This window comes from Lithobates pipiens, unplaced genomic scaffold, assembly GCF_037356315.1.
Source record: "Lithobates pipiens isolate NorthernLeopardFrog02 unplaced genomic scaffold, aLitPip1_a1.2 Scaffold_8, whole genome shotgun sequence".
NCBI classification, from domain to species: domain Eukaryota; kingdom Metazoa; phylum Chordata; class Amphibia; order Anura; family Ranidae; genus Lithobates; species Lithobates pipiens.
In genome coordinates this window covers 607,318,427-607,390,515 of record NW_027507903.1, presented here as the reverse complement: position 1 = coordinate 607,390,515, position 72,089 = coordinate 607,318,427, and the positions used below count along the sequence as shown (strand labels likewise).

Genomic DNA, 72,089 nt, shown 5'->3' with positions numbered 1-72,089 from the left:
TCTGATTGAGTGCAGAGCTGTGGATTGGGCCGAGGAGGGGGCATGGAAGGGATGTCTAGGTCCAGGGTGACAGTGCCTTTTTTTCTATGTGTACAAGACCTTTGTGCCATGAAATGCTTTACGTTAAGCACGTTTACATTGATTACGAACTAAACTACCGACGAGGATGGGATTCGAACCCATGCGTGCAGAGCACAATGGATTAGCAGTCCATCGCCTTAACCACTCGGCCACCTCGTCATGTGTATCCTAGAACCTTGGGCCGTTTCTTGTCTGTGGCTTTTGAGAAGGGCTTAGCCAGATTCCGGCAATCTGGGAGGGCGCACGGAGAGTCTGCCAGGAGTCTGAGTATGTCTGAGCACCACGTCCTCCTGGGGCAATATGCTTCCTTCTGAGAGGCACCACCTTCGGTGACCCCCTTGGTGATTGACGTAGGCCAGTGATGGAAAACATTGGCACTCCAGATGTTTTGGAACTACATTTCCCATGATGCTCATGCACTCTGCAGTGTAGTGAAGCATCATGGGAAATGTAGTTCCAAAACATCTGGGGTGCCAAGGTTCGCCATCACTGACGTAGGCCATAGCCATGGCATTGTCCAACTGGATTCCCATCTGAGGTTCTCACAGAAGAAGAGGTATGCAACATTGAAGGGAGGCCTGAATTGTCCTGTGCTCCAGAATGTTGATGGGAAGGCGGGCTCCCTCCAAAGAATAAGTCCCCTGCATTCAAAAGGGCACCCAGGACTGATCTTTAGCCTGATAGGCTGATATGTACAGTGGGAATTTTTCAAGTCGTTGGAGGCAGGGTCTTGCCTGGGTCCAGCGCTGGGTCGGTGGGCTACCACGCTTGGGAGACTGAGGGGTGACATTCAGCTTGCGCAATACTGAAAATGTTAGAAATGGATGGACTCCACGGCAGGCACTGCTGAGATTTGAACTCAGGATCTCCTGTTTACTAGACAGGCGCTTTCACCAACTAAGCCACAGCGCCCCACTTGGGGGATAGCTCTTTGTGAGAATTTTTCAAATCTTTGGAGGCAAGGTCTTCCCTCAAGCTAGCACTGGGTTGGAAACCTACCACACTTGGGAGACTCAAGGCTGCCATTAAGCTTGCGCAAAACTGAAAACGTTATAAATGGAAAGACTCCACGGCAGGCACTGCTGAGATTTGAACTCAGGATCTCCTGTTTACTAGACAGGCGCTTTCACCAACTAAGCCACAGCGCCTCACGTGGTGCACATCCTTTGCAACCCAGTCAAGTGCAGAGTGGGTGCAGGGGGCAGTGCAGGGCGTAACAGGAATGCGGGGGCTGGAGCTTGGGGGGGGCGGCTCGCACAGAAGTTAAAGCTGTGGACAGAGGGGAGTACAAAAGTGGGACAGGGTGGGTCTGATTGAGTGCAGAGCTGTGGATTGGGCTGAGGAGGGGGCATGGAAGGGAGGTAGAATGTCTAGGTCCAGGGTGACAGTGCCTTTTTTTCTATGTGTACAAGACCTTTGTGCCATGAAATGCTTTACGTTAAGCACGTTTACATTGATTACGAACTAAACTACCGACGAGGATGGGATTTGAACCCATGCGTGCAGAGCACAATGGATTAGCAGTCCATCGCCTTAACCACTCGGCCACCTCGTCATGTGTAACCTAGCACCTTGGGCCGTTTCTTGTCTGTGGCTTTTGAGAAGGGCTTAGCCAGATTCCGGCAATCTGGGAGGGCGCACGGAGAGTCTGCCAGGAGTCTGAGCACCACGTCCTCCTGGGGCAATATGCTTCCTTCTGAGAGGCACCACCTTCGGTGTCCCCCTTGGTGATTGACGTAGGCCATAGCCATGGCATTGTCCAACTGGATTCCCATCTGAGGTTCTCACAGAAGAAGAGGTATGCAACATTGAAGGGAGGCCTGAATTGTCCTGTGCTCCAGAATGTTGATGGGAAGGCGGGCTCCCTCCAAAGAATAAGTCCCCTGCATTCAAACGGGCACCCAGGACTGATCTTTAGCCTGATAGGCTGATATGTACAGTGGGAATTTTTCAAGTCGTTGGAGGCAGGGTCTTGCCTGGGTCCAGCGCTGGGTCGGTGGGCTACCATTCTTGGGAGACTGAGGGGTGACATTCAGCTTGCGCAATACTGAAAATGTTAGAAATGGATGGACTCCACTGCAGGCACTGCTGAGATTTGAACTCAGGATCTCCTGTTTACTAGACAGGCGCTTTCACCAACTAAGCCACAGCGCCCCACTTGGGGGATAGCTCTTTGTGAGAATTTTTCACGTGAGAATTAAGCACGTTTACATTGATTACGAACTAAACTACCGATGAGGATGGGATTCGAACCCATGCGTGCAGAGCACAATGGATTAGCAGTCCATCGCCTTAACCACTCGGCCACCTTGTCATGTGTAACCTAGAACCTTGGGCCGTGTAATATTTCTTTAAATTTCGTACCTGGGGGGTGTGTATAGTATGCCTGTGAAGGGGCGTATGCTTCCCGTGCTTAGAACTGACCCTGCACAAAGTGTCATTTCTGCAGAAAAAAAATTAATTTAAAACCACTCGCTGCTATAATGAATTGTCGGCTCCTGTAATACAGAGAATACTCATTGAAAGTCATTGATAAAAAAAAAAAAAAAAGCGTGAGGTTCTCCCAAATTCAACTACCAGGCCCTTCAGGTCTGGTATGGATATTAAGGGGAACCCCGCGTCAAATTAAAAAAAAAATTGACATGGGGTCCCCCTAAAAATCCATACCAGACCCTTTATCCAAGCATGCAACCTGGTAGGCCGCAGGAAAAGAGGGGTGGATGAGAGAGCGCCGCCCCTCCTGAACCGTACCAGGCCACATGCCCTCAACCTTGGGAGGATGCTTTGGGGGTCTGCGACCCCTCAAAGCACCATGTCCCCATGTTGATGGGGACAAGGGCCTCATCCCCACAACCCTGGCCGGTGGTTGTGGGGGTCTGTGGGTGGGGGGCTTATCAGAATCTGGAAGCCCCATTTAACAAGGGGACCCCCAGATCCCGCCCCCCTGTTTGAAATGGTAAGGGGGTACAAAAGTACCCCTACCATTTCACAAAGAAAGTGTAAAAAATAGTTAAATAAGACAAACACACTTTTGAAAAATTCCTTTATTAAAAATTAAAAAAAAGGAAACCTGCGTTACATCAGAGGGGGGCAGGGTCACCCATACATCATTGGGGAAGCCCGGCCCGGCCCGGCTTCCCCAATCGCGTCAGAGAGGGGCGGGGTCAGGTGGCGGGTGGCCCCGCCCTCCGCATATAACAAACGTCAAGCCGACGGGATCCCCACAGTGTCTCCTCCGTGGAGACAGAAGATGGATGGATGCGCTGCGCTGGATCAGATCAGCCATCGCTGGACCCCGGAGAGATGGTCATCCGTCGCTGGATAGCAAGAGTGGATTACCACCGCTGGAATCTTTTTTTTATGTTTTTTATTTTTAATAAAGGAATTTTTCAAAAGTGAGTTTGTCTTATTTAACTATTTTTTACACTTTCTTTGTGAAATAGTAGGGGTGCTTTTGTACCCTCTTACCATTTCAAATGGGGGGCGGGATCTGGGGGTCCCCTTGTTAAAGGGGGCTTCCAGATTCTGATAAGCCCCCCGCCCGCAGACCCCCACAACCACCGGCCAGGGTTGTGGGGATGAGGCCCTTCTCCACATCAACATGGGGACATGGTGCTTTGAGGGGTCACAGACCCCCAAAGCATCCTCCCAAAGTTGAGGGCATGTGGCCTGATACGTTTCAGGAGGGGGGGGGCGCTCTCTCGTCCCCCCCTCTTTTCCTGCGGCCTGCCAGGTTGCGTGCTCGGATAAAGGGTCTGGTATGGATTTTTAGGGGAACCCCCACGTCAATTTTTTTTTAATTTGACGCGGGGTTCCCCTTAATATCCATACCAGACCTGAAGGGCCTGGTAGTTGAATTTGGGGGAACCCCACGCTTTTTTTTTTTTTATCAATGACTTTCAATGAGTGTTCTCTGTATTACGGGAGCCGACAATTCATTATAGCGCGATTGATTTTAAATGAATTTTTTTTCTGCAGAAATGACACTTTGTGCAGTGTCCCTGCACAAAGTGTCATTTCTGCAGAAGAAAAATTCATTTAAAATCTAAGCACGGGAAACATGCGCCACTTCACAGGCAAACTATAGATACCCCCCAGGTACGAAATTTAAAGGAATATTACACTTTTATTGTTTCACTTTAATCATTATTAAAATCAGTGCTCCTGAAAAAACAGCAGTTTTTAAAACTTTTTTTTGCATTGATACATGTCCCCTGGGGCAGGACCCAGGTCCCCAAACACTTTTTTAGGACAGTAACTTGCATATTAGCCTTTAAATTTAGCACTTTAGATTTTGAACGTTCAAGTCCCATAGACTTTAATAGGGTTCTAAAGTTCACACGAAGTTTAGGTCTGTTCGCAGGTTCTGGTGCGAACCGAACAGGGAGGTGTTCGGCTCATCCTTAATGTAGAGCATCCCTGAGCTGAGTCATCCATGATACACTGTTTTTTTTAAAAAATGTCTCTGTTTTTTTTACTCTTTTTTTATTCTCTCCTATGTTATATATGTATTATAACAAAATGGAAATGTATGAGTCATTTGCCTAATTGTGATGTAATTAGATCATACTAGACAGTGTAATCATTATGCTCTGAGGCATTTAATGTATGTTTTTTGTTTTTATAAATAAATATTGTTAAAATTATTTTAAAGACTTTGTATCTATGTCTAAAAAGTCCATCACCGTCAACAATAGTTGTCTTGTTTTTTAGTAAGTTCAAATATCGGGGCGTGGCATGCTTATTATGTAGTGTATCCACAGTACCACTCTGTGTCTGATACGCCTTTAACCACTTCAATACAGGGCATTTATACAGCTTCCTTACCAGACCAATTTTGAGTTTTCAGCGCTCTCACACTTTGAATGCCAGTTACTCAGTCATGCAACACTGTACCCAAACAACATTGTTATAATTTTTTTTCATACAAATAGAGCTTTCTTTTGGTGGTATTTAATCACCACAGGGTTTTTATTTTTTGCGGCATAAGTGAAAAAAGAGCGAAAATTTTGAAAATAAAACACTTTTATTTAGTTTCTATGATAAAATTTTGCAAATAAGTCATTTTTTTTCATAAATTTGGGCCAAAATTTATACGGCTACATCTCTTTGGTAAAAATAAACCAAATTAGTGGATATTATTTAGTCTCTTTGAAAGTTATAGAGTCTACAAGCTATGGTGCAAATCATTGAAAATTGATCACATCTGATCACACCTGATGCACTGATGGCCTATCTCATTGTTTGAGGCTCTGAAATGTCAGGAAAGTACAAATACCCCCCAAATGACCCCTTTTTGAAAAGTAGACAGTCCAAGGTATTTAGTAAGAGGTATGGTGAGTTTTTTGAAGTTGTAATTTTTTCCCACAATTCTTGGGAAAAAGAAGAATGGTTTTTTTTGTTTTTTGTTTTTACAAAAATGTCTTAACAAGTTATTTCTCATACACAGCATATGCATACTTCCAATTACACCCCAAAATACATTCTGCAACTCTTCCCGAGTATGGCGATACCACATGTGTGGGACTTTTACACAGACTGGCCACACAGAGAAGTCCAAAATGCAGGGAGCACCGTCAGGGGTTCTAGGAGCATAAATTACACCTCTAATTTCCTAACGACCTATTACATTTGTGAAGGCCCTGGAGCACCAGGACAATGGAATTACCCACGAAATGACCCAATTTTGGAAAGCAAACACCCCAATGTATATTCTATGAGGCATAATGAGTCTTTTGAACAGTTAATTTTTTTCCACAAGTCTTCGGAAAACGTGGAAAGAAAATGAAAACATATTTTTTTTAAACAAAGTGGTCAGTTTATAAGATATTTCTAACTCAAAGCATGTACATAGCAAAAATTACACCCCAAAATACATTCTTCTACTCATCCCGAGTATGGCGATACCACCTGTGTGTGTGACTTTTACACAACGTGTCCACATACAGAGGCCCAACATGCAGGTGTTCTAGGAGCATAAATGACACCTCTAATTTCCTAACGACCTATTACATTTGTGAAGGCCCCAGAGCACCAGGACAATGCAATTACCCACGAAATGACCCCATTTTGGAAAACAAACACCCCAAAGTATATTCTATGAAGCATTATGAGTCTTTTGAGCGGTTAATTTTTTTACACAAGTCTTCAGAAAACGTGAAAAGAAAATTAAAATCTTTTTTTTTTTTTTACACAAAGTTGTCCATTTATAAGATATTTCTAACACATAGCATGTATATAGCAAAAATTACACCCCAAAACACATTCTGCTACTCCTCCTGAGTATTGCGATACCACATGTGTGAGACTTTTACACAGTCTGGCCATATACAGAGGTCCAACATGGAAGTGGTACCTTCAGGCGTTCTAGGAGCATAAATTACACATCTCATTTCGTTCCTACCTATCACACTTTTGAAGGTCCTGGAGCACCAGGACAATAGAATTACCCACAAAATGACCCCATTTTGGAAAGCAAACGCCCCAATATGTATTCTATGAGGCATGGGCTGCAATTAGGTACTCGGATACTCTGACAGGCGAGTGACAGGTACTCTGTTACTCCGACGGGCTGGTGACAGGTACTTGGGTACTCCGACGGGCTGGGGACAGGCATTCGGGTACTCAGATGAACTGTGACAGGTACTTGGGTACTCAGATGAACTGTGACAGGTACTCAGGTACTCGGGTGGGCTGTGACAGGTACTCAGGTACTCGGGTACTCAGATGGACTGTGACAGGTACTCAGGTACTCAGATGGGCTGTGACAGGTACTCAGGTACTCGGGTACTCAGATGTACTGGGACAGGTACTCAGGTACTCGGGTACTCAGATGGGCTGGGACAGGTACTCAGGTACTCGGGTACTCAGATGGGCTGGGACAGGTACTCAGATGGGCTGACAGATACTCAGGTACTCGGGGTACACAGATGGGCTGGGACAGGTACTCGGGTACTCAGATGGCCTGGGACAAGTACTCAGGTACACAGATTGGCTGGGACAGGCACTCGGGTACTCAGATGGGCTGACAGATACTCAGGTACTCGGGTACTCAGATGGGCTGGGACAGGTACTCGGGTACTCAGATGGGCTGGGACAGGTACTCGGGTACTCAGATGGGCTGGGACAGGTACTCAGGTACTCGGGTACTCAGATGGCCTGGGACAGGTACTCGGGTACTCAGATGGGCTGACAGATACTCAGGTACTCGGGTACACAGATGGGCTGGGACAGTTACTCGGGTACTCAGATGGGCTGAGACAGGTACTCGGGTACACAGATGGGCTGACAGATACTCAGGTACTCGGGTACTCAGATGGGCTGGGACAGGTACTCGGGTACTCAGATGGGCTGGGACAGGTACTCAGGTACACAGATGGGCTGGGACAGGTACTTGGGTACTCAGATGGGCTGGGACAGGTACTCGGGTGCACAGATGGGCTGACAGATACTCAGGTATTCGGGTACTCAGATGGGCTGGGACAGGTACTCAGGTACTCGGGTACTCAGATGGGCTGGGACAGGTACTCAGGTACTCGGGTACTCAGATGGGCTGACAGATACTCAGGTATTTGGGTACACAGATGGGCTGGGACAGTTACTTGGGTACTCAGATGGGCTGGGACAGGTACTCGGGTACACAGATGGGCTGACAGATTCTCAGGTACTCGGGTACTCAGATGGGCTGGGACAGGTACTCGGGTACTCAGATGGGCTGGGACAGGTACTCGGGTACTCAAATGGGCTGGGACAGGTACTCGGGTACTCAGATGGGCTGTGATGGGTGATGACAGGTACTTTGATGGGTGGTGACAGGTCCTCTTTATTGGGGGGGTAATCAGTGTGTGTTGGTGTACACTGTGCGGTAACGAGATGTTACCGCAATCTCCTCCTCACACACGATCAGTGTGTGAGGAGGAGAACCCAGTAACATCTCGTTACCGCGGTTTGTTTACATTCTGTGACCGGCTGTGATTTGACACAGCCAGTCACGCGGTAAAGAGCCAATTTAATTGGCTCTTTACTGCGATCAGGGTTGGGCTGTGTCAGGGTGACAAGCCGCATCCCCGATCGGCGCTCTGCACGGGCCCTAGGCGCGTGCACGAGCCCTATAACAGCACAGTACATGTGACCAGCTGTGATTGGACACGGCCGGTCATGTTTCGGGGGGGGGGGTCGATGGGGAGGAAAATCCCACAGATCGGGGATCGGCTGTGTCCGAGGGACACAGCTCATCCACGATCGCCGCTTTGCGGGCCCCCGGGGGCCCGCAGGAGCGGCGCAATACCGAGGCCATCATATGACGTCCACCCAGGATGGGAGATCCCATCTGTGACCGTCATTTGACTATGGCCCTGTATTGAAGTGGTTAAATTTAAGTTTACCAACCCAGACGCTGAGTATGTGGATGGCTGGGACTGAATTTCTTTCGACGGTTTAGCAACTGGGGTAGGGAAATTTGCCTGCTAAAATCAGATGGTGGTGTACTGCTAGCAGAGTGGCTGCAAGTATTTGGGACACCTATTGCTATACCTTCATTCCTCTCAGTGAAGGTTTTTGAGAGGACTGGAGGTACAGTATGGTAGTATGACTTGTTGCCTTATGAGTTTATGTGAAATCTCCATTAATAGCTGTAAAATATTGTAATTATGAATATACAGTATTTAATTTAGCGTGTATCTCTGGTAGACCAACTTGTCTGGTAGACCAGACAAGTTGGTGCCTAGGCTTGTGTATACAAACAATGGGATCCAAGCCTCATTGTTTTGCACATACTCACTTCAAAGGATCCCATGCTCGGATATGCGATGGAGGCCAACCAGTAAACAATTCTTAACTTCCTCGGAAAATTCAAGTTAATCTCCTGCTCAGAATAGTCACAAGGATTTGCATTAAAGGGGATTGACTTATGCAAAGTATAGGGATTGAAGATGTAGCCAGTTCTTAACCAGGAATAGGCAAGCTCACCAATTAGAGCCACGCTATGCCAATCAATGAGGCATCAGCCTGTAATGATATACACAGACTAGATGGGAGGGAAACACACACTTTTATGGGAGAGTAGCCATCAGAATGGAACCTTGGTGCAAAGGGTAATTACGGGAAAGGTCTGCATTTTACTTGTAACTAAATATGTTTGTAGATTAATGTTTTATGGAATATACTCTGTATCACTTCATGTAATTCTGTTATTTTAACTGTAATGGAAATTTGTAGGTTCTGTAGCCTTATGAGTTTATGTGAAATCTCCATTAATACCTGTACAATATTGTAATTAGAAATATATTTCCATTAGATTTAAATATATATTTAAAGTATTGAGTGTTTGTGTTGGTGTTACTGTAATTGGTTCAACTTCAAAGCTTGGCCTTTTGTTTTCCCTGATAACATCTCACCTGGGAAGTAAACAACAGCTTTCGTTGACTCATCCAATCAGGCTGTTCCCAATATACATTGACTAGGTACAGTGACCAATTAGGGAGAATTATATTAGCCACACTACAGAAAGTAGGGGGGGATATAATGCTTTGGGAGCAAGGCAACTCACTCTGGTGAGGGTGCACACGGCAGTCACCATGGGCTGACCTGAAGTTAACAGGTAATCTAACTCTGAACTTGCACCTTATATTGTATTGTAAATATGGTTCTGTGAGTAATTTGTAAATATCATGTAAGCCAGGGGACCTACACTGTATATTGTGATGTAAATACTGTCTGGTGTGTAATTTGTATATATTACGTAACCCTATAAATAAATGTGTATTGCTGATTGAACTATCTCTTTTGTACAAGATCTCTCAGATCTAGATATGTATATGTCCATACTACTACAATGATTGAGGGGTATGCACATAATCATAAATACTAGTCAACAGTTCTGTATATAATTGTATTCTATTTTATATGTATTGCACAATGCCCTCACTGTGCACACGGCACTAATAATGTTTTCAGTACATGTTTTGCATTCTTTCGAGTTCCGATTAGAATAAGCCTGCCTATGTAACGCCCCTTGTTACCATAAACGTACAATTGTAATATTAATGTGATACCTACGTAATCATGTGTATAAAAGCCTTCAAATGCGTCATAATAAAGGAGAACGGTTATTTGGAAAGATGCTGAGCGTATCTTTTGTGTCTGTTCCCTACTGCAGTAGTTATTAATTTGGAACCACTAATCAATATGAGGATAGGAGTTGCCTATCATCAAAATATTCATTTCAGGTGGCGAGACAGCCAGGAGGGGTTATCAGGTGACCCTGAGTATCCGAAACGAGGAGCTTGAGACGATCCGGGAATTTCTGATAATCAGCCGGCTGAGGTAAGCCTTTTGCTTACATTTTGAGTTATCAGACTTCCTTGATCGGTAAGGCATTTTCGGGACAAAGGGTACCTATTTTACTCCCCTTAATCGAACTGTATTGATTAGTGGTTATATGTTATGTTGTCACTGTCTACTGTCCATCAGAGTGTTATAGAGAAAGGGAAGAATAGTGCTGTTCACAGGTATATGTAGTACATATGCTAGATAAAGTAGTTTAGAGGCAAAAGGGTATAGGCACACGTAGAGAAGACTGGCCAGTCATTATGGGCATTAAATTAAGTAAGGGAATGATGGGTAAGAGACCCTCAAAAATGCCCAGCGCAAGAGGAGCGCTATATATGAACCGAAGGTGCGGTTCCGCCTATAATGAGCCCCTAGATTAATGGTTAAACTGGACAGGGATCCACAAAGGGTAAATGGGTTACCACCAAAGTCTGCAGGGACAAAGAATCATGCCGAGTATACAGCTAGAGAAACAGCTATTTATGTGAGCAGGATGGATCAAGAGTGACATTAACACTAGACAGAAAGGGACTTTTTGATGTTAAGTTGTGGGATGAATTTGGAGTCAGGCACTACAACTAGTAAAGTCAAGAAACAGTAATGAGAGTTAAAACAGAATGCTTTATATGTTGTCAGAGAGGGAAGATGGGATGAGCATTATGGATGCCCGTCTGATCATGGAAGGTACAGTATGTGAAGTATGGTATTACAATACATTGGATGCAAAGGATATCAGAACAAAATAAAGAAAGCAGAAATTTAAGCAAGGAAGTATTAAAAAGCGTTAAAAGAAAGTGAGAGAATGATATGCATGTGTTGTGTACAAATGGGAATAATGTAAGCGATTTTAGAGCGATACTTGTGTATGTTTGTGAATGCTGGAACCTTTAGTTCTATCGCTTGTGTCATGTACGCAGATGTGACCCCCCTCCTTTGTGCTCTCATGAAAGAATGTGGCTGACATGAGAGATTGGTGATAAGCTGGAAGGACACCATGCCAATTTCAGTTTTTTAGACAAAACATTTATAACAAAATGTGCAGGGTTAACGAATCTAATGATAAACAATGTGATCACAATTATTTTTTAATCTGTTTTCCAAACATGGTAAAATCAAGGTTACATTTAACCATGTCTTACGCTAATTGAATATCTTTTGATAGTGGAAACAGTGCATTTAAAAAAAAAAAAGAGAGAAATTTAGTAAAATGAAGTAACATGCCCCCCTTTAAGGACATTTATCTGTGCATATATATTAGTGTGTGATATTGAAATTATCATATGAGTATTAATTTCTAATATGAGTTTAACAATTTTATTAATAAATATAGATATATTGAAACTGGTTTAGACAACCTTTGGTTGGAAATAAAATCTGGGTAATGGGGAAATTGGTAAAAATGGAATTAGTTTAGATTAAGATAACAATTTTGTAATTTTACATTTATTGAGTGGAAAGAAAAAAAAGATTAAGATGAGGTTGTTAATTTGAATACAGCTGCCATAATGTTTAACAAAGCCAAGATGAATGGGATACATAAGGAAGTTTTTCTACAGAAATGAAATCTTAAAGTCTGATAATAACTTGATGTGCGGTCCATGATGTGAGAGTAATAATAACATGTAAATATAACAGACCAATCACATCAAGTCCACACACCCTGTTAGGATAGCTGCTGCCTGCAGCCAGTTGGTTTATAGTTTTTGATGGCCGAGTGCTTTCTGGTCCATCATATATATTGTTGGTCCTTTTGTTTTTATGTATTTTTTATTTTGAAATCCAAAGCAGAATGTGTGGATTGTGAAATGATGTCCCCCTTTTCCTTGTAAGTGCAGTGGGTATAAGTAGAATTATAAGGGAATACTTATTAAGGTTACCAAAAGATATACGGTACTAGGTTAAAGGTCTAAGATAATATGCTTAGGCGTGCATTTCACTAAGTTCAGAATTAAGATGCAAGATGTTGACATATTAGGATGCATCTGTCTGCGGTAAGAGGTACAAAGCTAAGATAGGACTGGTTACGCAAGAATATGGTCAGTCAACAGATGTTGAAATGACGAAATAACTATCAGAAGACTGTATTTCACCTTTGACTTAGATAATGTCATGAGTTTAAGAAAAATGTCGATGTATGTATGAATTACCTGATTGGTTAAACCACAGGGCTGTCCTTCTGTTCAAACTAAATAAAATTGTTGTGTGTGCTTCAATAGGCACATTCATTATTCACGTACAATAGCGTGTATGTGTAATGTTTTGTCCACCGGTGAAAGGGACCTCCGCTCTTCAATCCTAGCCTAGGCTACCAGGGGTTACTTACAGAAGACGAGCAACCTAACAAGAATATTTTGGATTTATGGACATCTCTGCATGACTGCAGGGTATTCTTATCATTTATTATAATATTGCCAGGAAAAGGTTGTCTTTTTGAAACATGAAACTGGAGTTCTTACACAAACAGCATGATAGAAAACAAGCCATTGTTATATTTATGCAAGCTGGACCCAGTAATGAAGGGTTCACTCTGATATATCAGAGCTGTAACTTTATGGAAAGTTGCTATTAGACAAAGTTACAGATATTATTTTGGTCAAATATTTAATTTTTAATGGTCCGACATTCTGCACAGCAAATATATAACTAACGAAGTGTTTGTCTAATGAAAGGTTCAAAATATGAATTTGTTTTGTGTGTTTATGTACAAATCTAACAATGAAAAATGTGTACATTTGAATCCAGCCACCTTATTGCCTCTATTGGAGGAGGCTGGAGACAAAGAAAAAGCACATGTGTTACATTGATGACATAGGAATCAGCTGCTGTGAGCCCAGTGCAGGACACACTCCCAGAAGACCCGAGTATTTACTTTTTTGTAGTGTTATTCCCGGTTTTATACCGAGGATGAAGTTTTTCACCCAGAAGGATTCCCTGTATTCAGAGTCATTGGATCCTTTTTCCCCAGCTCAAGAAGCAGAGCTCCATGTTTTAGAAAAGCCTGTGAGCTATAAAAAGAGTATATATTTATATAGATAGTCGAGATATAGAGAGATTTTGGTTCCATTTGAAGGGCCAGAAGTTTGTTTTTACTTCGGCGGGTAAACCAATCAAGCATGCCAAGTTAATTTGATTGGCTGTTTTCAGCCTTCCAGGTTCTTGCTGAGGTAGCCATACTAACAGTAAAACTCACATATGGAAGCAGACCAGGCGACTCTAAGGATGCTGCATTTACAGCCCCGGATACTTGCTGGGTCTGTGCAACTCACAGATTCCACCCTAGTTCTGGCCCAGTATAGCTGGGATTAATAATTCAACTTTAAGGACCCCAGAACGAGAAGCACAAGTGGCCCACAGAGGGCAACTTCTTACGAAACAAGACTTTGGAAAAGGTGATCATTTATGTCTGCCAGACACTCTTTTCCCTTCAGCTTGACACATGGATTGTGTCATCAGTCACAAGCCGTTATGGCTGCCTTAGTAAATGAGCGTGGGATAGAGCCAGGGTTCACCACAGTTGTTTTTATAACATACCACTTCTTGTTTTACCTGTTACCAAAGGTGTTACCAAAAGCTGAACATCCCTTCCAGAGATAACAAAAAGATATATCCAGATGCCCAAGTCAGGATGTTACGAGTATGTATTTTGTTTGTATGGACATGTTTTCTGGATGTCCAGTGGCAAATGCTATTGCAAAGGCCAGAGTAAAAAAGTGTTATCAGAAGTAGTTTTTAAGTACAGAGTGCAGAATCTACAGAGAGTAACAGAGGAAATCATTTTTATAGGAGAGTCCTTACTAGAAGTTTTGAGGTTTTATTTTTACACCCCCTACTGTCTACAATGTAGCGGACAAAGTAGAGTAAGAAACTAGAAAACTTTTGCCTGAATGTTTTATTATATTTTATCAAGCCCGTAGGGGGATATTGGACTCTCTCCCTATGGGATTTGGTTTGGGAGTGTGTTACTCACTTGCTTATATTTTGTCTCAGCAGCTGAAGTCCTCCATTCGGATCTCACAGAGAATGTTGCTGATCTTTTAAGGTTTTTGACAAACTTATTTATGTGTTTTCTCCCCAATTCCAGATCCTAAAAGTTTGGAAGGATCTAAAACTAAAGCCAGGTGACTTGTGGATTGTTAAGAGACATTTATATATAAGGAAATGTTTGGACACTCAATACAGCATCTATTTTATGTACAGTTTTGCAAAACTTGAAGGAAAAGTCACTTGGATCCACACCAGACACTGCAAAAATGACTAAATGAAAGAAATCTCTGTGTTTGATTTGTTTCCCTCTTGCGATCACAGTCTAGGGTACTTTTTGATTCAATTACTTTAATTGTAAGGGATACATATATTTGAAAAGTAGTTTAGCCATGTTGAAGTCATATTTGTCTTTTGTACCTTTTCCATTTTATGTAGAATTGTATGTGTTTACATATGCTGATAAGTCAGCATACCAGCAATTAAGCTAGAAGGCCATTCTGGCCACAGGAGTGTACAGCCAGTACTCTGTAAATACGTCTTATCAATCATTTGTTTTTCACAGTGAAAAGTCGTTTTGTAATGAAAAAAGCTGCTCAGCTATTATTTTCTCCACAATGGAGTTTTTGCCTCTTTGGCCAGGACTACCTCCACCTAAGCGTGTGGAGGTTCCAGGTTAAAGGTGATAGCAGGTATGGTTAGTGATCAAAATATTGATCAAAAGAGAGGAGACTGTAATGGAAATTTGTAGGTTCTGTATATAATTGTATTCTATTTTATATGTATTGCACAGTGCCCTCACTGTGCACACGGCACTAATAATGTTTTCAGTACATGTTTTGCATTCTTTCGAGTTCTGATTAGAATAAGCCTGCCTATGTAACGCCCCTTGTTACCATAAACGTACAATTGTAATATTAATGTGATACCTACGTAATCATGTGTATAAAAGCCTTCAAATGCGTCATAATAAAGGAGAACGGTTATTTGGAAAGATGCTGAGCGTATCTTTTGTGTCTGTTCCCTACTGCAGTAGTTATTAATTTGGAACCACTAATCAATATGAGGATAGGAGTTGCCTATCATCAAAATATCCATTTCTCACTTGGTGTAGACTATAGATAGATGGTTGTGTATTAGACTTTCAACTACTCACCAATAAATTATGTTATTGTGTTAAAGCTTTCCCTCATGGCCAAAGAACTCTCATTTAACCCAAATCATATCTGAGAGATATTAAATATCAAATATAGTATATGTGAAACAGACTGCATGGGAGGTCATCATAAGTCTGGTCAAGCATGTGGTGCTCAAGTGGCTGCTGTTCTGGCCACGCTTGATCCGCTTCAGACATAGGTTACAAACAGCAACGGCGTGACCTGCTGCACACCTGTCAAAAAAGGTCCACACCAAGGAACTTTTCAAAATCAGTGGGAAGTCAGCAGAGCCCTGCACCTGTGGAGCTCTGCAGTGTGACGCAGTAGGGTGGCTGCCCTTAAAGTGGAGGGCCACCCTGAAAAAAAAAATACATTAAAAATTAGAAAAAAATCTGAAAAAAATAAATGCCTGTTGCTAGGCACATCATCCTAATCTGCCTCTTCCTCCTCCGCAGAGATCTTGTGTCTTCTCTCCTCCGTCTTCTGGGTAATGGGTCGCGCTGTGTTCTGGGAACTGTGTGTCCCAGAACACAGCATGCCCCATTCACAAAGCGCTGAGTGACTCGCGCATGCGTAGTAGGAAACAGGCAGTGAAGCCGCAAGGCTCCACTGCCTGTTTCCCTTAGCCAAAATGGCGGCGCCGGGACCCGAGACCGAGGGACGGGTCAGCCTCGGGCGGCCGACATCGCGGGCGCCCTGGACAGGTAAGTGTGCTTATTAAAAGTCAGCAGCTACAGTGTTTGCAGCTGCTGAATTTTAATTATTTTTTTTTTAAACCGGCCCTCCTCTTTAAGCTGCCCCCAGAGAACATCCAGCCTCCTTGGAGTTGTGTCTCCTCCTCCTCCTCTCTTCTATCAGGCACCCAAGTAGAGTTAGTGGCCTCAGGAGGATAAGGACGGCTTTGTTATCCACTCCACCAACTCTTCTGCATGTTCTGGCTCAATAACATGGCCAGCAGCAAAGAACTAGGACAAGCATGCCCCACGGCCACATGCAGAGGATGCACCATGTCCATGAACAGCACTGTTGACTGTAGACACAGAGCCTGCTTGCCCTCCTTTAGTGGCCTGTGAGTGTCTGCCTCTCCTTGGTGGCCTTCCGGACATGATGTATAGTTTGTTTTGCAAAACCGCACTACACTGTATTGTGTCACCACCAGAAAAGTAGTAGCAACTGCACTACGTCTGCACTGTATTGTAATTACAATATTTCATCTAATTTTTCACAGCAGGGCCCGTTCCTGCACCCACCAAGAGTATCTGTGAGGGGTTACAGTGTTGTGGTACCACCAACACCTAAGGCCCAATTTTCTGCAGAGTCGTGCGGGCAGGCCGTATAGTCTATATACTTCTGTTCAGAGAATATAGTGCCTAAGGGCCCCCCACGCCATTTTTTTTTAAAATTTGGGTGTGTGGTTCCCTTTAATATCCATACCAGACCTAAAGAGCCTGGTAATGGGCTGGGCGGGGGGATGCCGTTTTTCTCAATGATTTTTATCTATTTTGCCCAAACCCGACAATTCATTATAGCCACAAGCAGTTTTAAATTACTTTTATTCCTTTAGAAATGTAATTTTGCTGTGGTATTGTTCTAAACAATGGAAAACTGGGCCACTTTACAGGTATACTAGACACCCCCCAGGCACTTTAAGCATTACTAAAATCACTGCTCCCGAAAAAACTTTAGTTTTTTAAACTTTTTTTTGCATTGATACATGTCCCATGTGGCAGGACCCGGATCCCCAAACACTTTTTTATAGCAATAACTTGCATATAAGCCTTTAAAATTAGCACTTTTTATTTTTCACATTCGTGTCCCATAGACTTTAATGGTGTTCGTGTGTTCAAACAAACTTTTTGCATGTTTGTATGTTCTGCTGTGAACCAAACTGGGGGGGGGGGTTGTCTGGCTCTACCCTATTTAGTATGTCACAGTACATGTTGGCATTCATGGTTTCCTCAATTAACTGTAGCTCCGCAGTACTCATGCAGCCCCAGACCATGACAGTCCCACCACCATGCTTGACTGAAGGCAAGACACACTTGTCTTTGTACACCTCACCTGTTTACCGCCACACACGCTGAGCGTGTGCACTCAACTTCTTTGGTCGACAATGGCGAAGCCTGTTCTGAGTGGAACCTGCCCTGTTAAACCGCTGTATGGTCTTGGCCACAGTGCTGCAGCTCAGTTTCTTGGAAATCTTCTAATAGCCTAGACCATTTTTATGTAGAGCAACAATTCTTTTTTTCAGATCCTCAGAGAGTTCTTTGTCATGTGGTGCCATATTGAACTTCCAGTGACCAGTATGAGAGAGTGAGAGCAATAAGACCATATTTAACACACCTGCTCCCCATTCACACCTGAGGCCTTGTAATGCTAACGAGTCACATGACACCGGGGAATATGGCTAATTGGGCCCAATTTGGACATTTTCACTTAGGGGAGCACTCACTTTTGTTGCCAGTGGGTTAGACATTAAGGCTGGGTTCACACCTAATACCGATGCGGCTCCCAGCAGGGGTCCTGTGCATCATTTCAGGTCCGATTTCAGCCAAAATTGTTGGCTTAATTCGGACCTGAAATGGACAAAAAGGCACCGGAGCTACAGCGGAGATATGTGAACCGGCTCCATAGAGAGCCAGTTAAATTCTCCTGTGATTGCGGATTGAATACGGGGAGCCAGCATCCAATTCGCAATGGTGTCAACTTAGCCTAATGGATGTGTGTTGAGTTATTTTGAGGGGACAGCAAATTTACACTGTTATACAAGCTGTACACTCACTACTAGCAAAGTGTCATTTCTTTGGTGTTAAGAAAAGATAGAATAAAATATTAAACAAAAATGTGTGTATGTGTATATATATATATATATATATATATATATATATATATATATATATATATTCAAACTTCAGCTAACTGTCCCATACACACACCCAGACACACATATACTGTATAGCCTGGTTGGTTCTCATGTTCTGTATATATATATATATATATATATATATATATATATATATATATATATATATATATATATATATGGACGATCAGCCAAATGATGCAATGTTGCCATCTAATGGTAACTCAGTGTATGACAATCCAATATTTTGCACAGCCAATACTGTTTACGGCCATGCACTTTGTAGTTTCAAAGCAGATGGGGCAACTCAAAAGATTTTTAATTATAATTATAAATGTGAATGTTGAAAAATGCAATGCCATCAATGGTCTTCCAGCCTGAGAAAATACAGTCGTGGAAGGTGACCTGTACTCCATTTAAATGTCCTAATTGAATGCAGATGCTTATTACTTTAGCTTTCCTTAGCTAGAATACCCTTTTCTGTGCACCCCTCTAATTTTGTTTCACTTTTGTTACTGGGGCCTGATCTCCCTTGTCTTCATAGCTAAGGGTTGCCAACAACTAACTCACTATCCAGTGAGAATGCCTCAATGACCGACATGTCATACTATCTATTCTTTCAATAAAGCCAGCTTCAAGATATTTAATGAATCATGAAACAAAAAAACTTAAGTATTGGTTATGAGTTGGTTATGGGACTCACCTGCTATTATAATGGACAAAAGAACTTGGCCCGTACGGGGATCGAACCCGCGACCTTGGCGTTATTAGCACCACGCTCTAACCAACTGAGCTAACCGGCCAGTGGTGCAAAACAGCTTTGTGTTCCAATTGGGAATGAAATAAATGCTTTTAATGTCAGCATGAAGTTTAGTAATTTTTGGTATTATTATTATACAGGATTTATATAGTGACAACTGTTTGCTCAGCATTTTAAAATGTTAGGGTTAACAGTACAATTACAATACAATTTAATACTGGTGGAATCAGAGGATACCTTATTTTAGACAGGGTGACAATACCACTGGGTCTCTGTGCCTCTCTATGCAATGCAGGCTGGTCATACTACCCTTTACTTGTTCACATGGGATGGTGTGACAGACCCAGCCAGGAGAGGGGCTTTTCGAGAGGACTAGGGACAAGCCTGTGTAAAGGAAAGTTGTAAGTTCTGTATAAAATTGTATTCTATTTTGTATGTATTGCACACTGCCTTCACTGTGCACACAGGACTAATATTTTTTTCATTTCATGTTTGCATTCTTTCGAGCCCTGGTTAGAATTAGTCTGCCTATGTTACGCCCCTTGTTACCATAAACGTACAATTGTAATATTAATGTGATACCTTTGTAATCATGTGTATAAAAACCTTCAATTGCGTCATAATAAAGCAGATCAGTTATTTGGAAAGATGCGGAGTGTATCTTTTGTGTCTGTTCTCAACTGCAGTAGTTATCCATTTGGAACCACTAATCAATATGAGGATAGGAGTTGCCTATCTATAAAATGGCCAGGTCACCTCCTACCTACTGATTATGGCCCATGGAGAGACTACATTATTCTATAATGATGGACAATGTAATGAACGCTGAGAGCATGGTTTGGATTAATTCTCCGAATAAGGACAATAAAGCTTCCCTTCTAGAGTGTCTGAAAAGGTGTAATATTAATCTTGTACAGCGCAATGGTCAGATGGAATATGGTGGCCCTCCTGCAGACTGGGTTGGAGAGGCTCCTTCACTTGGGACAGAAATATTTAACAACAAGATCCCTCAAGAAATCTATGAAAATAAATTAATTCCACTTTATCAGAGAGCTGGAATATTGCTTGTCTTCTGATCACTTGTCTAGTGGACAGAATACATACATTTGTGTCTCTCCTAGGTGTACATTCCCATTGTTAATGTTATTAATTGAGTCACCCATTGTTTCTGTCTGTTGGCTAATTTGGCTAACTCTTGGAAGATCCTACATGATGGGATTAGCCTTGTGTTAACTCCACACCATTGTGTGATGTTTTGGGTAAATATTTGGTTTTATTGTTCATGTGGTGACTGACCTGTGTATAAAAACCTGTAGTTCTGTTCAATAAACAGTCATTCCTTTGGTTCTATCTCTACATCTTGTCTGTGTATGATGCTTGGGGAAAAAAGGGCTGGTATTAGCTCTTGGTCTGCTTGAAGGGCAGGAGGCACTTTTTGGAAGAAGGACGCACGCAAATGGGGTGCCCAAGTAGATCCGTCACATTTGGTGGCAGCAGTGGGATGCTTCTTGCAATCTGGGACATCCAAACCACCACTGGGATCTGAGGTCTGGATACCAGCCACCATCAAGGGGAATTCGGAAGGAGAATTTGGAAGGAGGCTGCGAAAGATGCGGATACAGCACAATGGAACAGTGTCCACGCAGGTCCCCCTAGGATGATATGACTCTCTCCACCAGCAACAGAAGGAAGCGCTAGCCCATGAGCAGTGCTACTGGGGGAAAATGTTCCCCTCCATCCAGGAAAGGCACAGCCACACAAGGACTGGACAGCTTAGTCAAGCAGGCTGCACCAGGCAGAGATGCAGTTGGATGAGAGTTACAGATCCCTCCACTGGTTTGTAACCCAAGCATCTACTTTTTTAAGAGACTAGGGTGCATGGTTGTACCTCTAGTAAGTCCTTTCCTACTAATACACCTGCTACCACATCTTATGGTATGAAGCATTCAAAATCAAAATTGGTATAATCAATTTTTTAATGCTTCCAATATCTATTCTTGACTGTAGCAGGTAGAAAAATCAAACATACAACTGTCCCTGTCAATCATCCAGCTTGAATAACCTCTAACTGATAATCATTCTATGGTCTATTTACTCTCCATACCGCAAGTTTTTTTCATCTGTACAATTTTGTTTAAAGGGGTTGTAAAGCTTTGTTTTTTATTTTCTAAATAGGTTCCTTTAAGCTAGTGCATTGTTGATTCACTTACCTTTTCCTTTGATTTCCCTTCTAATTGTTTTTTTCTTTGTCTGAATTTCTCACTTCCTGTTTCTCTTTAGTAAACTTCACACCATCATCCGAGCGGTGTTTAGTCAGCCAGAACAGCTTACTGAGGAGGAGCAGGAAGTGAGGAATTCTGACAAAGAAAAAAAAAAACATTTAGAAGGGAAATCGAAGGAAAAGGTAAGTGAACCAACAATGCACTAGCTTAAAAGGAACCTATTTAGAAAATAAAAAACGAACCTTTACAACCCCTTTAAGGTGGGTTGTCCTATAGTTATAACTTTAGTGCAATGTGCAGAGTGGCAACTTTCTGCCTGAAGTACGGAGTTCCCTGCTGTGGCTTTCTGTAGGTACTAGAGAACAACACCTACTATAGTGAGATCCAAAAACTCAGTTTTAAAATGGTCGCTGTTTGAATGTTCCCCATTATATATTTAAATAATCCACTTTTTAAATAATCTGGGTAGACACCTCTTCCACACGGCCTTTACAAATAAATAAATCATCAATATATCTCCCAATTCAAAAGATGGGGGGAACAATTTTTTTTCCCACAATATGATTGGCCCTGCCAATCATCCACCTTGGATAACCAATAACTGACAATGTTCTGCCTGGAGTTCCCTGAAGTAGTTTTCTGTAGGTACTGGAGAACATCAACTAAGATGAGATTCAAAAATGAAATTTTATAATCGGTCACTGTTTGACGGTTCTTCTAGTTATATTAAAATAATAAATGAACCCAGATATCTCCTACACATGACCTTGACAAATAAATAATAATTTGTTCATATATCTCCCAAACCAAATAAAAAACAACTGGTAGGGAATATTAACTCCGAAGATGTGGAACTTCTCCCACTGACCCATAAATGTTGGAGAGGGAAAAACCTGTGTCCCCATAAAAGCTTCACATCTTTGGGGGTAATACTAGCCGATGAAAAAGGAAGAAATTGTGGTTCACCAGATAATGTGAGTAATTAAATAAGATGGCCATCGTTGAGACCCCAAAGTCTGAGCTTCATTCTCTTGCTTCACCACTGGTTTATTGTGGAAAACAGTATACACAGGTAAACAGACATCCACAAGGGAACCAAGATGTGGCTCACATAAAGTGCATAATTGTAAGAACAATATACCCTCAATCTGACCTCCAATTTATTAACTGTAATTAAGTAAACTTACAACTCCTTTTTAATCAAGCTGCATCTATTAAAATCAGCTTAGCAGATTCTTTATTAAATAATATTAAAAGTCAAATAAAAAGTACAAATTACAATTTAAAATGTTTACTTTTTTCATATTTACATTTATAAATAATTGATTTATATATAAAATACACAATCTACATTTATAGATAATTACTATCTGTAAAAAAATAATAATAATAACATGTACAAAAAGTGATATATTAACCTCTTGCCACCCACATAACCAACATTTGATGTGGCCGGGATGGGAGAGTGGGCCCTACTGCATACACGCCAAACATATGCATCCATGTTCTATCCGCTACAATAAAGAAAAGTAGGATTTACGGAGTTTCCAACTCTTTCCCTTTGTTTGACTATATTCTTTGCAGATTGAATGAGAACGGGGAAAATACCAGATTATGGCCACTAGTTGGAGCTGAGTATCATAGAAATAAGTGTGTTCACCCGGTTCCATCTAGTGGCCATCATGCATTATCTTCCCTATTCATTTTCCCTATATGTATGTTTATCCGCAGATAATATAGCCAGAGAACATTAAATTTTACTCAATTCGCACAGAATAAATTTATGCAACTTTAGGTGGGTGCTAGTAGGTAAAGGCAGGTTAAATTACCAGTGCCTTACTGTTTTATTGTACAGGCCTGGAGGTTTGGTTTGGGTTAGGGTGGAGTTGTAGGTTAGAGGGGGGTGTGACCACCTGTTCATCACCCTGGAAAACCCTTCCTTGCTCCTACAGAGGAATGTTCTGGAAAGGAGGCGGGTGCAGGGATTGAAGGACAGGCATTGTGTATGGCCCTAGTCCAATCGTTAATTTGTTTGGGAAGGGGCAGGTTCACACATATACACTGGGGTCACATGTTCCCTGGGGGAGATGGGACTAAAGAAGACCCACAGGAGCAGGGCTGGAAGGCCTGGGGGTGCACAGACCCCAGCGCTGGAAAGCCACGGAACTTTGTCAGAAAGGCTGGAGGTTCAGAGACTCCAGAGCTGGAAGGTTTCACCATTCAAGAAGCAGGAAGTAGCTGCAAATCAACCTGAGTAGACCGGGGTCGCCTGTACTTTCCTGAGCTGGCCTGGGAAGAAATCGCAGGAGGTGAGAATGCAGGTGAGGCCTAGGACTTCCAGCATTTCAGTAGTACCGCAAGCTTTTCAGAGGGACATGGGCCAGTTTGTTAAAAGGAAAGGGTTCTATCTACTCATACAACACATTTAAGAGGCAACTTATACTTCTCCTGCAGTAGACACACAACATGGACTGCAGCATCAAGAATAAAAGTTATTGTTTCAACTGTTGAACTGTGTCTGATTAATACAGAGGGGTGGAAAAAGCGGGGGTTAACCACTTCAGCCCCGGACCAATTACCGTATATACTCGAGTATAGGCCGACCCGAGTATAAGCCGAGGCCCCCAATTTACCCCCAAAAAACTGGGAAACCTATTGACTCGTGTATAAGCCGAGGGTGAGATATGCCTGTCCATCCCTGTGTGTGTGTGTCCATCCATCCATCCATCCCTGTGTGTGTGTGTGTCCATCCATCCCTGTGTGTGTGTGTGTCCATCCATCCATCCATCCATCCCTGTGTGTGTGTGTGTCCATCCATCCATCCATCCCTGTGTGTGTGTGTGTCCATCCATCCATCCCTGTGTGTGTGTCCATCCATCCATCCCTGTGTGTGTGTGTGTGTCCATCCATGTGTGTGTGTGTGTGTGTGTGTGTGTGTGTGTGTGTGTGTGTGTGGCCTTGTGTGTCCAGCCTACCTGTGTCCCGAGCCTCCGTCCGATCCCGAGCCTCCGTCCGGTCCCGTCCCGTCCCGAGCCTCCGTCCGGTCCCGTCCCGTCCCGAGACTCCGTCCGGTCCCGTCCCGTCCCGAGACTCCGTCCGGTCCCGTCCCGTCCCGAGCCGAGCCTCCGTCCGGTCCCGTCCCAGGATCACCGCTCTTCGTCGGCGCCCATTCCCCTGTTCAAATGCCGCGCCTCCCTGTCTGTGATAGGCGGAACACAATTTCCCAGCAGTCTGTGTTCCGCCTATCATGGACATCCTCTTATCCTCGTCCGTAGTATGAGGATGAGCGGATGTCCGTGATAGGCGGAACACAGACTGCTGGGAAATTGTGTTCCGCCTATCACAGACAGGGAGGCGCGGCTTTTGAAAGTTAGAATGGCCGCTGTCTGTCTGCTCGACACGCTGTTCGGGCAGACAGACGGCGATGACTCGAGTATAAGCCGAGGGGGGCACTTTCAGCCTCAAAAAAGAGGCTGAAAATCTCGGCTTATACTCGAGTATATACGGTAACAGCCTAAGGACCAGAGGTCTTTTTACAATTTGGCACTGCACTGCTTTAACTGGTAATTGCACGGTCATGCAATGTTGTATTCAAACGAAATTTGCGTCCTTTTCTTCCCACAAATAGAGCTTTCTTTTGATGGTATTTGATTGCCTCTGCGATTTTTACTTTTTGCGATATAAATGGAAAAAGACCGAAAATTTCAAGAAAAAAATATATTTTCTACTTTTTGTTATAAGAAAAATCGAATAAACTCAATTTTAGTCATACATTTAGGGCAAAATGTATTCAGCCATATGTCTTTAGTAAAAAAATGTCAATAAGCGTATATTTATTGGTTTGCGCAAAAGTTATAGCGTCTACAAACTAGAGTACATTTTCTGGAATTTACACAGCTTTTAATTTATGACTGCCTATCTCATTTCTTGAGGTGCTAAAATGGCAGGGCAGTACAACCCCCCCCCCCCCCCAAATGACCCAATTTTGGAAAGTAGACACCCCAAGGAAATTTCTGAGGGGCATGTTGAGCCCATTGAATATTTTTTTTTTGTCCCAAGTGATTGAATAATGACACAAAAAAAAAAAAAGTTTACAAAAAGTTGTCACTAAATGATATATTGCTCACACATGCCATAGTTATATGTGGAATTGCACCCCAAAATATATTCTGCTGCTTCTCCTGAGTACGGGGATACCTCATATATGGGACTTTTTGGGAGTCTAGTCACGTACGGGACCCCGAAAACCAAGCACTGCCTTCCGGATTTAAATATAAAATGCTACAAAAAAAAACTGTTAGCGATCGCAGGGATCAGGCCTGACTCTGCGATCGCTGCAGTTATGTGTTTAGTGTTTTATAAGTGACAGTGATCGATCGATACTGCACTTGGGTGGGCTGGGCGGAGGGGAAAAATGCAGGTGCCAGCAGGTATCTGGGCTGATCCCGCTAACAATGCATTTTTTTGGAACCCTAAACTGCTGGGAATGCTAGTATAGATCTGATCAGATCAGATATTGATCTGTTCAGATTCTATACCACTACGGGAGGTGTATGCTTTGCGCGTGGGTGTTAGCGGTACTGGCACTAACCTAGCGCTGCCTGGGGCGATGCAGACCCTGACCCTAAAACCTAATTGATATCACCCACCGGGTGATCAGGGGGTTAAACCTTTATTGGGTAATAAATGGCGGGTGCCCTGATGCTATAAAAAGCAAACTAACCAGAGTCACCCGTAAGACTTATACAGTGATCACCGGTGAAAGGGTTAACTAGGGGCAATCAGGGGGTTAAAATCTTTATTATGTAGTGAATGGGGGTCCCTGGCGCTATATAAAAACCTGACGGGGAACATAAATAACTAACTGGCTAACCAGCGTCACCAGTGGCACTTATACGGTGATCGCTGGTGAAAAGGTTAACTAGGGGCAATCGGGGAGTTAACACCATTATTGGGTAGTATATGGGGGTACCTAGCGCTATAAAAACCTGCCGGTGAACCTAAAAAAATAACTAGCTACCTAGCAGCACTAGTGACACTAATGCAGCGATCAGAAAAATGATCGCTTAGTGACACTGACAAAAGGGGGTGAAAGGGTTAACTAGGGGCAATCAGGGGGTTAAAACCATTATTGGGTAGTATATCGGGGTACCTAGCGCTATAAAAACCTGGCGGTGAACCTAAAAAAATAACTAGCTACCTAGCAGCACTAGTGACACTAATGCAGCGATCAGAAAAATGATTGCTTAGTGACACTGGCAAAAGGGGGTGAAAGGGTTAACTAGGGGCAATCAGGGGGTTAAAACCATTATTGGGTAGTATATCGGTGTACCTAGCGCTATAAAAACCTGGCGGTGAACCTAAAAAAATAACTAGCTACTTAGCGGCACCAGTGTGTCATGGTTATGCAGTGATCTTCCTGTGTTTGCTTACCTCCCCTCATGTGTTCAGACTAAGAGGCCAGCCACTTCCACCTGGTGGTTTTTATAACCTCTCCTCTAAGTATGGCTCCAACCCAGGCCCTATCAGGGAGCCCTATATTAACCTGTGCACTGCAGGCCATCAGTGCTGATCAACCATTGTGTATTCCTTTGTGTGTTAGCTTCCTGTTTCCTGCCGTGTGCTCTGCTTCTGTTTTCCGTTACTGACTTTGGCATGTCTTGACTATCCCTGTCTGCCTGTGATCCTGACCTTTTGGCGTGTACCCGAGTATTCTTGTCTGCTTGTGGCTCCGACCTTGGCTTTGTCCCTCACCATCCCTATCCTCCTGTTGCCTACTGTGGGTGTGAGCTGGGGGACCCTGGGGGTCGTGACCTGGAGCAAGTTGCAGCCAAGTCCATCCTCACCACTAGAGGCGCTGGTGAACACCTGCTGGCTCTTAGACTCTGCGCCCCAGGGAATCTTACGCTCTAACCCCAGTGGGATCTGTCCCCCATCGGGGGGGTTTGTGTGCCTATGTGTGCCTACATGTTAGTGTAGTGTTGGTGCACTTACTTTCACTCTTCTCCTCGTAGTCCGGTCAAAAAGACTGCCCCAAGGAGAATGACATCACTTCCTCCCTGCCTGTGTTTTTAATATAGGATATATAATAATATAATATAGTAATATAATATAGGAAGCTTCTCATTCGCCAGGAGCGATCGAGAGGGGATGGCCAGAAACCAACGGCCATCCCCTCATCCCGGATCGCTCCTGCAGCGAAACGGACCACCGCATCCAGCGGGAGGGGGTCCGATCGGACCCCTCACCCGCTTGAAGGCAAGCACGTACATGTACGTGCTTGTGCCTGTACATGCCATTCTGATGACGTACATTGGCATGCGGCGGTCCTTAAGTGGTTAAACCTGCAGTACTGTAATGAACTACACTAGTAGCTCCCAAGGGAGTAGTGTGCTACATTTACATGCAATTACAAAGGACAAACAACTATGCAAATCTTTTTATAAATACACCCTATAATTTAACATAGGTTACCTTCATCAGGGTGAATGATTACAACATAAACAGAAAAAGGCAACCTATAGCAACTAATGCTCCCCCACTCCCAGTGACATCATAATGATATGATACCATCACAAATTAACAAAACAAAACAACACATACAACTTAATCAAATAAATACATTTAAATAAAACAAAATATATAGGTCATCTACAGTGATGTAAGTAACTCAGTTAAAATAAACAGAGTTACTTAACGCAGTTACATTAGAGGGTAATGAGTAATCTAACTGATTACTCTTCCCCTCATGGTAACTCAGTTCCCATTACTTGGGCGGAGTTACTGCAATTACATCTACCGCCCGGGAGGCCCGCTGTGGCCGCGCTGCCTGGCCGTTCGTTCCACCGTGGGAAGGGGGGCTTTTGCCCGCTGAGCTGAGAAGAGGCTGAGACTGTCTGGACCGCCCCATCCCGCCCTGCCTATCCAGAGAGAGAGAGACTGTAGGGAGGTGGGACGGACACTGAAAAATTAAGTCAGCTGACCAGCTGACACCAATCGAGTAAATTGGAGGGTCTCTCTTTCTCCCCATGAGGAAAGGCATCCCTGGAGGCATTCAAGTAAGTGACAGTCTGACGATTTGAATTGCAGTGCAATCGATCCATCCCAAGTCCCCCACCCCCTCTGCTTCTTACTGATCCCATCCCTACTCACCCACCATCACTTCTACAACAGAGGTGATGGGGGGGATACGGTAGGAATGAGATCAGTGGTGGTGGGGGATGGGATCAGTAAGAGGCAGAGGTGGTGGTGGGAGAGGATGGCACCACCACTGTTGCCACCCCCCCAAGTACCACCGCTGCCTGCCACCCCCCCAAGTACACCACCGCTGCCACCCCCCCCCCCAAGTTCACCATCACCACTGCCACCCCTCAAGTACCACCGCTGCCATCCCTCAAGTACCACCGCTGCCACCCCCTCAAGTAACACCGCTGCCACCCCCTCAAGTACCACCGCTGCCACCCCTGTCACAGTTACTTTGCTGAGTAACTAATTACTTTTCCAGTGTAGTAACCGAGTTACTAACGCAATTACTTTTTGGGAGAAGTAATTTGTAACTTAACTAATTACTTTTCTAAAGTAAGATGACCAACACTGGTCATCTATACCTGAGTCTATCCTCTTAATCTTCATCCAGAATTGCAGAGGACTCTTGGAACGGATTCAGAAATGTCAGAATAACTCAGAGCTAAGACACATGCATGCACAATGAAAGCAGTGGAGTGTGAAGCCAATCTACCTCTATTATATATATATATATATATGAAAAAAACTTGAAATGGACCATTGTTTGTGCATGGGGAATTGTGCAAAATTACGTTCCTTGGTTCCTCAGTTAAATATCAATTGTCTAGTTCACATAAAAAAAAAAAAATCACATTTGGGATGAGGTCCTTTGCTGTCCACACTTTCTGATAATGCAGTTTTGCTCCTTAATCTGGTGGTAAGCTGTAATTTGGTCTGCTAGTCAACAGGCAGGGAATAATGGCCAACAGTCCAATGATGAAAAAAACAACAGCCCACATTATCACAAAATTCGACAAAATCCGGTCACCTGTAAAACAAGACATCATAATGCACATTAATAACCATAATGATTAGCTTTTTCATTTCAAGTCTGTAAGCACACTCTGTAAAGTACACTAAACCTAAAGCTTGCAATGAACTAGTAGTAGAATTCCATTAGAAAATTTTCATTTTCAAAACATTAATTTGATCTTCTAATGGTTGGTGGTGTCAAATTGATGTTTGTTTTTTGGCCATAGTGTGGAGAAAATTAGAAGGAGCAAGATGAAACATGTTTTTCAAAAAACAAAATTCTAACAGTGTATGTATGTGGTTTTTATTTGTGAAATTACATTCATTCCAAAATCGAATGGTAAAAGCTCTATACATTTTTAAGTACTTTTCAATGATATTTGTCAGTCTCTGTTGGCACTATGAAATGTACTGATGAGATTTTTTATAGGAACATTTGCACTAAAAAGTTAAGCTGAGTACACACTATAAGAAAATCAAAAGAAAAATTCTATACGAGGGACGATCCTTCGATTTTCGTATAGTGTGCACACAACTCGACATCTGATTGAGACTAGCGATTCAGAAATAACAATTTTCATTTAATGTGTACTGTTTTCACACAAAAAAAATCGGATACAAAAGACTGTCCATGATCAGAAACAATAAACAACGATAATCTATGCTACATTTCTACATCAAATAGAAAAAACATTTGTCAATTGAGAATTTACATACAATTAGTACCATCATCGGGTTCAACTTGCCATGAAACATTGAGGAAAACTGGACAATTGTTCGCCCATTTTTTTAATAGTGTTTTCCCAGCTATGGCAGCTTAACACTTAAAGTCTAACTAAAGGCAAAACTTTTTTTTAAGCTTTGGATAGTGTGGAGAGGGATTAGAACTCCTATTTTGTTTTTATTGTTTCCTGTCTGTGCCCACATTAGGGAGATGCCCTCTCTCTATTTGTCCTGTTTATCATTATCACCAAAAGTGAAAGTGAAGAAAATCCCAAATTTGAATTGGTCACCAGAACAGGAAAAGAGGGGAAGTCATCCAATGGGGAAAAAGAAGAACATCCTACATTTTTGGTTGTCACCAGAAAAAGGAATAGAAGGGAAATTCTCCAATGGGGAACATTTTGGTTTGTTACCAGAACAGGAATTGAGAGGAAATCATCCAATGAGGAAAGGGAAGAAAATCATAAATTCAGGGTTGTCACCAGAACAGGAATAGAGGGGAAATCTTCCAATGTGGGAAGGGAAGAAAATCCCAAATTTGAATGTAGGGAAGTGTTCTTTTGTACACTGTCTGTGAGGTTGTTTACATGTATGCATGGTAACTAACCTTATAGTTCTTGTTACAAACAGATTATTCTTGTTAAGAGGTTGCTTCCTGTCCCTGCTTAAAGAGGAAGTAAACCCTGATGAGTTTACTTCCTCTTTCATTCCCTGCAAAGGTAAAGCATAATGGAGTACTATGCATCGCATAATAGTCCATTATGTGTCACTTACCTGACACAGGAGCCAGCGAAGTCACTGCTGTCCCCTGTAGTCCGGAGCATCCATCTTCTCGGTGGGTCTCGCTGCTCCGCCGCTGTCATTCGGCGAAGCCACGATTACGCCAATCCCGCGCATGTGCACGGGAGCCGCCACTCGCGGCATATCGCTGTTGACCGCGGCGCGCTCAGTGTGCCTGCGCGCCACTGTCTACGGCGCATGTGCCGTAGACAGCAGTGCCTGTCTTTCGGCAAATATCTCCTAAACCGTGTAGGTTTAGGAGATATTTCTTGGACCTACAGGTAAGCCTAGATTAAGATTTTATGCTGTAGCTATACATCCTGACTGAAAAGGGACAATAGGCAAGTGTTACTGCACTGTGCAGCTCACTGTTTGTTATATTATTGTCACTCCTGTGTGGGAATCAGCTATAGCTGTCAGAGGCTTCTCTGGTTCACTGAAACTTTTGATTTGCATACTGCAATATACTTGGGCTATTCTCAAGTGTATGAGAGCAAAGCTCATTTTATTATAACCTATCAAGTGACTGGTTTGTGTTGACGTGTATCTCTGCCACTTCATTATTTAAAGCAACAGTGTTTGGTCTGGAGGGGTTCCTAGCTAGTATTAGCCTTAGGAACGGTAAAAACAGCTCAGGATAGTGTCAGGATAGGCCTCCGATGGCCATTTAGATAGGTAGCTGTCCGGGAGCATTGATAGCATATAGACAGGTTAGGGGCCAAGAGATAGGCTAGATAAGCCTGATTTGCCTTGCAGGTGGCAAGTTCCAGACTTCTTCGCCATCGCTGTGTTCATCTCTACAAGCGCCCTCAGGAAGCCACCTCTCCACAGATACATCAGCATTCGTCCTCTCAAGCCGGATTGTGTTACGCCTTGCAAGCCAGCTCATCAGGGGCCCCTGAAACTGAACTGTGCCACTGGGCCTAATTGGAGATATTGGTGTTAAAGGCCTTTTGTTATATATCTGGATATATATAAATACACACTGTTCTTCTCTGACATATGTACATTCTTGTTATTGCTTTGGTTGTATGTAATGCCATCACTTTATCATATATAAAGTTACACTAATCACCTGTTGGTATGTCTGCATATATTTACTCTTAGAAATCTATTCTGGGTGTATTAGTACTACTGCTGTCAGTTATTTTGTGTGAGTTACTAGTTATTGTCCTAGGAAGGGATCATCTCTACATACGCTGCAGCCCTGTTCTAGGTAGAGGCACTGACAATTATATATTCATAGTCCACTCTTCCTTTAGCAAAAGCTCTGGCTCATTTGGTTACCTGCAGGTTAGTGCCATAGCCTATGTGGAGAGGGCAACTTCATATGACCCCCCTATACCAGGGCTACATTAATTTGTCACCAGAACAGGAAAAAAGGGGAAACTGTTCAATGGGGAAAAAGAAGAAAATCCCATATTCTTTGTTGTCATCAGAAAAGGAATAAGAGGGGAAATCTTCCAATGGAGAGCATGTAGAAAATTCGAACTTTTCGGTTGTTACCATAATAGGAATATAGGGAAAATCTTCCAATGGGGAGCACAAAGAAAATTTATTTTCGGTTTTCACCATAACAGGAGTAAAAGGGAAATCGTCTAATGGGGAAAGTGAAGAAAACCCAAAATTATGGGTTGTCATCAGGAAAAAAAAATAATGTTTCACTGGGAAAAACATTTTGAAGTGTCACCAGAACAGGAATAAAGGCAAAATCTTGCAATGAGGATAGTGAATAAAATTCCAAATTCCAAATTGTGGGTTGTCACTAGAATAAAAATTAAATCCTCTAATGGGAAGCATCAAAAAATAAAAAGTTTTGGGTTGTTACCAGAATAGGAATAGAGGGGAAATTTTCCAATGGAGAGTGCAAAGGAAATCCCAAATTTTGGGTTGTCACCAGGAAAGGGATTAAAGGGAAATCCTTCAATGGGGAGCGTGAAGAAAATCCCAAACTTTGGATTCTCACCAGAACAGGAATTAAAGGAAAATACTCCAATGGGGAGCGTGAAGAAAATCAAAAATGTTAGCGTTGTCATCAGAAAAAGAATAGAGGAGAAATGGTCCACTGGGGAAAGGGAAGTAAATCCCAAATTTTAGATTGTCACCAGAACAGGAATAGAGGGGAAATCTTGCAACAAGTATAGTGAAGGAAATCCCAAATTTTGGGTTGTCACTAGAATAAAAATAGAGGGGACATATTGTAATGGGAAAATAAAGAAAATTCCAAAGTTTGTGTTGTCACCAGAACAGAAATAGAGGGTAATTATTGCAATAGGGAAAGTGAAGAAAATCCCAAGTTTTGGGATTTCACCAGAACAGGAATGTAAGGAATGTAAGGGAAATCCTCCAATGGGGATAATGAAGAAAAAAAATCACAAATTTTGGGTTGTCACCAGAAAAAGAATAGAGGGGAAATAGTTCACTGGGGAAAATGAATAAAATCCCAAATGTTACATTGTCACCAGAATAGGAATAGAGGGCAAATCTTGCAATGAGTATAGTGAAGGAAATGCCAAATTTGGGGTTGTCATTAGAATAAAAATATAGAGGAAATATTGTAATGGGAAAATTAAGAAAATTCCAATGTTTGGGTTGTCACCAGAAATGAAATATAGAGATAATATTCCAATGTAAAAGTGAAGAAAATTCAAATTTTTGGGTTGTCACCAGAAATGGTGTCTCCCAATGGAGACACCAATTCTGGCAACAATCAGGGATTCTCTGACTTTGGAGGGATTTTATCTCATTTTCTGTTTTGCTATAGGACAGGGTGTGAAGGGAAATCTACCCAATGGCACACAGATGGCAAAAAAAAGGCCTGACAGTGACTTGTTTTATAACCCTCCCTTCCAAAATGAAAAAAACATTTTGCCTTTAGTTCGACTTTAACCCTACACATTACAGCATGCACTGTAATACACACAAATACTCAGAATTTATTTCTCTTTCATGTTTGTTGTATGATGGGGGAAAAGGACTGAGCATGGAAAGAATTAAGGTCTTTTAGGCAAACTAACCCTAACTAGGCAAACTAACCCTAAAGCTGGCAGTACACAAATGTTCGTATGATGATTTTTACAAAAATTTGCATAAAAATTCTCATCAGTACATTTGATGACTTGAAGAATCTTGTTCGAAAATACGTAAAAGTGTTAGCCTGTAACTTTTAATTTTGGAATGAATGAAATTTCCCAAATAAAAAAACACAAAAAACATTCCCTGTTAAAAATACAGTTGTTTTCTTTATATATTGGAAGCCTTTGAACTTTACTACCTGCTGCTTCACTTTCACATTGTATTGTATTACACTGTTTATTCATTTTCCAGGGTGCGCAGGAGGAAGGGGTTTGCGATTCCCTTTATTTTTCTTTTAGGATTCTCCTTTTACTACCAGAGTCCCCATTAACACATCAGTGCCTGTCCTCACGAATTTGCTTCAGGAAGAATGGTCAAACATTCCCATAGACACACTCCTAAACCTTGCGGACGGACTTCCCAGAAGAGTTGAAGCTGTTACAGCTGCAAAGGGTGGGCAGACAAAATCAACATTGAGACTTCACACCAATGCCTTTTTTAGTGCGTTTTAAGTTTTCCAGAAACACACTACAGTCCATTTAACATGGTTTCCTATGGATGTGGTTCACATCTGTGCATTTTATGGAAAGGGTCAGGGACTTTTTTCTGGTTTTTGGTTCCATAAACTTCAATGGATCAAAAGCGTGTATTGAAAAATGCTAAATGCCCCTGCAACATGCAAACTGCAACCTACGTAGATGTGAATCAAGCCTTAATCCTAAAGACTAAGGCTGGATTCACATCTATGCATTTTTAGTGCATTTTGCAGATTTGCACTACAGAACTTGTTCCATAGGAAGCCATGTTAAATGGACTGTAGTGCAAATCTGTAAAATGCAAAAAGCACTAAAACTGCATAGGTGTGAATCCAGCCTTAGACTGGGATGCCATTAAAGTTCCTGTGCGTGTAAAGACAGGTGTCGCAATAATTTTGGTAATAAAAAAAAAATATATATAAAAATATATATATATATATATATATATATATATATATATATATATATATATATATATATATATATATATATATATGTATATATATATATGTATATATGTATGCATATATATATATATATATATATAAAACTAATAACTAATATATATACTAAAACGGCATAGGTGTGACTCCAGCCTTAGACTGGGATGACATTAAAGTTCATGTGCGTGTAAAGACAGGTGTCGCAATAATTTTGGTAATAAAATATTAATATATATATATATATATATATATATATATATATATATATGTATATATATATATATGTATATATGTATGTATATATATATATATATATATATATATATATAAATGCTGGATGGCTCTGTGTGCCATTGTGGGGGGTGAGGGTTCTAAAGAGCGTTAGGCTGGATTCACATCTATGCATTTTGCATTTTTAGTGCTTCCATAGGAAAGCAGAACGTGTTCCATAGGAAACCATGTTAAATGGACTGTAGTACAAATCTGTAAAATGCACAAAGCACTAAAACTGCATAGGTGTGAATCCAGCCTTAGACTGGGATGCCATTAAAGTTCATGTACGTGTAAAGACAGGTGTCGCAATACTTTTGGTAATAAAAAAATACAAAAATATATATATATATATATATAAATGCTGGATGGCTCTGTGTGCCATTGTGGGGGGTGAGAGTTCTAAAGAGCGTTAGGCTGGATTCACATCTATGCATTTATGCATTTTTAGTGCTTCCATAGGAAAGCGGAACGTGTTCCATAGGAAGCCATGTTAAATGGACTGTAGTACAAATCTGCAAAATGTAAAAAGCACTAAAAATGCATAGGTGTGAATCCAGCCTTAGGGGACTCTGCAGCAGACCTGTAGGGGATGAGGTTCCTGGCAGAAGAGAAGGGGTACTCTAGGAAAGGAGGTATCTCCAGGAAGCTGGGGGCACTGTGGGAGACTGTAGGGCCCTGAATGGGCTGGAAAATTGTGAAACTGGAAGCTCTGCGACAAGCTAGGGGGCACTGCAGGGCACTTGGTGGCACCAGGCCCAGACTGGCCATAGGGCATACCGGGCGTTTGCCCGGTGGGCCGCGGTCCCTGGGCTGCATGTTGGAGCAAGAGTGGCCTCTTGATGACTGGGCGGCACGGCGGGAGTTAAGCAGCGACCGCGGTCAGGACGGGGTTAACACAGACCGCGGCCGCCGCTCACCTCGCGCTATACGGACATTCCTAAAGGAGGAAGAGAAGGCTCCTGTCATGTGACATCCAGGAAGTGCCTGCAGGGGACAGACACCGCGCGGGCCGGCCGCGCTGGAGTTGTATCTACAGCAGCAGCCTCTCTCCTAACACCAGCCGGGACACTGTGATGGCTGCACAGGGAGGAGCGGGGTGAGTGGTGGTGAAATGGAGTAGATTGGGGCTGCCTCTTTACTGGTATGGGGATGTCTGTTTGGGGCTGTCTCTTTACTAGCATGGGGCTGTCTCGTCACTGGCATGGGGCTGTCTCGTCACTGGCATGGGGCTGTCTCGTCACTGGCATGTGGGCATGTGGCTGTCTCGTCACTGGCATGTGGCTGTCTCGTCACTGGCATGGGGCTGTCTCGTCACTGGCATGTGGCTGTCTCGTCACTGGCATGGGGCTGTCTCGTCACTGGCATGGGGCTGTCTCGTCACTGGCATGGGGCTGTCTCGTCACTGGCATGGGGCTGTCTCGTCACTGGCATGGGGCTGGGGCTGTCTCGTCACTGGTATGGGGCTGTCTCGTCACTGGTATGGGGCTGTCTCGTCACTGGTATGGGGCTGTCTCTTTACTAGTATGGGGCTGTCTTTTTACTAGTATGAGGCTGTCTGTATGGGGCTGTCTTTTTACTGGTATGGGGCCGTCTTTTTACTGGTATGGGGCCGTCTCTTTACTGGTATGGGGCCGTCTCTTTGCTGGTATGGGGCCGTCTCTTTGCTGGTATGGGGCCGTCTCTTTGCTGGTATGGGGCCGTCTCTTTGCTGGTCTGGGGCCGTCTCTTTGCTGGTCTGGGGCCGTCTCTTTGCTGGTCTGGGGCCGTCTCTTTGCTGGTCTGGGGCCGTCTCTTTGCTGGTCTGGGGCCATCTCTTTGCTGGTCTCGGGCCGTCTCTTTGCTGCTTTGAGGCTGTCTCTTTGCTGCTTTGAGGCTGTCTCTTTGCTGGTCGGGGGCTGTCTCTTTGCTGGTCTGGAGTCATCTTTGCTGGGGATGTCTCTTTGTAGAATTGGGGATGGTTCTGGGGATGAATATCTGGTCACCAACCACCCCCGCGAACGCCTGCCCCACATCTCCGACCTACTCCCCCCAGGGACTGGGCTGCCCAGTTTAAAATGCCCGGGCCTATTTCTTGTCCCAGTCCGGGCCTGGGTGGCACTGTGGGAAGTTGGGGGCCACTGTGGGTGCTAAGCACTTTTAGGGGGTCTGGGGACACTGTGGGAGCTTGGGGGGCTCTATAGGAACTGGAAGTCACTGTGGGACATTAGGGGATCTTCAGCTGGCTGGAAGCCCAGAAGAATGGAGGCTCTGGCCCGGCTCTGAGTCTGATGGGGCTTCTGACACTGTGCTTGGCAACAGTCTCAGGGCTTCTGGATGTCTACACGAGGTTTTAACATTTAACAGGTAAATAATGTACATAAAATACATTGAATGCACATGTAATATTGGGAATATTTTTGATCTGGTCACAAGGTCTTAAGAGCCAAGCAATAAAAGTCCTGTAGCACATGACCATCATCACATGTATAAACGCTAAAGATCATTTCCTTTAAGCAGTACAAATCTGTTTGTATAACATCCCAAGGCTACTCTGCTCCCTAGTAAAAAGGTAACTAGGCATAAAGTAGAAGGAGTGTTGGGAAATTCCGTCAGTCATAAACGATTTTCACCACTTTCCCTTCATTTTTTGCACACATGTAAAAATCTGCATTTTTTACCATAAAATTATTTAAAACTCACAGAACATTATATATTTTCTGAAAGCAGAGGACCTCTAGAATAAAAAGTATAGTAGTTGCAATTTTTTTTTGTTACACAATATTTGTTCAACCATTTACCAAATGCATATTTTCAGGATAAAATATAATGAAAGGAAATGTAGTGCACACAAACACAATATTATACCTATTTTGGGTAAAATATAAAAGATGGGGTTGCGCCAAGTAGATAGATACCAAACAAGTCTTAAAATTGCGTGCACCTGTGGTACCCAAAAATCTCCATAGGCGACGATTTAAAGCCTTTAAGCTCATCATTTTAGCATTAACTGTGATCTCTAGCACATTAATTATGGCTCTCACTCCAACGTTCACAGGGATGCCTCGCATGTGTGATGCTATCGCGGTTTACATACACATGTGCACCCTAGGTTTCCATTTGTGAATGTGTGTGGGGTAATAGGCATTACATTTTTTTTAAATACATTTTATTATAATTGTATTTCATACATTTTTTTCATTTATTTAACTTTGTTAACATTGTTAACAAATCCCCATGTGATAACAAAGAGCAGGTGTCAGGTACTTTTTATGGAGAAACTTTGGGTCTAATAGACCCCAATGTCTTCCCTGCCCTCCAATACATGTAACCAAGCAGGGATCTGCTTGGTTATATGCTTTTAGGGCTGTATCAGCCATATAATGACAGCTCTGAAACTGGAAGTGATGAACTTGTCACCTCCGAATTATTTCGGGCAGAGGAGATCGAAGACTGGTTGTTCTTTGGTCTCCTCCCATCTGCCATGTGGAAGCCCAATGATGTTGGGCTCCCAGGGAGAGCGGGAGAGCCAAGTAACCATGCAGGGTGAGTGTGGCTGGGTGGGACCATGCCATCTGCAGTGTAACAGTGATTGGTGGCAGTTGTGGGATCACTTTCACTTTACAGCTGATAAAAACAAGCATATATTGATGGCTGCTGTTGCTTGTGCTTAACCCTTTAGACATACTATGTACATCCAAAGATCTGAACTAGTTAAAATTCCTTTTGAACAGACAACTCTGAGGGCTTGGGGAAAAATGACCTCATGTCTAAAGTGTTCTGACATGATGTTAGGAAATCAGTTGGCTCGTTGGTCTAGGGGTATGATTCTCGCTTAGGGTGCGAGAGGTCCCGGGTTCAAATCCCGGACGAGCCCTTATTTTAGACCGTAACATGCTTCAAATTATCCCGTAGTAAAAAAAAAAATGCAGAGGCGTGATAAGGCATGTTGTCTGACATCTGTGCTTTGAGACTTTGACCTGCATGCAAACCGGTTATATGATGTAATCAGGGAAACCAAAAGTTTTAACTTGCAAACTCACTCACTGACATGAGAATTAGCGTTTGCAGAAGAAGAGGCCCGCAAATAATTATTATTATTTGAAAGGTCCATTATAACTTCTCAACCAAAAAACAGAAGAGTCTGGGACTTATCTCTCAGGGAATAAAAACACAGTACTTAAAGAGGTTGTAAATTGCCCTGTAATGTTTGTATCTATAGGTAAGTTTAGAATAAGACTTACCTATGGGTACTGTAAATATCTCCTAAACGTGTGCCGTTTAGGAGATATATATTATACACTGCGCCGATGATGCTGCATTAGCTCGGAAGCAATGGCCACCCGTGCCGTTTCTTCAGCAGTCATTATTGTGACTGGTGGCTCCCACGCGCATGGGCGGGAGTGGTGGCTCCGGCCAATCACACAGCTGGAGTCCGCGGCCCCGAAAGGAGGAAGATGGATGCAGCCTGCAGCGGGGATGACACAGGTTTCATTTGCAGGTAAGTGCCACATAATGTGCTAGTATGCCTTTACTTTGCAAGGAAGGGTAATAAAAAAATTATTTTGCAGAGTTTACTTCCTCTTTAAAGAGGGATTCCACCTACAAAAAAAATATTAAAAGCCAGCAGCTATAAATACTACAGCTGCTGACTTTTAATAAATGAACACTCACCTGTCCCGGGGTCCAGCGATGCCGGCAGCCGAGGCCGATCGATCGCTCGGCTCTCGGCTGCTGCCGCCACCATTCTAGGTGAGGGAATCAGGAAGTGAAGCGAATCGGCTTCACTTCCCGGTTCCCTACTGAGCATGCGCGAGTCGCGCAGCGCAATAGGAATTGTCTGCGCTGTCTCTGGGACCCGTGTGTGTCCCAGCAGACAGTGCGGCAGGACAGGAAGAGGCATAGACTCCCATGGGAGTCTATGCCCGGAAGTGGGTGTAAATACCTGTCTTTGACAGGTATCTCCACCCCCCCTGCCCCCTGAAAGGTGCCAATTGTGACACCGGAGGGGGGGAGGGTTCCGATCAGCGGAAGTTCCACTTTAGGGTGGAACTCCGCTTTAAAAACATAATTTTTTTTCTCAGTATAATCCATTGTTAAAAACGCTAATAACATTTGGATGGGTTACATTCCGATCATTATTAAAGCATATGATCATTAGAAATAGCTCTTGTGTCCCCACCCAGTCATATTAGCATATATCTACAAAGCTGTGCCTCTCAGTGTACTTTCAAGGGCGAGGTCACATCTCTCACCCATTAGGACTTCTCAGCACCCAGCAGAGGTCTGAATCTCATGTTAAGATGAGTCTGATTCTCGTATATAGCATATGTGGTCAATTTATGTCTATCAAAAAATAAGCAGTTTACAAGTTCTATGACAATTCAATAATATTGTGAATTTTCTGATTGGATCTCCTCATTAGTGTGCCCTCTTACATAAAGTGTCCTATCAGAGTGCTTCCTTACATCAGATACCTCCATCAGAGTCACCCTTGCATCACATGTCCCCATCAAAGGGACCCCTTACATCAGGTGTTCCCATCAGACTTTCCCTTGCATTAGGTATCCCCATCAGAGTGACCCCTTACATCATGTGTCCCCATTGGAGTGCTTCCTTACATTAGGAGTCCTCATCAGAGTGAACCCTTACATCAGATGTTCCCATCAGACTCTTCCTTGCATCAGGTGTCCCTATCTGAGTGCCCTTTTGCATCAGGTGCCCCCATCAGAGTGTCCCCTTACATTAGAGTGCTTCCTTACATCAGATATCCCCTTTAGGCTCCACCCTTGCATCAGATGTCCCCATCAGTGTGTGCCCTTACATCCCGTTTACTCATCAGAGTACTTCCTTACATCAAATGCCCCCATCAGAATCGCCCTTTGCATCAGGTGTCCCGATCAAGTCCCCACTTGCATCAGATGTCCCCATCAGAATCCCCCTTGCATCTGGTGTCCCCATCAGAGTGACCCTTCGCATCAAGTGTTCCCATCAGAGTGCCCCGTTACATCAGGTGTCCCCATCTGGATGCACCCTTGCATCAGATGTGCCCATCAGAGTGTCCCCTTACATCAAGTTTACTCATCAGAGTACTTCCTTACATCAAATGCCCCTTTGCATCAGATGTCCCCATCAAAGTCCCCTCTTGCATCAGATGTCCCCATCAGAGTGACCCCTCACATCAGGTGTCCACATCAGAGTGTCCCCTTACAACAAGTGTGCTTATTAGAGTACTTCCTTACATTTTGCCCCCACAAGAGTACCCCTTGCATCAGGTGTCCCCATTAGAATCCCCCTTGTATCAGGTGTCCCTTTTAGAGTGACACCTTACATCAGGTGTTCTCATCAGAGTGCCCCATACATCCGGAGTCCCCATCAGAGTGTCCCCTTACATCAGATCTCCCCATCAGACTGCCCCTATACCTTTGAGCACATACCTCTGGCCCACAAAATCTTCTAAAGGTAAAAAATAGTGTAGCGCTTCTGTAATGGTGAATGTGGTCAACACACACACAAAAAAAATTCCAAATAAATGGTCACATGAGAAAGTCCATATACATAAAATAAAGTCCAATGGAATGGGTATGAACTTCCGTGATGTGACTGGTACAAGGATGGTTAGGCCATTTCAAGGAAAGAGAGGGATCTTGCTAAACAGATATACCCATGTAAAACAGCTTGTCTGTAGACATCAGGGAAGTAATAAAATACTCTTACCAACTGTGTTGGACTCACACGGTCATATGACAGTTGAGTTTGTAAAGCTTGGGGTCCCAATCTAGGGCCAGGGGGTGGATCGATGAAGGTCCGTCAAACTGGTGAGAGAACTCCAACCGACTGTGTGCCAAGCGATGTGTTTCACGGATGGAACATCAGGATGGTTTCTTATCCAACTCGGACGTAGCACGATCAACACCGATACTCCGATCACCCCGAAATAGGGTGAAAGATGTTAGAGGTTTTTTAGGCCAAAAAAGGGAAAGAAAAAAGAGAGCTCCACATGGTGCGGGTCAGACGGTATAAAACGGCAAATTTATTTAAAAGTCAAAAAATTATATAAAATATTTTATGACTTAGTGATCACAAAAAGATAGGTAAAAATGAAAGTAAAAGCAATGTAGGGTGCCAACAGCTAGCCCGACGCGTTTCGACACATATGTCTTCGACAGGGGCATGTTGGAGCCCACCACATTGCTAGCAGATTTATGGAGTGTCTGAGACAGTTCCGCCTACAAAAGGGGCGGAAACTTCAGTCTGGGACAACCCCTTACAGGTATGGTAAACAATCATGTCAAACCAAGGTAAACATATTCTAACATGATAAACAAATGTAGATATCAATCTATCATCCATATGTGGCAGTACCTTCTCATACAATACTCAAGTTGGATTTGATAACAGCAAAAAAATAAATCAAAAGATAACGATAATAAACAAATCTCATGCATTGGTCAGAGCTTCCCCAAACTTGTAGGTCAAGGGGGGACCAGTGATAAAGTGGTACACGTGCGAAATTGAATCAAGCACATAAACATAGTTATCAAAACATGTAATATAGCCGCCATATATACTGTATTACAAATCCGTCACCTGGGACAGTTTACTCACAATTGTATTGTATCAAGGTAGGTCTGTGCGCGTCAAGGTGGCAATGTCTGATGATGGTCTATCGTTGTGTGGGTTTAGATGGATCTTGATAACTTGCTGACAGTATACGGCTGAAAATTGTATATACGTTGCCTTAGCAACTGTTAGTACGTGCTATCTATTATGATAAGATTCCGGTCGTATGGCGGAATTACGTCCCGACGTATAGCACGAACGTAACGGCTCTACCAATCCCTGGTGTGCGCATTGCATCATCATGTAAGGGGAGTGTTTAGAAGAGACGTACGTCCCTCTGACCACGAGGCTGAGGCGTGTACGTTTGGACGTCACATAATGTATCCCCCATGTAAAACCATAGAGGAGGGGCATACAGGCTTCGCGCCATTTTGCCGCGTTGTGCACATCTCGCACCACGAGGCGTGACGCGCGGCATCTATTCAAGGCGATCGGAACTTACGATGCAATCGCGTCGCGTCGTGCGTCGTGACGTACGATGCCAACATCACACCCGGAAAAGACGAAGCGTGCGACGCGACAACGTCACATCACGGTGCACATCAAGCCACGTCGAAACCATGGCAACCCGTCCCCAATGTATGGGAACCGTCGTCATGGAGAAAGGGATGCCACAAAAAAAGGAAAAGAAAAAAAACAGACTCCACACTAAGGCTGACATACTGAGGATTAGTGTTAGATCAGTAATGTCAAATGGAAAATAAAATGGGTAAAAAAGATGATCCAATCATATGAAATCTAGTTCTGGACCCACGAAAAGAACAGAGCCTCGTGGGCACCAAGGGCACATAAGTCTCAAAATGGGCCAAACTTAAATTGGTCCAGGATGAGGCGTACATGACAAAGACGCAAGCTATACCCAGTGGTCAAATGGAAAAGTTATATTTGTTTATATGTTTCCCAGAGAGAGCTGCACTTGCCCTAAGTCATATGGGGCTCAGGGGAAAATGCAATGTTGTACATGGGCACACATATCTGTGGTGAGGCATAAGGCAGAAATTCAAAAACGTGTAAAAAGAACTGTAAATTGAGCTGGAGACGTGAATGTGAGTGAGTCCCCTGTAGATTCAAAAAAGCAACACGAGATGTGCGTAACAAGTTCCAAGGACAGTGATTGTCACATGGTTGAAGATTGGCAAGATCAGTGAGGTAGTAATAAGAATAAAGAAGGTAGGACAAATATTGTGTCTAAAAGAGAAAGAAAAATTAAATAAATAAATAGTGGAAGTGAGGACGTGGTGTTAATAACCTGTAACCAAATGTATTAAGCCTGATTAATGAAACTGTTAATGTCCCAATCTGTATTCATGCCATGGGGGGAGTAGCACCTCAATTCATAGATCCAAAAAGTCTCGAGGCGCGACACCCCCCGTAGGCAGGAATCTCCCCTCCAGCTTGGAACAAATTTGTCTATGATTTGGAAACGTGTGCCTGTAGGATCTCTATTGTGTTTTTCGAGGTAGTGTCTCGGGACCGTGTGTTTGTCACAGCCTTTTTTAATTTTACTAAGGTGTTCATTGACTCTAATTGAAAAATTGCGAATGGTACGACCGACATATTGTTTGTTGCAAGGGCATGTGATCAGGTAAACAATATATCTGGTGGTGCAAGTAGTGAAGTGTTTCATAGAGTACCTACGTGAGGTGGCCGTGGATACAAAAGAATCGCTCTTCCTCTTGCCCAACATATTATGTATACAGACATTGCATTTTCTGCAGGGAAAGTAACCTTTACTCTGTGGAAAAAATTGGATGGGTCTGGGAATGTCTATTACATTGGGGGAGATATCACTTTGTATCGATCGGGCTCCTCTGTAGATAATTCCAGCTTTCTCAGGGATTGTTCCTCCTAGAATTTGGTCACTGCATAATACCTTCCAGTGCCTATTGATAATTTTCTTTATCTCATTGTGTTGTGTAGAGAAAGTGGTAAAAAAAGACCATTTGAATTTATCATTTGTTTTTGTTTTGGGTTTCTTTTGGACAAGGGAGGACCTATCAGTTTGTAAAGCTATTTGGATATCGGCATCAAGAGCGCATGGGTCATAACCCTTGTCTAAGAACCTCTTGCGGATGGTATAGGATTGGGAAATAAAATCGCTAACATTAGTGCAGTTACGCCTCAGTCTGAGAAATTGGCCACGTGGGACGGATCTAAGCCACTGGTGGTGATGGCAGCTATCAACAGGAATATATCCGTTCCTGTCTGTTGGTTTAAAAAAGGTTCTCAAGACTAGGCGTTTCTGCACTACTGTGACTTCCAAGTCCAAAAAGTGTATGTTAGTGGTACTGGCTTCAAAGGTCAAATGGATACCGCGATCGTTATTGTTAAGGGTTGCCATGAAGGCATCCAGAGATGGCCGGCTACCCCTCCACAGGAGGAGGATGTCGTCTATATATCTTGCCCACAGCACCAATTCAGGCCTGTCCAGGGCATAGACGACATCCTCCTCCCACTGGGCCAAAAACAGATTTGCCAAACTGGGTGCATATTTTGCCCCCATGGCAACCCCTTTGATCTGGGTATAAAAGGTACCCTGAAACCAGAAATAATTATGGGACGTAGCGAATTCTAGTAATTGCATAATAAAATTTCTGTGTATCACAGGAAGTGTAGAGTCCCTTGAGAGAAATAACTCCACAGCACCTAAACCTAAGTGCTGTGGGATGCAGGTGTACAGTGCGGACACATCAGCTGTGACTAGAATAAGATCGTCATGGTACTGTATGTTTTCTAATAATCGAATAGTGTCGCCTGTATCCTGTAAATAAGATGGTATACTTCTTACTAAGGGCTGGAGATAAGAATCTATATATTTCCCTATTCGCGAAGTAATGGAATCTATACCACTAACAATTGGACGGCCTGGTGGATTCACTGGGTCCTTATGTATTTTGGGTAGTTGGTATATTGTCGGAATACGTGGTGCCAGTGGAATCATGAATTCCCTCTACTTTTTATTTAAAATATTCAAAGAGAAACCTTCATCTATAATCTGTGTAAGTTCTTTTTTATATTTGGAAGTAGGGTTCCCAGATAGGGGGCTGTAAGTGGTGACGTCGCTCAACAATCTATTCATTTCGTCAACGTAACGTGTTTTGTCTAGTACCACTAGACCACCCCCCTTGTCTGCAGGGCGGATGATAAGGTTTTTTCTTTCACACAGGGATTTGAGGCCCTGTGCTATAGAAGGGTCTTGGTGTACCCTTTTAGTAGGCAACTTATCCAAATAATTTAAAACAAGATTTTTAAAAACATTAATGGATGGGGGTATTCAATGGAAAAAGAAAACGGACACAGTAGGAGCGGGTATTTTTAATCTCAGTACAGTAACATTGTCAGCGAGTGAAAAACGCATTTTAGATAAGGGCCTTAAATTTGTCCCACCTAAAAAACTCAATAAATGTAATACATTTATTGATGTGCAGAAATTCATCCGTAAGTTACACATTCAGAGACATTTTTTGTCTTCACCTAGCAGAACCAATGCAGTTCCAGATTCCACACTAGTTAGACATTCTGGATTGAGCAATCCTTCTTTGTTCAACCCAGGTATTTTACCCCCATCCATTAATGTTTTTAAAAATCTTGTTTTAAATGATTTGGATAAGTTGCCTACTAAAAGGGTACACCAAGACCCTTCTATAGCACAGGGCCTCAAATCCCTGTGTGAAAGAAAAAACCTTATCATCCGCCCTGCAGACAAGGGGGGTGGTCTAGTGGTACTAGACAAAACACGTTACGTTGACGAAATGAATAGATTGTTGAGCGACGTCACCACTTACAGCCCCCTATCTGGGAACCCTACTTCCAAATATAAAAAAGAACTTACACGGATTATAGATGAAGGTTTCTCTTTGAATATTTTAAATAAAAAGGAGAGGGAATTCATGATTCCACTGGCACCACGTATTCCGACAATATACCAACTACCCAAAATACATAAGGACCCAGTGAATCCACCAGGCCGTCCAATTGTTAGTGGTATAGATTCCATTACTTCGCGAATAGGGAAATATATAGATTCTTATCTCCAGCCCTTAGTAAGAAGTATACCATCTTATTTACAGGATACAGGCGACACTATTCGATTATTAGAAAACATACAGTACCATGACGATCTTATTCTAGTCACAGCTGATGTGTCCGCACTGTACACCTGCATCCCACAGCACTTAGGTTTAGGTGCTGTGGAGTTATTTCTCTCAAGGGACTCTACACTTCCTGTGATACACAGAAATTTTCTTATGCAATTACTAGAATTCGCTACGTCCCATAATTATTTCTGGTTTCAGGGTACCTTTTATACCCAGATCAAAGGGGTTGCCATGGGGGCAAAATATGCACCCAGTTTGGCCAATCTGTTTATGGCCCAGTGGGAGGAGGATGTCGTCTATGCCCTGGACAGGCCTGAATTGGTGCTGTGGGCAAGATATATAGACGACATCCTCCTCCTGTGGAGGGGTAGCCGGCCATCTCTGGATGCCTTCATGGCAACCCTTAACAATAACGATCGCGGTATCCATTTGACCTTTGAAGCCAGTACCACTAACATACACTTTTTGGACTTGGAAGTCACAGTAGTGCAGAAACGCCTAGTCTTGAGAACCTTTTTTAAACCAACAGACAGGAACGGATATATTCCTGTTGATAGCTGCCATCACCACCAGTGGCTTAGATCCGTCCCACGTGGCCAATTTCTCAGACTGAGGCGTAACTGCACTAATGTTAGCGATTTTATTTCCCGATCCTATACCATCCGCAAGAGGTTCTTAGACAAGGGTTATGACCCATGCGCTCTTGATGCCGATATCCAAATAGCTTTACAAACTGATAGGTCCTCCCTTGTCCAAAAGAAACCCAAAACAAAAACAAATGATAAATTCAAATGGTCTTTTTTTACCACTTTCTCTACACAACACAATGAGATAAAGAAAATTATCAATAGGCACTGGAAGGTATTATGCAGTGACCAAATTCTAGGAGGAACAATCCCTGAGAAAGCTGGAATTATCTACAGAGGAGCCCGATCGATACAAAGTGATATCTCCCCCAATGTAATAGACATTCCCAGACCCATCCAATTTTTTCCACAGAGTAAAGGTTACTTTCCCTGCAGAAAATGCAATGTCTGTATACATAATATGTTGGGCAAGAGGAAGAGCGATTCTTTTGTATCCACGGCCACCTCACGTAGGTACTCTATGAAACACTTCACTACTTGCACCACCAGATATATTGTTTACCTGATCACATGCCCTTGCAACAAACAATATGTCGGTCGTACCATTCGCAATTTTTCAATTAGAGTCAATGAACACCTTAGTAAAATTAAAAAAGGCTGTGACAAACACACGGTCCCGAGACACTACCTCGAAAAACACAATAGAGATCCTACAGGCACACGTTTCCAAATCATAGACAAATTTGTTCCAAGCTGGAGGGGAGATTCCTGCCTACGGGGGGTGTCGCGCCTCGAGACTTTTTGGATCTATGAATTGAGGTGCTACTCCCCCCATGGCATGAATACAGATTGGGACATTAACAGTTTCATTAATCAGGCTTAATACATTTGGTTACAGGTTATTAACACCACGTCCTCACTTCCACTATTTATTTATTTAATTTTTCTTTCTCTTTTAGACACAATATTTGTCCTACCTTCTTTATTCTTATTACTACCTCACTGATCTTGCCAATCTTCAACCATGTGACAATCACTGTCCTTGGAACTTGTTACGCACATCTCGTGTTGCTTTTTTGAATCTACAGGGGACTCACTCACATTCACGTCTCCAGCTCAATTTAGGCCGCGTACACACGCGGGGACTGTTCGCTGAAACTGTCCGCTGAAACCAAGTTTCAGCGGACAGTCCGCTCGTGTGTGGGCTTTCAGCGGACAGTTTCAGCGAACAGTCCGCTGAACAAGGTTTTTCGGAAATTCCGAAAAACTGTCCGCTGAAACCTTGTTTCAGCGGACAGTCCCCACGTGTGTAGGCTTGTTCGTCAAACAAAGTTGCGCGCATGCTCAGAAAGGATTTTCACGCCGAAAGTTATAATGCAGTGTATAGGACTCGTATTTTTCGTCCCGTCGTACGTGCCGTTCACGTCATCGCGCACGGTTTCAGCAAACTGTTCGTCCGTCGTGTGTGGCCATGTCCGTCCATGTTAATTTTGAGCGGACTGTTTGCCGAAACTGTTTGACGGACAAAGTTGGGCGAACAGTCCCCGCGTGTGTACGCGGCCTTACAGTTCTTTTTACATGTTTTTGAATTTCTGCCTTATGCCTCACCACAGATATGTGTGCCCATGTACAACATTGCATTTTCCCCTGAGCCCCATATGACTTAGGGCAAGTGCAGCTCTCTCTGGGAAACATATAAACAAATATAACTTTTCCATTTGACCACTGGGTATAGCTTGCGTCTTTGTCATGTACGCCTCATCCTGGACCAATTTAAGTTTGGCCCATTTTGAGACTTATGTGCCCTTGGTGCCCACGAGGCTCTGTTCTTTTTGTGGGTCCAGAACTAGATTTCATATGATTGGATCATCTTTTTTACCCATTTTATTTTCCATTTGACATTACTGATCTAACACTAATCCTCAGTATGTCAGCCTTAGTGTGGAGTCTGGTTTTTTTCTTTTCCTTTTTTTGTGGCATCCCTTTCTCCATGACGACGGTTCCCATACATTGGGGACGGGTTGCCATGGTTTCGACGTGGCTTGATGTGCACCGTGATGTGACGTTGTCGCGTCGCACGCTTCGTCTTTTCCGGGTGTGATGTTGGCATCGTACGTCACGACGCACGACGCGACACGATTGCATCGTAAGTTCCGATCGCCTTGAATAGATGCCGCGCGTCGCGCCTCGTGGTGCGAGACGTGCACAACGCGGCAAAATGGCGCGAAGCCTGTATGCCCCTCCTCTATGGTTTTACATGGGGGATACATTATGTGACGTCCAAACGTACACGCCTCAGCCTCGTGGTCAGAGGGACGTACGTCTCTTCTAAACACCCCCCTTACATGATGATGCAATGCGCACACCAGGGATTGGTAGAGCCGTTACGTTCGTGCTATACGTCGGGACGTAATTCCGCCATACGACCGGAATCTTATCATAATAGATAGCACATACTAACAGTTGCTAAGGCAACGTATATACAATTTTCAGCCGTATACTGTCAGCAAGTTATCAAGATCCATCTAAACCCACACAACGATAGACCATCATCAGACATTGCCACCTTGACACGCACAGACCTACCTTGATACAATACAATTGTGAGTAAACTGTCCCAGGTGACGGATTTGTAATACAGTATATATGGCAGCTATATTACATGTTTTGATAACTATGTTTATGTGCTTGATTCAATTTCGCACGTGTACCACTTTATCACTGGTCCCCCCTTGACCTACAAGTTTGGGGAAGCTCCGACCAATGCATGAGATTTGTTTATTATCGTTATCTTTTGATTTATTTTTTTGCTGTTATCAAATCCAACTTGAGTATTGTATGAGAAGGTACTGCCACATATGGATGATAGATTGATGTCTACATTTGTTTATCATGTTAGAATATGTTTACCTTGGTTTGACATGATTGTTTACCATACCTGTAAGGGGTTGTCCCAGACTGAAGTTTCCGCCCCTTTTGTAGGCGGAACTGTCTCAGACACTCCATAAATCTGCTAGCAATGTGGTGGGCTCCAACATGCCCCTGTCGAAGACATATGTGTCGAAACGCGTCGGGCTAGCTGTTGGCACCCTACATTGCTTTTACTTTCATTTTTACCTATCTTTTTGTGATCACTAAGTCATAAAATATTTTATATAATTTTTTGACTTTTAAATAAATTTGCCGTTTTATACCGTCTGACCCGCACCATGTGGAGCTCTCTTTTTTCTTTCCCTTTTTTGGCCTAAAAAACCTCTAACATCTTTCACCCTATTTCGGGGTGATCGGAGTATCGGTGTTGATCGTGCTACGTCCGAGTTGGATAAGAAACCATCCTGATGTTCCATCCGTGAAACACATCGCTTGGCACACAGTCGGTTGGAGTTCTCTCACCAGTTTGACGGACCTTCATCGATCCACCCCCTGGCCCTAGATTGGGACCCCAAGCTTTACAAACTCAACTGTCATATGACCGTGTGAGTCCAACACAGTTGGTAAGAGTATTTTATTACTTCCCTGATGTCTACAGACAAGCTGTTTTACATGGGTATATCTGTTTAGCAAGATCCCTCTCTTTCCTTGAAATGGCCTAACCATCCTTGTACCAGTCACATCACGGAAGTTCATACCCATTCCATTGGACTTTATTTTATGTATATGGACTTTCTCATGTGACCATTTATTTGGAATTTTTTTTGTGTGTGTGTTGACCACATTCACCATTACAGAAGCGCTACACTATTTTTTACCTTTTGACTGTTGAACTTTGTTTGTTTTAAGTGTTGGCAGCTGCTTTTTTTGTTTTACATTTAGTTATAGCGCAGTGTTTTCCCCCACTTTTTCCACAAAATCTTCTGGCAGTTGGTGTTCCTTACTCCTGCACTGAACTGCTCACATGTAATGATGTGTTACCATTATTCAGTGCAGTAGTATTCCAAGCCCAGACCAGTGTGATAGCACACCCCCAAATGGTGGGTCCATGGCAGCCTGGTCGCAGAAGAAGCGGGTTGACTGACACTGGATTTTGCAGCAAAAACTGTTTTTTTTTTTCATTTTTACTTTCTGGTCTATTAATTTTGCTTTGACCAATAAAACTTACAAGAGTTGGAAATAATGTCCCCCAGGACATCAACCAGTGGCAGAATCAGCAAAAGGCACAGGCCTTCTTGGTGATCTACAGAGGAAGGTGGCTAACAAGGTGTATTCACAATTCCTTTCAGCTAGTTGAATGGAGAAACACCAGCCATTAAAATAAAGAACCCACATACAAGTAATGAAAATTGTAAGGTTTTTGAAGATTTGAGAACATTTTTTTTACCCTTTACAATGACTTCTTGGGGTTTATCCTCAGAGATGGTCAGTGTCACCACGCAACATCTATGTTGGCTCCATGGTTTCAGTGGAAGTAAAGTGATCCAGCAGGTATATTTCCCAGTGTCCTCTTTGGTCACTCTGTGGAGACTCAGCTTTGCATTTCCATCCTGATACCAGGTTCGGCCCACCAACGTGCGGCCTATAAAGCGCTCATTCTGCTGGTCACCTTCTTCCTTCCCATTCTGGAAGTGGACCACCAGGTCTATCTCGGTGTGCTCCTTCTGCCAGGAGACTTGCACGCCTCTTTTATTTACCCCTTTTGGTGAGGAAAAAGAGCAAGGCAGGTGGGCAGTGTCCCCCAATTTGACGGTGATGTTCTGTTCCTGTTTTGGGCATTCCTTTAACCCTAAGAAAGTTAGAAAAAACAAAAAGTAATAAAGAGGTGATAATAAACAGAACTTGTCACTTAAGAAATATCGTAATTAAAGAGGAAGTAAACCCTGATGTGTTTACTTCCTCTTTGATTCCCTGCAAAGGTAAAGCATAATGGATTACTATTCATCGCATAGTAGTCCATTATGTGTCACTTACCTGACACAGGAGCCAGCGAAGTCACCGCTGTCCCCTGTAGTCCGGCGCATCCATCTTCTCGGTGGGTCTCGCTGCTCCGCCGCTGTCATTCGGCGAAGCCGCGATGACGTCACTCACGCGCATGCGCACGGGAGCCACCACTCGCGGCATATCACCGTAGACAGCAGTGCCTGTCTTTCGGCAAATATCTCCTAAACCATGTAGGTTTAGGAGATATTTCTTGGACCTACAGGTAAGCCTTAATCTAGGCTTACCTGTAGGTTAAAGTTGGTTGTAAGGGTTTACAACCACTTTAAGGTATATGTATTGTAAATCCCAAATCTAGTTTTAGTATGGCATCGTGACTTAATGTATACTGTAGAACTAAAGGAAAAACTTTTTTGTTTTTGAGCACTGAGGATTCAATTGTGAAAGGGGTAGGGCTGAAGATTCTGATGTGGAAGGTGAAAAGACCAGGGACTCCAAGATTTGACATACTTTTAAAGGGGTGCCGTAACTAATAAACATTGAGGTACCGTTCTAAATTACTTCTTTTGCCACAAACTTATATTTTAAGAGCTTCCTGTTTCCATAAAACAAATTACCTGACTTGCAGTTGGTTATGTGGCCTATGGTGTCCATTTTACGAAATTGTCCTCCCTACTTACCTTTGATCTCTATCATTCTTCATCCAGGTGTCCTTCATCCCTCCCTGCAAAGCCATCTGCTCCCTGATAAACTGCTAGAACTAGATTCTCACAAAAATAATAAAAGATTATTGAGATCTAAACACAGTTCCCCTTAGGTTCAAATTTTTCTTCTCTGCACTATGCACATCCTATAGACCAGTGATGATCAGCTTACTGATTGTAAACCTCAGACAAGAAATATGAACAAAGAATATCCCTCTACAGTGTGTACTTGTCTCAATTAAGAGTACTAAGTGTCACTTTTGTCTGCTGCTTTATTCCTCTGCTATCAGCATAAATTACTTCTGCCAAGTTTTCCTGACACTTAGGCCGCGTACACACGGTCGGACTTTCCGACGGCAAATGTGCGATCAGAGCTTATTGTCGGAAATTCCAACCGTGTGTAGGCTCCATTGGACAGTTTCTGTTGGAATTTCCGTCAAACAAAATTTGAGATCTGGATCTCAAATTTTACGACAACAATATCCATTGTCGGAAATTCCGATCGTGTGTACACAATTCCGACACACAAAGTTCCACACATGCTCGGAATCAAGCAGAAGAGCCGCACTGGCTATTGAACTTCATTTTTCTCGGCTCGTTGTACGTGTTTTAAGTCACCGCGTTCTTGACTTTTCGCAATTTCCGACCAATTTTGAGTGACCATGTGTATGCAAGATAAGTTTGAGCCAACATCCGTCGGAAAAATTCCATGGATTTTTTTGTCGGAATGTCCGATTAATGTCCAATAATGTGTACGAGGCATAAGGCTACTTTCACACTGGGGTGTTGGGGGCGTCGGCGGTAAAGTGCCGCTATTTTTTGCCGGCACTTCAGCGGTGCTACCCATTGCTTTCAACGGGCAGTGGCACTGTAGGAGCGGTGTATACATTTTTTTGGGCATCCTGCCAGCACTTGGCTTTCACACTGGAGTGAGAGGAGAGGCTCTTTACAGGCACTTTGTAAGCGCTATTTTTAGCGCTATAGCGCCTGTAAAGCGCCTCAGTGGGAAAGCAGCCTTAGCCCTTGTACACACGGTCGGAGATTCCGACAACCAAGTCCGTCGGATTTTGTCCGAAACTGTTGCATACACACGGTCGGACAAAGTTGTCGGAAAATCCGATCTTTCAGAACGTGACCACGTAATTTCGTTACGACGGGACTACGTTCAGGCTAGTAGCCAATAGCTTTGATGGAGGAATTTGATCTGAGCATGCTTTGCACTTTGTCCGATCGGAATTCTCTACACATGATCGGAGTATGTCCTATCGGAGCATTTTGTCGGAAAATATTTCCAGCAAAATGGAAAAGTTGGTCCGACGGATATTCTGACGGAAACAGTCCGATGGAGACCACACACAGTCGGAATATCCAACAAAACGCTCCGATCGGACACATTCCGTCGGAATCTCCGATCGTGTGTACAAGGGCTTAGAGAAAAATGGTGACAGGAGAGGAACCTCCAGCTGTCTGACACCCACAGCTGTGCTCCTATATGCTGTGTGGATGGGGGTGTGCCCCTTCCATCCAATAAGCTCTCTGAGCTCTCTTCACTGAGCTTTGCAGAGTGTAAGTTCAGCTCTCCACCCCTTTTTCTGAACTCTCAGACAAGCTTTATAATTCAGCACTTTGAACAGATGTACAGAAGAGAGGGCTGCAGATAGACAGGTGCAACTTATGTAGAAGGATGTGTTTAATCTCTGTACATCACCTGAGGCCAGTCACTTCACTGGGTATATGTAAGGGACCCCACATAATAGTCAGCATTTATAATGAAAAGGAATACCGTGGTCATATGCTGCTAACATACTGCCGGAGATGGTCATAGTCCAGGAGTGGTTAGAGGCTCTTAAGACTGCTGGAGATCGCTACCATTAGAGCCTCTTTATCAGTGTTTCCACTATTGGGGTTGAAAGGCCACACACAAAGTACCAAGGGTTTGCAGGTTGGACATCAGGGCTAGAGACTCCTTGAATGAAGTTACTGTGGATCTATATATGCCCTTACAGTGGATGAACACTTTACACTGAATCCAGCAACGATCAAACAAGGATTCAACTTTTGCAACAATATACTGTATGTGGTTAAATTGTTTGGGTTTAAATACACTTTAAAGCAAAACTAAACCCTCCTTTTGTTTTCAGCCAAGGAAGCTGCCATCTTGGCCTCTGTTTGACCTTCGACTGCCATGGTGCTGCACATGTGATCAGTTATAACACCGGCCATTTGATGGTTTGACAGCTTGGTTGAGAGCACAAGCAAATTGAACAGTTACATTCTCGGCACGTGCCGGGAATGTAACTTTTTTTTTAAATTGTCAAATAAATGGGTTTAGTTCTGCTTTAAAGCGGAGTTCCACCCATTTCTGTGTTTATTAAAAATCAGCAGCTACAAAAAGTGTACTTGCTAACTTTTAATAAGCCTGACGCTCACCTGTCACACATTCCAGTGTTGCAGCCGCCCAAAGCCTTGCTTCTCTCCTTTTCCTCTCCGTGGCGCTGACAGTGTCCTGAATGGGACCTTGGATGTGTCCCAGAAGATTGCAGGGAGGGAGGGGGGAGAGGAGAACTTCACTTTGGTGCCGCACCATGAGCGGAAGTGGGAGCTGGGTACCTGTCAAAAATAGGTATCTGCCCCCCCACCAAAAAAAAAAAATTTACATGCCATGTAGAATCTCAGGGGGGCAGTAGTCTTTAAAGCGGAAGTTCCACTTTTTGGTGCAACTCCCCTTTAAGCTCATATTAAGAGGTTCCAAATCCTGCTAAATAAAATTGTGTCAGGTCAAGGCCACAATTTTTACAGAAGAGATTTGAAAAATAAAGGCCAATGTAAAACAAAAATACAAGAGTAACCAAAAATTGTGGCCGAAGAGAGAAGAGTGTTTGCAACATTGCTGTAACTACAAATACGTTTAGTGTTTGTAGTTATTGATATTTTTGTCCATAAAAGTAACTGAAAATCTGAAAATGACTTTTTTTGTCGAAGTTCTCTAAACAATGGGTCTTCCAAGTTCCTAATATTTGACCAAAAGTGCACAAGAGTAGTCAAGTTCACTAAGGATTGGTGTCATTGTTTGGTGGACCTATCGGCAGATATCTTTCCATGTGAAGTCTATACATAGTGGATGCCTCGTCAAAGACTTTCACTGGTTTTTCTCTCTAAAATGAAAGCTCTGTATTGAAGCCACAAGTATCTGTTTCTCCACAAACACAGTATAGTAGAGGACATCTTGGTACTATAGAGAAACAAAGGACAAAACAAACATTGGAGACCTTCAATGGAGATCCAATTGTAAATGATCAAAGTTGACCCATGTGGTGGGTAGCAAAGAGTATACCAACTTTCTATATTATCCAAAAAATCCACAAACATGGTTCCAGACCCTCAGATTATTAATTGTTTTGAAAATGACTGGCCCACTGGTGCGGGTATGCAAAAAAGTAAGATTTAAGACTAAAAAAGGACAGTTTACCAAATGCCAATTTTTTCAAAGGATACTTGGGATGTTCTGCTTGGCATAAGTGTGCTCAAATTGGAGAGTTAATCGTTATTCAGAGGGATTGGCATCTAATTATTTTACACACCTATTTTCTATCAAAATGTCAGCGTTACACTTCATTTAATTGTAGGCAACACAGGGGTGTGGAAAGGAAAAGTGACTTTAGGTGAGGGCCAGTACTTTACGTAAAAATGGAGCATGTCTGCATTTTTACACAATGTACTGCAATCCACTTCAAGGTAGTGTTGTAGTTTGACCAGGGCACATAAAAAAACATGTACCTGGTCCTGCAACGTCCTGAGATACTTACATCACATCTCCCAGAAGGCTCTATGATCAGGCACACAGGGCGGCCAGGGGGGTGAACCAAAGGGTGGACCTGGTGCATCATCAGTGGCTGTCTGCCTGGGAGAGAAGGCAGTTGAGTACCGCTTTAGGTATAAGAAGTGCTTTCGGATAAGGAGAGTTTTGACTCTATTTTTAGCAGCTATTTTTAGCTCTATTACTAAAAATAACAGCACCAGAAGCTAGCCCATTACCTGCAAAATCTACTTCTCGACATTACTAAACCTGCAGGGGAATTTCTGGAATGTGGAGTGAAATTGACATAGTAAAACACGAAAGGAAAATGAAAGGAAAACAATACGCATTGGCATGGTGTAGAGGGATATACAATTAGCGGGCCTCCAGTTGCAAAACTACAAGTCCCATCATGCCTCTGGGTGTCATGCTTGTGGCTGTCAGAGTGTTGCTATGCCTCATGGGACTTGTAGTTCTGCTACAGCTAGAAGTACGCTAATAGCATATCCCTGTTAAGAGCTTTCTTTATTACCCAAATAAACACAATAATATTGCACTTACAATTCAACATGTGCACTACTGTCATGAAGCATGTAATGCTGTGTCCCGTTGCTGCTCACGACCAGTAAATGCCAGTTACAGGCAAAGTTTGCCAGTAAAAAATATGACTGTGACGCTCGGCTTGCACTGGTCAAGAGATGGCTGAGACCATCTGAGTGCCGCGACAGATTGGGGCGGGTCTGGCGGAGGCAGTGCCTGAGCGTGCTGTGTGATGTCATAGTGCAACTGAACCAAGCAGAGCGGCCGGCGCCTCGTGTAGCAAGGGAGCAAGCCAGGCCAGGAATGGGACTGTCAGTGCTGTTTGGACCGGAGTGGACAGAAGGGATCAAATGGCGTTATGAGAGACCAAGCAAATAAGACAGTTACATTCTGGACAAGTGACGGGAATATAACTGTTTTTGTAAACTGTTAAAACAATGGTTTTAGTTCTGCTTTAAGCTCCTAATGAGAAGTTCCAAATCCTACTAGATAAAACTGTGTCAGGTGAAGGCCACAGTTTTCCCAGGAGAAATTTAAAGAAGAAAGGACAATGCAAGAGTAACCAAAAATTGTGGCCAAAGCGAGAAAAGTTGTTGTTACATTGTTGTAACTACAAATACTAAACTGTTGTTTATTGATATTGTTGCCCATATAGGTAACTGAAAATCTAAAAATTTACTTTTGGCTAGAGTTCCCAAAAAATGGGTATTTCAAGTTTCTTGCACAAAATTGTACAAGAGTACCGTATTTGCCGGGGTATAAGACGACCTTTTACACTTAAAAAAACTGAGCAAAAAGGAGGGGTCGTCTTATACGCCGGGTCAGCTGCTGGGATGCCTTCTGGATGTCCGGTAATACTGTATGTAGCTTCGGCTACATACAGTATATACCACTGAACCAATCCCAGTGAGCGATGTATTCAAATGAATACAGAGCCTGCTCGGATTGGAGTAGCAATCTCTGCCAATCCTAGCAGGCTACACACAGTAGCCTGCTCCGATTGGCTTTGAGAGTGAGGCGCGGGCTGATGATGTAACAGCCTCCGCCAATCCCAGCAGGCTTTGTATTCATTAATAGAATACATTGCTCGCCGTGATTGGCTCCAGCACCAGCAAGAAGGAAGAAGGAAATGGCTCCATCAAGAACGAAGAAGAGGGATATGAAGCGTCGGAAGCCTCGGAATGGGGGGTCGTCTTAAACGGTGAGTACAGGCAAAACATTTAAAAAACCTGCACAGTTAGGGGGGTCGTCTTATATGCCGGGTCGTCTTATACGCCGGCAAATACGGTAGTCAAGTTCGCTAAAGATCCGTGTCATTTCTTGGTGGATGTATCATCGGATATCTTTCCATGCATAGTGGATGCCTCGTCAAAGACTTCAGCTGCTTTTCTCTTTAGAAAGAAAGCTTTGTATTGAATCAACGAGTATCTGTGGCTCCACAATTACAGTAGATGATGTCTGTACTATGGAGATGGACCAAACAAACATTGGAGACCTTCAGTGGAGATCCCATTGTAAATGATCAAGGTTGACCCATATGATGGGCTGTAAAGAGTATACTAACTTTCTACATAATCCAAAAAATTTACGAACATGGTACCGGACCTTTAGGTTACAAATTGTTTTGACAATTATTGGACCACTGGAGCAAGTATGGAAATTACAAGATTTAAGACCAAGAAAAGATAGATTACCAATAACCAATCATTTTTGCAAAGGATACTTGGGATGTTCTGCTTAGCATTAGTTAGTTCAAAGTGGAGAGTTAATCATTATTTGTAGGTATAGGTGTCCAATAACTTTACACACCTATCTTCCATCAAAGTTACATTCCATTTATTTCTAGGCAACACAGGGGTGTGGAAAGAAACAATGACTTCAAGTGAGGGCCAGTACTTTCCGTAAAAATGCAGCATGTCTGCATTTGTACAAACTGCAACCCACCTTAAGGCAGTATTGTAATTTGAACAATGCACACAGACAGGCCCGGACAGGGAATAAAAACCAGCCCTGGAAATAATTTCATACCAGCCCCAGAGCATTATTATACCTGCCCAACAACATAACGTCATTATTTTCTTGTTCACAAAAGGGAAAACCACACATTTTAAAGCACATTTGAAGAGTGTTTTATATAGATAAGAGAGACGTGGAATTTACAAACAGCACCAATTGTTTACTGGCAAAAAATCATGGCATTTACTTGCACATTTTTTACTGACACTGCAAAAAAAGAGTCAAAAATTGCAGTTTTCAATGCAAATATCAATATTTACGCTATAAACATGTAGCTAAAGCTATTAGCAATGTGTTTAAGTTAAACAAAAGACAAAAAACATATTTCTCCATTTACATGAAGGTCAGATTAATATAACCCAGCACAGAGTTCCCCCTTACATCAGGAGGATTCCCCCTTTACAGTGCAAGGGGACTCTGACATAAAGGGGAACATTGCAGATCATGATCTAAGCGGGAACTCTGATATAAAAAGGGGGGCACTGGTGACCAGAGACCCCCACTTATATTAGAGTCCACTGCATTCCCCTTTACATCAGAGTTCCCCCTTGCACTGTAAGGTGGAATCCTGCAGACTATGATGTAAAGGGGAACTTTGGGAATGTAGGGAGGACTCTGATGACCAGAGACCACCTTCCGCAGAAAGATAACACTAAAATAAGGGGGTTTACTGATATAAGGGGGAAACCTTTATATCCGTGCCCCCTTACACTATTGACCCCCCCCCCCTCTCAGGCTGGCCTGGAGACGCTGTCACTAAGTTCCTCTCAGATGCACCGTGCAGGGCTCAGTCAGTTGGCTTCAGCTCAGTGGTTCTGGTTTTATCCCATAGCTTCCTCTCCACAGTCCATACATGTCTGACCTCTCCCATGACCCTCATCCTGGCGGCACTCCCACTCTTGACTCCTCTCCAGGGGAGGTCAGAGACTGCGGAGGGGACGACAGGGGAGGTCAGAGGCTGTGGAGGGGACAACAGGGGAGGTCAGAGGCTGCGGAGGAGGGGGGACAGGAGATCAGAGGCTGCGGAGGAGAGGGGACAGGAGATCAGAGGCTGCGGAGGAGGGGGGACAGGAGATCAGAGGCTGCGGAGGAGGGGGGACAGGGGAGGTCAGAGGCTGCAGAGGGGGGGACATGGGAAGTCAGGGGCTGCAGAGGGGGGACGACAGGGGAGGTCAGGGGCTGCAGAGGGGAGATGACAGGGGAGGTCAGAGGCTGCGGAGCAGGGGGGACAAGAGGCACAAGGCTGCAGGTGCGGACAAGAGGTCAGAGGCTGCAGGGGGTACAGGAGGTCAGAGGCTGCAAGGGGTACAGGAGGTCAGAGGCTGCAGGGGGTACAGGAGGTCAGAGGCTGCAGGGGGAGGGACAAGAGGTCAGGCGCAGCGGGGGGGTGGAGGTCAGAGGCTGCAGGGGGGGTGGACAGGAGGTCAGAGGCTGTGGGGGGCAGACAGGAGGTCAGAAGATATGGAGGGGGGACAGGAGGTCAGAGGCTGCTGGGGGGCGGACAGGAGGTCAGAGGCTGTGGAGGGGGGGACAAGAGGTCAGAGGGGGGGACAGGAGGTCAGAAGCTGCAGGGGGGGACAGGAGGTCAGTGGCTGTAGGGGGGAGGGGGTGGACAGGAGGTCAGAGGCTGTGGGGGGTGGACAGGAGGTCAGAGGCTGTGGGGGGTGGACAGGAGGTCAGAGGCTGCAGAGGGGGGGGACAGGAGGTCAGAGGCTGCGGGGGGAGGGGGCGTTCAGGAGGTCAGAGGCTGCAGGGGGAGGGAGAGTGTTCAGGAGGTCAGAGGCTGCGGGGGAGGGGGGCATTCAGGAGGTCAGAGGATGTAGGGGGAGGGGGGCATTAAGGAGGTCAGAGGTTGCGTGGCAGACGTGGGAATAGGCACACGCCACCAGACGAGACCTCACTGAGCGTTGCTTTACTTTTAAAAATGGCGCTGCTCTGCACCATCGTGTCACTGCGCATGCGCCCGCCTTTCCCAAAATTGCAGAGCGTGTACGGGGCGCAAGCACGGCTAGCTTCAGAAGAGCGCTGGCGCCTGCGCAGTTTCATGTCGGCCCCACAGCCATATTTTTTTCAGGCGCCGCTGCCCTCACAGTGGCCCCAGGGGCAGCCAGGCAGCCAGCCCACAGGGAAAATCTCCCGGTATCCCGGTAGCCCAGTCCGGCCCTGCGCACAGAGAACAATTGGGTTCTATGTGATCTAGCGGTATCTATTTTTTTTTGTTTTTTTTTAAATAACAAACATATATTTACTTCCACTGTGCAGCTCGTTTTGTACAGAGTGGCCCTGAACCTCATCTTCTGGGGTCCCCTGGCGGCTCTCGCGGCTCCTCCCCACATCAGATAAACGCCTAGGAGGAGTGCTCTCCCGAGGGGGTTACCTTGCACGTCCATAACCGCCGAATGTATGACTCGGCAACGCCCCACGGCTCCAGCGTCACTGGATTTGATTGACAGCACCGGGAGCCAATGGCTGCGCTGCTATCAATCTATCCAATCAAGACCGAGAAGCCCGGCCAGAGAGACAGCATGTCCCCACTGAGTCAAGTTCCAGGGCTCAGGTAAGTAAAACAGGGGGGCTAGGGGCCGATCACTGCCAGGTGTTTACAACCCCTTTAAGTGGCTGTCTCTTGGCAACTCGAAATTTCAGCTCACCCCATGCATTTTCTATAGGATTAAGGTCCGGAGACTGACTAGCCCACTCCGTGACCTTAATGTGCTTCTTGAGCCACTCATTTGTTGCCTTGGTGTTATGTTTTGGTTCATTGTCATGCTGGGAGACCCATCCATGACCCATCTTCATTGTTCTGGCTGAGGGAATGAAGGTTCTCATCCAAGATTTTACAATACATGGCCCCATCCACTGGCTGCTCAATGCAGCAAAGTTTGCCTGTACCTTTACAGAAAAACCCCAAAGTATAATGTTTCCACCTTTGTGATTGACTGTAGGGATTGTGTTCTTATGGTCATAGTCAGCATTTTTATTCCTCCAAGCACAGTGAGCCGAGGTAATACCAAAGAGCTAAATTTTGGTCTCATCTGATCACAACACTTTCTCCCAATACTTCTCTGAATTATTTAGATGTTTATTGGCATGATCATACATGTGCATTCTTGAGGAGGGGGACTCGCCGTGTTTGGAGGAAGAAAAATGCTGACTATGACCCTAAGAACACCATCCTTACAGTCAAGCATGGAGTTGGAAACATGATGCTTTGGGGCTGTTTCTCTGCTAAAAGTACAGACCGACTTTGCCGCATTGAGGGGCCAAAGGATGGGAACGTGTATTGTAACATTTTGGATGAGAACCTTCTTCTCTGAGCCATAACACTGAAGATAAGTCATGGATGGGTCTTCCAGCATGACAATGGCCCAAGGCAACAAAGGAGTGTCTCAAAAAGAAGCACATTAAGGTCATGGAGTGGCCTAGTCAGTCTCCAGACCTTAATCCTATCGAATATTTATGGAGGAAGCTGAAACATTTCGAGATGCCTTGTGACAGCCAAAAAACCTTAAGGATTTAGAGAAGATCTGTAAAAAAATAGTGGACCAAAATCCCTCCTGAGATGTGTGCAAACCTGGTCACCAACTACAAGAAACCTTACCTCTGTGCTTACCAAAAAGGGGTTCTCCACCAAGTACTAAGTCCATATTTTGCTTTGGTATCAAATAGTTATTTTTGGTTGATATTCTATCCTTAACATTTAAAATACATCTATGATAAAAATGAAAGACCCTTCATTTCTTTGTAAATGGGCAAACTTACAAAATCTGCAGGGGATCATATATATATATATTTTCCCCACGGTTCACTTTATACATGTCAAAAGAGACATGTTCAAGCACTTCTTGTTATGAAGTGACCACTTTCTCTTCCAATTGTGCTCCTGTTGTCACCCTGTCTCATGCACCCTGGATAGCAACTGGAGCACCATATTTCAAACGCATGGTCCAACACTGTCACTATCCGGAAGCCATTCCAGTGCAAAGATGTGCAGTCAACACTGGAGAGAATGCACCTGAAACAGATTTCAATTGATCAGCAGTACTGAGATGCAAAAAAAAGGATAAAAGGTTAAAACTGTGTTCTATATATAAAATATATATATATATATATATATATATCAGTTGTTTATGATACACATCGCTTTAGAAAAGAAAATGGTTTCAGATCTACTTCAAAATGGAACAAAACTCCTAAATGCTAGTTAGCTCCTCTTAAAACACAACATCCGCCCCATTCTGGCCCGAGTCAGAATGACATGTACCTGGTCCTGAAACCTCCTTGGAGTACCCAAGTGTCTATCTCCAGCTCATGAGGGTACCCAAGTACCTGTGAACAGCCCATCAGAGTACCTGAGTACCTGTCACAAGTTGGGGTGTTTTCTTTTCAAAATTGGGTAATTTTGTGGGTAATTCCACTGTCCTGGTGCTCCAGGACCTTCAAAAGTGTGATAGGTTGTCAGCAAACTAAATGTGTAATTTATGGTCCTAGAACCTCTGAAGGTGCTCCCTGCATGTTGGACCTCTCTATGTGACCAGGTGGTGAAAAAGTCTCACACATGTGGTATTGCCATACTCGGGATGAGCTGCAGAATGTATTTTGGGGCGTAATTTTTGCTATATACATGCTATGTGTTAGAAATGTCTTATAAATTCACCACTTTGTGTAAAAATAAATATGTTTTCATTTTTTTTCCAAGTTTTTCGAAGACTTTTGGAAAAATTAACTGTTCAAAAGACTCATTATGCCTCATAGAATAGACTATGGGGTGTTTGTTTTGCAAAATGGGGTCATTTTGGGGGTAATTCCATTGTCCTGGTGCTCCAGGGCCTTCAAAAGTGTAATGCCGTGTAAACACGACCGGACTTTTCGATGGACCAGGTCCGATGGTCTTCCCGACGGACTTTCGGCAGAGGTCCGACGGACTTTCTGAACGAGTGGACTTGGCCACACATGACCGGACTAAGACCGTTCTAAAGTCCGTTAATTTTGAACGTGATGACGTAAATGGGACTAAACAAGGAAGTTCAATAGCCAGTACCCAATAGCTGCCGTATTTGGTCCATCAGACTAGAACACAGACGAACGGTTTTCCCAATTTTTAGTCTGTCGGATAGATTTGAAACATGTTTTATTTCTAGGTCTGTCGGACTTTTGGGGAAAAAAAAAGTCAGCTGGAGCCCATGCACAATCAAATTGTCCGGTCCGCCGGAGCAAGTCTGCCGGAAAGTCTGATCGTGTGTACGCGGCATAATAGGTCATCAGGAAATTAGATGTGTAATTTATGCTCCTAAAACATCTGACGGTGATCCCTGCATGTTGGACCTCTCTATGTGGCCAGACTGTGAAAAAGTCTCACATGTGGTATCACCATACTCGGAATGAGTAGAAAAATGTATTTTGACATGTAATTGGAATTGTACATATGCTGTGTGTTATAAATAACTTGTATTTATGACAATTTTGTGTAAAAAAAAAAAAAAGTATTAATAATTTCTTCCAAGAATTGTGGTAAAAAATTACAACTTCAAAAAACTCACCATGCCTCTTACTAAATACATTGGACTGTCTACTTTTCAAAAAGGGGTCATTTGTACTTTCCTTCCATTTCAGGACCTCAAGAAATGAGATAGGCTGTCAGTATATCAGGTGTGATCAATTTTTAATGATGTAGACTCTATAACTTTCACACAGACCAAATAATATACGCTGATTTGGGTTATTTTTGCCAAAGAAATGTAGAAGTATACATTTTGGCCCAGTTTTATGAACATAAATTACTTATTTGCTAAATTTTATCATAGAAACTAAAAAAAGTGTTTTTTTTTTCAACATTTTTGCTATTTTTTCACTTATGTTGCAAAAAATAAAAAAAATAGTGGTGATTAAATACCATCAAAATAAACCTCTATTTGTGTGAAAAAAAATGATAAACATTTTGTTTGGGTACAGTGTTGCATGACTGAGTAATTGGCATTCAAAATGCAAGAGCACTGAAAGCTGAAAATTGGTCTGGGCAGGAAGGGTGTATAAGTGCTCTGTATTGAAGTGGTTAAACCTAAAAGCAAAAAAAAAAAGAAAATTTAAAAATTAAATAAAACCTAAAAGCAAACATGTATTATATTGCAGCTTACCAAGTCTTATAAAAGAAAACTAATGTAACCACTACTAAGGATTGATCATCTGCTATATGTTACATTGTTTGGGTTTAATACCGCTTTAAAGCGGTTGTATAGTTACATTTTTAACTTTGACCTACAGGTAAGCCTATAATAAGGCCTACCTGTGGGTAAAAAGAATATCTCCTAAACCTATACGGTTTAGGAGGTATTCCCCTCGCAATGAGCCGCTGACTTCAGCGGCGCAGACGCACCGGGGATTCTCCCCGAAAGTCTGGCAGATGCTAGACCCTGCCTGGAAGAAAACTCAAAAAAGCACATGCGCGGGAGTGACGTCATCCACACTGAGGGAACATGTCAGCTCCCTCGGCGTGAACCGAGTGAGATGCCGGCGGGTCGTTTTATGGTAAGTATTTCATAATGAGCTAGCATGCGGTGCATACTAGCTCATTATACCTTTTCCCTTACAGGTGTAAAAAAAAAAAAAAAAAAAAACATCAGCGGGTTTACTCCCGCTTTAAATAGAATAAATCAAGTGAAAAGCACAAACTAGTTCAGAATGGAATAAAACTCTGCCATTGCACGTTTTAGAGTCACACGTATATCACGGGACTCTGAAAACTTGGTATAAAAAGTGTGTATACAGGCAATAATTGGAGCTCGGTTATTTCAGATATTGTGAAATCATTGCATGACAAGCCTGGAACACATCCACCATAGAATGTTGTCTTGCAGCATAGCAATGTATGATATTTAAAAAAAAAAAATTCTACAGATTCTACATGTCTTAAATTGCATGTATCTCATGATTAAAAAACAAATACAAGTGAAATACAGTCAGCAAAGAGTGTATGGAAAAATCATACAATAACTAATTTGCCTACCTAAATAATTTTATACTTTTTAGGGACATATAAAGATTTTACATTGTGCTCTGTTTAAAAAAAAAAAAAAAAAAGCTGTGCAGAAATGTAAAGAAATTCATTTCATCTATTCGTACGTTTTTTTATTTATTCTGTAATTATATCTGACAATTACAGGATTAAATAGCTGGCCCACCAAGTCTGGAGGTGGCGGTCTTCATCTGCAGGCTGAAGGCCTATTATGTCAAGGAACCCTCCAGTTTGAAGATAATTATCATATCATAGTTCACATGGCAATCACATGACCTCAACACTCTGGTAGGTACTTGATCTTCAGCAGAGACTCAAGCTGTAAGGCTCAGTTCACACCAATGCATTTTTCATGCTTTTTGCTTTATAGCTACCCTGCTGACAGATAATTGCAAAAAAAAAAAAGAATTGCCGGAAAAAACAAAAGCGTGAAACAAAACGGTGTGGGATCCCCCACAGGTACATACTAGGCCTTTCAGGTATGGTGTGGATTTGGAAGAGACACCCCCATGCCAACATTTTTTTTTAAATGGCGTGGGCCCCCCCCCCCCCAAATCCATACCAGACCCTTATCCGAGCATGCAGCGCGATAGGTCAGGAAAGGGAGGGGACGAGCGAGCGCCCCCTCCTGAACTATGCCAGGCCACATGCCCTCAACATGGGGGCTGTGCTCTCGCGAAGAAGACATCATGAAGAGAGAAAAGGGAGAAGAAACACCGGAGGGAGAAGACAGTGGAGGGAGAAAAAAAACATAAAAGAGAAGAGGGAGAAAAAAACACCGAAGGGAGAAGATAGTGGAAGGAGAAAAAAAAACACTGAAGAGAGAAGAGGGAGAAGCAACACCGAAGGGATAAGACTGTGGAGGGGGGAAAAAACACAGAAGAGAAAAGAGGGAGAAGAAACGCCGAAGGGATATGACCGTGGAGGGAGGAAAAAAAACACAGAAGAAAGAAGAGGGAGAAGAAACGCAGAAGGGAGAAGACTGTGGAGGGGGAAAAAAAACACAGAAGAGAGGAGAGGGAGAAGAAACACCAAAGGGATAAAAAAAACACAGAAGAGAGGAGAGGGAGAAGAAACACCAAAGGGATAAAAAAAAAACACAGAAGAGAGGAGAGGGAGAAGAAACACCGAAGGGATAAGACCATGGAGGGGGAAAAAAAAACACAGAAGAGAGAAGAGGGAGAAGAAACACCAAAGGGAGAAGACAGTGGAGGGAGAATAAAACACAGAAGAGGGAGAAGAAATACCGAAGGGATAAGACCATGGAGGGGGGAAAAAAACACAGAAGAGAGAAGAGGGAGAAGAAACACCAAAGGGAGAAGACAGTGGAGGGAGAATAAAACACAGAAGAGGGAGAAGAAATACCGAAGGGATAGGACCGCGGAGGGAGAAAAAAAACACGGAAGAGAGAAGAGGAAGAAGAAACACAGAAGGGAGAAGACCGGAGGAAGAAGACATGATTTTTAATAAATGTTTAATAAAGTTACACCACTGCCCATACTTTACACACTGGAAAATGTACTTCACTAACTGGTTTATATTTCAACCTCAGACCCTTATTACTCATATGTTTATTAATCTTGCATTGTCCTTGATTGCATTTTAATGTAAGCTTTACTCAGTAAAATTCTGGCAAAAGAAAATTGATCTGAAAATTATTTTAAGGGTTCCTCTGGGGTAAAAATGTTGAGAAAGGCTGCTTTAGACCGTCAAATGTTATGTTACCATGTAATTCCTGGATCTGGAGCTCCAGGACTGCAAACTTTGAACATATTCAACAGGGTATCCTCTTGACACCCAACCTCCTTACTCTCCCCCCAAACCTACCCACTCTCTTCCTCTTCCACTTTTTGGCTCTCTCGCTCTTCTCTTTCTCTATCCTCTTTCTTGTTCCTATACCTATGGAAACAAGCCTATCCTCTAATCTTTTCATTTTTATCTTTTGCTAGAGGCTCCCTCTACTGGGGCAACTGTTTTTTCCTTTCTTCTTTTACCTGCTCCCAATACTTTCAGACCCATTATCAAAAACCACCTAAACCAGACAATGATACCTTCACAATAACATGTGATATTGTTCTCCTGACCATTAATGGTACCTCGCCTTCCTTATTCTTTCATCTGTGGAGTCCACGCGTTTCTTCTACAACTTCCCACCACTGCCAGTACTTCAACCATTGGAAACATACTCCACCAAAAGGTTTATATTTTAACCTCAGATCCTTATCTCTCATACGTGTAATGATCTTGCAACGTCCTTAATTGAACCCCAGTATCCAACAGGTATTTTAAACTTATCTCTACACAATAAACTTTTGGTAGAAGATAATTCTCTATATCAGCCTTTCTCAACCTTTTCAACACAGAGGAACCCTTGAAATAGTTCTCAAGTCTCGAGGAACCCCTGCTAAAAATGAGAAGTCTACAACTCATGATACATTAGTGTGATGGTCAGTGGGAAGAATGGTCCTTACACTTATGGTCATTGGGAAGAATAATCTCATTACAGAGAGCTAAAAAGATCAATGGTGTCGGTGGGAACTTATCCGAGAGGCAGAAATTGCCCAATGCTGAAGGAACCCCTAGCAACCTCTGGAGGAACCCTAGGTTTCCACAGAACCCTGGTTGAGAATCACTGCTCTAGATGGACCCCTTACATCAGACTGGTGCTCAAAATCTCCCCTATCTGTCAATGGTCACCTATGGATATTCTCTAAGAAAATAGGAAAAAGCACAATTGAGTTTCTTGAAAAGATTTCAGTTTCAGTTTATAGTAAACAGTGGTGGAAAACTATCAAACAGAATGAGATGAAGAAGCTGAGATAGAAGGAGATAGGTTTGTGCTGGACTGCATAGACATACAACATTTACCTTGTAACCCCTGGATCAGGAACATCAGCACTGCCAGCATTAAGGAGCTCATTCTCCCAGCACCCTAGGGGTTCTCTAAAGATTGCACACTGCTTCAGTCCACCCAGGATCAGCTAAACTCTTCTTTCAGCTGTGTGAGCCTGATAGTATCTGCCTTCATTTTCGTTATGACTCATCAGCAGGAATGTAGGCTTATATTACCATAGTAGGATCATGTAACTGGGACTTCCTCATTATAATCAGCTGGCTCGTTGGTCTAGGGGTATGATTCTCGCTTTGGGTGCGAGAGGTCCCGGGTTCAAATCCCGGACGAGCCCTATTTTTATAACTTATTTTGCTTTATTTAATATTTATCACTTATTAGATAATACTGGACTTTACATAGGATGTGAGATGATGTTCTGTCTTCTATAGGATATGTGTTCAATATGCTGCACTTACAATACACAGAAAGCACAAACTATGTACTACACAACATTCAATAGTCCAAACTCCTGTGTATGCTATTTAATGTAACCAGCACAGTGCTTTGTAAATGTAATACAATGTGTTATATTACAGCAGTGTAAACCCTCCATTCAAAATAATGATCACTTCATATATAGTACAATGTATCAGCATGTTACATTGTATAGTTCACCGCTGGTGAATTCTGTCCTTTATATTCCTTCTAATGAAATTCACAACCTTATGGTAAAGATCCAGAAATTGCAAATAGACAATACACTACATAGTAGCAGCATGCAGTGCAATACAATACAGTACAATGTATCAATATACACTGATATACTGTACAATGTAACAACAGAGTGCTATGCAGTACAATGTATCAACATAAAGAGCACTATGGTTCTATATATCAACATACAATGCTATATGGTACAATGTAACGACATACAGAGCTATACTGTACAATGTAACAAAGTACAGAGCTTTAAGATACAATGTAACAGCATACAGTGATATATTGTACAATGTAACAATGTACAGTGCTATACAGTACAAATGTAACAACATAAGAGCACTACGGTACAATGTAACAACACACAGCACTATTAGGGTGACCACATTTCCAAACTGCCATTCAGGGACAAACCCCCCCCCCCCCCCCGCACCCGCCAAAAAAAGATGGTTTTTGATACCTTTTTTGCCAATTTTTGGGGGGAAAAAATTCAAACAGTGGTAACCAGTTTAGACAGGTATGCAATGTACACCTGCTTTAACTAAGTCACTTAGGCTGCTTTCACACTGCAGTGGGACCGGCGTCGGCGGTAAAGTGCCGCTATTTTTAGCGGCGCTTTACCGTCGTTTTAGCGGCGGTCTGCGGGCACTAGCGGGGTGGTTTTAACCCCCGCTAGCGGGCGAAAAAGGGTTAAACCCGCCCGCAAAGCGCCGCTGCAGCGGCGCTTTGCCGGCGGTATTGCCGCGGTGTCCCATTGATTTCAATGGGTAGGAGCGGTTTAGGAGCGGTGAATACACCGCTCCAAAGATGCGGCTAGCAGGACTTTTTTCACCGTCCTGCCAGCGCATCGCTCCAGTGTGAAAGCCCTTCGGCTTTCACACTGGAGTTAAAGGGGCCGGGTTTTTTTAGGCGCTACACAGGCGCTATTTTTAGCGCTGTAACGCCTGAATACCGCCCCAGTGTGAAAGCAGCCTTAGTGACAACGGTGTACTTTGTACATCACTTACTCTGGCAAGTTCACTGCATCAAAGTTATGTTTAAGATTGCTATAAACATATCTGCCTGTGCATTGTACAGTATTTGCCCTGCACACTATCACAGGTCATACTTTAAAAAAAAAAAATTAAATATGTTAGACATATCTTAAGAAATAGAAAAAACAAAAAAAACAAACAGAACAAGTTGCAATAAATTAACAGATTATTTTTATTGTTTTCTCAACCAGCAAGAACTTTTAGAAATTAGGTATAAACTAGTAACCACCAAAAATCCACTTTTTTCTTAAATAACAGAGATATATTACTATAAATATATTTTTGAAAATATAAAACTTACAAAACAGTCAATTGCAAATAAAATGTTGCTGAAATATTAATGCTGTGTCTAATTCAGCTCACATGGCAATATGACCATAATCAAATCCTTCAGACCACACGACACCACCTGAGTATCTTTTGTTTTCAACACTGATGTCTAAAAGTGTATTTCTTGTCACTCCTTGCACATTGCAAGAGTTTTTTATTTTGTTTCACGAAACTATAAAAAGATTGACAGCCCATGTCAAAATTGATTTTCACCTGAAGTTCAGATTTTATTAGATCAATGCTGCATCTATTTCTTGTGTCAGACCAGCACATTCCCATCATGCTGAAGACCCTTTCAACTGCTGCATTTGAGCATGGGATGCTAACAACAAATGACACCACTTTCAAGAGGTAGTGATGGCCGAACGGTTCGCCCGGCGGTCGTTTCGCGGCGAATTTCCGACTTTCGCCGTCCGCGGGTTCGAACGCCTTTTTCCGTCGTTCGCCCCGGCGGACTTACGTGTTTAATGTATACAAGAACTTTAACCTTTCGTGACACGTTTATCATGTGTTACAGGACAACCAATTGAGACATGACAGCTCATGGACACTTGGACATTCCCCCTAACCTATAAATACACCCGATCCGGTGGCCATTTTACATTCTTTCTTCTGTCACTGTAGGGAAAGGATCCTGTGTGGAGTAGGGACAGAGAAAACGCTAGCTATTTGGTACACAAAAGTTCTTTTCA

General features: G+C 43.1%; 1 protein-coding gene and 6 non-coding genes across 7 annotated transcripts; 2 read left to right on the top strand and 5 right to left on the bottom strand.

Moving 5' to 3' along the window:
* Nucleotides 1-158: 158 nt before the first annotated feature.
* On the bottom strand, nt 159-240 carry TRNAS-GCU (transfer RNA serine (anticodon GCU)). The gene has a single exon. It is a non-coding gene; the product is annotated as a tRNA-Ser (tRNA).
* Nucleotides 241-1,554: 1,314 nt separating this feature from the next.
* Nucleotides 1,555-1,636, bottom strand: TRNAS-GCU (transfer RNA serine (anticodon GCU)). Its single transcript has one exon. It is a non-coding gene; the product is annotated as a tRNA-Ser (tRNA).
* A 677-nt stretch (nt 1,637-2,313) lies between these two features.
* TRNAS-GCU (transfer RNA serine (anticodon GCU)) lies at nt 2,314-2,395 on the bottom strand. The gene has a single exon. It is a non-coding gene; the product is annotated as a tRNA-Ser (tRNA).
* A 16,745-nt stretch (nt 2,396-19,140) lies between these two features.
* On the bottom strand, nt 19,141-19,214 carry TRNAI-AAU (transfer RNA isoleucine (anticodon AAU)). Its single transcript has one exon. It is a non-coding gene; the product is annotated as a tRNA-Ile (tRNA).
* Nucleotides 19,215-28,748: 9,534 nt separating this feature from the next.
* LOC143963805 (CD276 antigen-like) lies at nt 28,749-69,520 on the bottom strand. The gene is made up of 3 exons (XM_077473538.1): nt 69,352-69,520; nt 51,862-52,263; nt 28,749-29,446 (listed from the first exon to the last, which is right to left on the bottom strand). The coding sequence occupies exons 1-3, from the start codon at nt 69,401-69,403 to the stop codon at nt 29,325-29,327; spliced, it is 576 nt and encodes a 191-aa protein (XP_077329664.1). The 5' UTR covers nt 69,404-69,520; the 3' UTR covers nt 28,749-29,324.
* TRNAP-AGG (transfer RNA proline (anticodon AGG)) lies at nt 39,042-39,113 on the top strand. Its single transcript has one exon. It is a non-coding gene; the product is annotated as a tRNA-Pro (tRNA).
* A 76-nt stretch (nt 69,521-69,596) lies between the features above and the next one.
* Nucleotides 69,597-69,668, top strand: TRNAP-UGG (transfer RNA proline (anticodon UGG)). The gene has a single exon. It is a non-coding gene; the product is annotated as a tRNA-Pro (tRNA).
* Nucleotides 69,669-72,089: the final 2,421 nt, after the last annotated feature.

Bases quoted from the DNA above. Each gene is read 5' to 3' on its own strand.
- LOC143963805 (XM_077473538.1), bottom strand. From the start codon at position 69,403: ATGAGCTCCTTAATGCTGGCAGTGCTGATGTTCCTGATCCAGGGGTTA. The intron at 52,264-69,351 runs GTAAATGTTGTA...TAACTTTCTTAG, and splicing joins CCTGATCCAGGGGTTACAAG to GGTTAAAGGAATGCCCAAAA. The intron at 29,447-51,861 runs GTAAAAAAAATG...CTTGTTTTACAG, and splicing joins CCAAGAAGTCATTGTAAAGG to GTGACCGGATTTTGTCGAAT.